This window comes from Taudactylus pleione, unplaced genomic scaffold (assembly GCF_031769625.1).
Source record: "Taudactylus pleione unplaced genomic scaffold, aTauple2 ptg001032l, whole genome shotgun sequence".
Lineage (NCBI taxonomy): Eukaryota > Metazoa > Chordata > Amphibia > Anura > Myobatrachidae > Taudactylus > Taudactylus pleione.
The window spans coordinates 2501859-2564471 of record NW_028285433.1 but is presented as its reverse complement, the minus strand read 5'-3'; the positions used below and the strand labels follow the sequence as shown (position 1 = coordinate 2564471).

General features: G+C 41.8%; 1 protein-coding gene across 1 annotated transcript; it reads left to right on the top strand.

The window, feature by feature from the left end:
- Window positions 1–5416: 5416 nt before the first annotated feature.
- On the top strand, window positions 5417–61429 carry IGFBPL1 (insulin like growth factor binding protein like 1). The gene is made up of 5 exons (XM_088461280.1): window positions 5417–5933; window positions 50371–50480; window positions 53890–54006; window positions 56779–56938; window positions 60567–61429. The coding sequence occupies exons 1-4, from the start codon at window positions 5486–5488 to the stop codon at window positions 56932–56934; spliced, it is 831 nt and encodes a 276-aa protein (XP_088317406.1). The 5' UTR covers window positions 5417–5485; the 3' UTR covers window positions 56935–56938; window positions 60567–61429.
- The last annotated feature ends 1184 nt before the right edge of the window (window positions 61430–62613 follow it).

The window sequence follows — 62613 nt, the reverse complement described above, 5'->3', positions numbered from 1 at the left end:
CTCCGGGTCTCGTACCAAAGGGGGCATGCTGTCGATGTTGAGTGACAGCACGCCCCCTTTGGTGGGCGGGCCGAGGAAGTGGCTGCCCAAACGGAGGCGTTCCCATGTGAACGCCACCGTTTGGGGCCGGCCCCACTGACATCACGAGTGATGTCAGTGGGAGAGATTTCTGCTCTGTTAGAGCCGAAATCTCTCTGGGGCTTGCGGCAACGAGACCCTACCACAAGGGTCTCATCGCAAGCCCGATGGTTGCGATGGTCTTGACCATCGTGACCATCTTCCTGGCCGCTCGCTATAGCTGTGGGTGGTCACCCACAGCTATGCGAGCGGCCAGGAGGCCGTTCTAAAAAAGAACGGCCCTGATTCAGAGCGAGCGCTCTGTCAGAGCATCCGGCTCTGAATCAGGGCCACAGTTTCCTAACAACCCGCTACATATGTAATTTTGCTACCTTCTGTATCTTAGATATAAGATCATTTGTGTAGGACAGTCTTTATCTTCTTTTTTATGTCATTGTTAGATGCGCCGAGAGGGGTTTGAGCATATACAGAATACTTGGGCCATTGTTAGTGCCTGTAAATGCAGGAGATGCGTAACCATGACCCCCCCCCACCCACAGCCTTGCTGCATAATATGCTGTTACTTTGTAAATAAAATAATAATACACATTGTATACTGCAGACCAGGTTTCCTCTGTAGATACTTGCCCAACTTCCTGATGTATGGTGGTTAAATTTATGAATTACACTATATTACCAAGTACAGATTATTTTCAAAAGTGGAAAACCAATTTCCAAAAGTGCAAAACCAAGCTCATCTCAGACGTTTTGCACCTACATTTGTGTAAATAAATCTAGTTTTACAGGTAAGTACTTGGATCTGGGTGCTAAGATGGTAGAAGGGCACAGACGTTTGTAGTGACAAATCAAAGCTGTTAGACGGACTGAAGGAAATCTATACTAAGTGGAAATTTTTGCACTGGCAATTTCAACTTTATGGACCGGACAAAATAAATCAAATTAGAGGTACAGATGCTGTTTTGAAAGGGATGTTCTTTACTTATCACACCATTGTTTCCCACACAAAATACCATGAATTTTTGGGCAGCTCTGAGGTTTCTCATCCCTAAAGGAACTTTCCACTCCATTCATATTCCATTTGTACTCCTGCAACAATGCTCATTTCTGGCTTCATGTTCATCCATGTTAAAAAATGATTCAAACACACAAGAAAGGTGCATTCTCCCTAATTATTATCATTAATTTATAAATGTAGCTAAATCAAGTAGTTTTTTAGTTAAAAGGTTGATATGAATAAAAGGAGTAATTACAAAGTGGTAGTAGTTGGATCTCTGTGACTTTTTTACTGTTCCCACCCTGTGCCTATCCTGCAAAGCTAGGGGCACAATGCTTTTACTGGGGTGTTTCCAAAAACCACAAAGTAGGCTTACACTTTAAAGCGTTCTTGGTGGACAAGTAGCCACACTTTGTTCATAAAGATGCATTGCAGTTTTGTAGATTTTGTGTTCTGTAAATGACCCTTAGGGGTATATTTACTAAACATTGGCTTTTCAAAGTGGCCAATTGTCATCATTCTTGACTGCATAATGTAAAAAAGCAAGATGAAAAGCTTTATGTACTGCATCCCTGCATTATTCTATGTTCATAAATTACCTCCAGTGAAGTAGAATAAGATCTTATGATCATTGCCATGGAGAGCCGGCCTGGGCCCCATTAATAACAGTCCCCATAGAAAAAATATATTTGCAGCGCCGCAAATCTGGGGAGGGGATGGCTGTGAGCCCCTCAACCTGACGCATATACAGGGGGGAGGTGCGATCAGTGTGATCGCCCCCCAAATGCAAAGGAAAGATGACTGCTGCTGCTCAGCAGCCGTAAGCAGTCTCCCTGGTTTCCCACTGCAGCCCAGTGAACAGCAGCATGTGCTGGGCTGCTGACAGGTAAGAGGGGGGGGACGGCGTTGGACCCAAGCCCCCGCGGGCTCTTCCAACAAGCCCAGGCTCAGGTAATTAGTACCCGCTTCCCCCCTCTTGGCGCCCCTGCTTATGATCAGACGATTTGACCAATAAACATACATTTTACCCACATTTGTAGTATCCTATTTTCATAACAGGCAAAGCGTGTTATGAAAAGTGTGCCTACCTTCTATTATTCTGTTTATAATTTAGTATCTGCGTTCTGCATAATAAATTATTTTTCTACTATGAAATACAAAGAAATTGTAGATTGTACTGTAGTACAGTGTGTGTTATAAGGAATAATGTACGTATAACAGCCATAGGGAAGTTAGCAAAATATAAATGTATATTTTATGGCTGTGTGAAAGAGAATATAACGAACATGTCCATTCATTATTAATGTAGCATTGGTCATCTGGAATAGGCCCCATCTGTTTTTATTTGATTTGATACATTCCCTGGCTTATTCTGCATACCTTATGTGAATCTCATACAAGTCACCCTCAGGCACATATGTTCTGAGACACTTAAGGCTGTGCGCATGATTAGAAAAGTCTATTGTTCAATATTATTCTTTGTTGCCTCCTTCACCATTTTCATGAACCTTTTGTAAAAAAAAATGATATTTTTCAGCTGAATACAGAAAAATCAGAAGCATATAACAAAGGGTATAATTATCTGATATAACTGAGGGCACAGCTGCTCTGAAGATCTATGTAGTGAGAGAAGTGTGGATTTGCCACAAGGTTTTCTAGTCACATGTGGCAATTCACTCACATCAAAAGGCACAGAGTTTCCAAAGGACCCCTCCACTATACATTGTACACTTTTGCAAAAAAAAAGATATATAGTGTTTTTTCCTATGAAATAAGGTATCTATACTTGGTAAAAAGGTACCAGTTACAATAATTAAAAATGTTACGAAATAAAGGAAGGTGCCTGTGTTGATGCCATAAGGAGAAAAGCACTTGGTCAATTGTTATTGCTTTGATTGATTGTCTTTCTAATCAATCTACATTCTGGACCTGATTCAGATTTGTACCCAAACCCGATTTTTTACGTACAGTACAATTCCGATGTTTGGGGAGCTGCTCATAAACAGGACGCTGGTCTGTGCATGTGCAAAACGGGTCCTGTGTGATCGCTTGCAGACATGCTGCAGCATTTGGGAGACGGAGACCGGGAAAGTTCTACAAAATGTAGTTGTGTCATCCCTGTTTTGTAGGTTTGTCGAGCCTAGAGTCTGCATCGTTGGACTTCCTGGATTCAGCTGACCAGTTCCGACAGCCAGTCTGAGTAAGTTGCGGCTTACGCAGACTGGTCAAGGGCGTCGACCAACGCGGTGGATGGTCGAGATGATGATTCGATGCTGAGGAGGCGCCTCCTGCTGCATTTGCATTTTAGGAATCAGCTCCTCTCTAGTTTTTTTAATAGTGTATATATATGAGCGGGAATATCACGCTGAAAAGGGAGCTCTTCACAGTGGAGGAGTGGTGGCCTTGAGTCATATTCCTGAAGACGTAATTGGGAAGGTGGCACCATGGAGGAGTATGGACCTATACACAAGGTAAGTATAGCTATGGGTGCTGCCTGCACCCATAGTATACTTAGAAGGTGTGCCGTGTGGGCCCCTCTGGATCCAGGGGCCCGTGATATTCGCGAAGATGGTGCATGCGCACTAAAGCAAAGGCTGAGCACAGTATAGTCTTTGCTTTCAAGGTCAACGCCATCTTCACAAAGATGTCACTAGGAAGATGGTTCCATGGAGGAGGAGGGATCTGCTTCCCGGCACAAGGTAAGTATACTATTGGTGCGCACGCACTGCACCCATTAAAAATACACCTTTGGCCACACCCTCTGTTCTGACCATACATTATCATTACTGGTCATGCACCTGAAGGATCGAATATGGTAAATATGTACACATTATATACAGGTTACAGACAAAAATAAAAAGGTGAGTGTATTATGGGGTGCCTAAAACACTCATCTTTTTGTTGTTGATATCATTTCATGAGTGTCACCCTGAGTCTAGGTGGTCTGTTACAATACAATCGTATCAAAGGACATAATAGAGTGGAGAAATTATACAATCCTATATCAAGAAGCTACATCTCTAAATACACCATTATTCCAGGTCCATTGGAGGAAGACCTATGGTGATTTGTGAAATTATATACAATTACAAAAAATTAACTGAATGTTTCACATTCCATGATAGAATTAATTTATTTTTATCTATTTCACATTAAATAAAACATATGATCAGGAGCTCTCATACACAAAGAAAACTATATTTAGCATGTTTGCATTGTTTTAAAATTAAAGGAAGCTGACATATTTTAGTGCTATACAGTATTAGATACAATTAACAATTGCTACAAACTAACTATTGTTATTCATTGCTTTCCTTTACCATTGAATACAGTTTCTACTCTGAAAACAATTGCAAACCTATTTGCATTTACCTAGATCAATAATTCTGTCTATTACTTTGTCCAAACATAAATAATGATATATGTTCTGCAATATGAAATAAACATTTCAGCACTTAAGCAAGTATCGAAACAAATTTGCATTTGGAATATATTTTTAATATTGTTGGCTGACCTAGTAACCATATGCTGTGTTCCTTAACACCAGTCATCTATTACTGAATACATAGCAACCAGCTAATTGTTTATATAAAAGTTATTTTAGAAAAATAATAAATGCTTCAAGGCACTCCCCAATTGCTGGGAGCTGTGAAATAGAACTGTACATATCAGCTGGTGGCATGTGCAATGAGGGTGGTAAGATATGTGTCACATAAAAAGAACTGTGTTGAAAGCAACACACAACATGATTCTGATATAATGTAAATATTTTATTTCATTGGAAACAAAATGAGAACAAAAACATCCATTGTATCTTGTGTGGAAACACAGACACACACACATATCTATCTATCTATCTATCTATCTATCTATCTATCTATCTATCTATCTATTTTAGAAGATATATTTATTTTATATTTAAACATGTTGAAATGCTGGAAAACTGCTTCCAAAGCAGGACTGGTTTGTGTGTCTACATCCTTTGTGTTCCCCATTGTCTTCTCTCTGGTGCTATTCACTGAAACCAGTCAGCTTAGAAAGATTTTGTTCTCACGATAGGAGCTTGTAGGGAAAGTGGTATTATAGTCACTTAGATACAGGGCAAGAAAAATAGTACAACTCACTGGGAGCTCTTCCATGCACATCAATGTATCTAATTTTATAGGTATTTTCTGTTCTTGTATTTAATACCATTTTAGATGGAAACATCAGCTGATTGAATGATGCAAAGAGCTGTCCTTTTTCCAAACTTCTTTGGCACATTAGTATGGGGGGAGTGTCCTCTGAGCTGCAGCTGTCCATGGCTTTACTGTCAGAGACCATTAGCACTCACAGTTTGTTTGGGATAAGAGGCACAGTCAGTCACTGGTGAATAGTAACTGAGCACAAAGTCAGAAGTAAGGTGCCGTAGACATGCAGTTCTTGCTCCTGTTACCTTTGCTTCTGTGCTCACACCTGATACCTGGTGTAGGTGCAGCTGTCAGCACTTCAGCATGTGGCCCTTGTAACATGGATGAGTGTAGTTTTGTCACCTGTGCAGCACCTGAACTGCTCACCAAAGATGAGTGTGACTGTTGTGAGCGCTGCCTCAGCATTGAAGGAGAGGAGTGTGGTGGACAAGATGAGAGCAGAGCTCGCTGTGCTCCTGGTATGGTCTGTGTAAGCCAGTCCAGTTTTGGAAGAACATCTTCCTCTTTTTCTGACGGTACAGGATTCTGCTTGTGTGAAGAGGACGGTGCTGTATGTGGCTCAGATGGAAAGACCCATTCCAGTGTGTGTGCTCTCCGTCTGCATAGCTGGAAGACACAAAACCAAGGCAAGGGTTCCATCCACAAGGTTCATGATGGAGAGTGTAAATTTGGTAAGTGTTTTAGAACCCATCTGATACATTCTTACTGCTGCTATTGCATAATTTAGTTGTCTTTCACATTCATTGAAACTTAATATTTTATGTAGAGTAACTGCTAAAAGGACAATTCAGCTAGTTGATTTTCTTAAGTTACAATGTGCATTCAGTCTTGAGAAAAGACTAAGTTTGGTTGCTGTTACTGTCTATGAGCTGAACACATGCAAGCTATATATTCCATGCTTCAGTAGTGCAGTTAAAGTTTTAACAAATTAAGTTATCAGTAGTTAATGAACGTATCATATTTTATAGCCATTTAAAAAAGACAAAGACAAATGGAGATTCTTCTGTTGTAAATTACTACTGATGAACATATCGCTGATATTGGGCAGCGTACGCAATTGCAACTACGTACGCAGATCGGCCGATAGTTCAGTACTGCGCATGCGCTGCAATCGCACTGCGATTACACATAGAGATCCATCGCAGAGTCAGTGACCGGCCGTGAGCGTTTGGAGGTGGTGACGGGGGAGTGATCTGTCTGTTTGAACGCCGTTGCTTTAGTGTAAATTAGCCACTGCAATTGCATACACAGCTTGAGAGCTCACTGCGTGCGACGAGACTTGCAGTTTCTGCGACAAGTCAGACCTGCTGTAATTGTGCATGACGGGCCGATATGCTTTGATGGTACGGATGTATACATAGAACTGAGAGGTATTACGGATGTAAGAAAGCAGCAGTGGGTGTCTCTATGCTGGCTGGGCTATGGCAGGCATTCGCATATTTTCGCAGCTTCATTGCATGCGATTACGATCCATACTGAATCAGGCCCATTGTCCACTGTTTCTCTGTATCAGAGAATTCTGGTGAGCAGCTACTAATGATCAGAACACCATTAGGTTCACAGTACAAATTACAATATGTGCGACATGATATAGCAGAAGTCACCAGCACATTGTTAGCAGTGATCTCTTAGCTTTAAAAAAAAAATATCATGATGAAAACAAAAAAACATTATTATGACAACTTAGTAAAACTACAGTCTTCCGTTGAGACATGTTATGGAATTGCAGCAACAAGCAAACATTCCACCCTTTTTCATGGCCATGTTTGGAGTAGTGACACTTGTCTTTTGCTTTCTTTGTTTGGTGCTTAGTTTTATCTCGTACTCAAAAATAATTTTGTATCTTCCACACCCCACATACTATTTTATGGAACTCTCTACAGCAGTGATTCTCAACCTCGGTCCTCAAGGCACACTAACAGTCCTGGTTTTAGTGATATCCATGTTTCAGCACAGGTGGTTAAATTAAAATAACTGAGGTACTAATTAAGTCACCTGTGCTCAAGTGGGCTATCCTTAAAACATGGACTGTTAGTGTGCCTTGAGGACTGTGGTTGGGAACCCCTGCTCTACAGAATTAAGGACCCCAAGCAGAATAGACTGTCCTAATATGTTTACTGATTACATAATGACCATTCACACCTGTGTATGTTAATACTGAACCCTGTATACCTTTAGCATGAGTTTCCTGTACAGTGAATGCATCGCTATTAAATGTAAGTTTATTCATTCCTATCATATAAGGATGAAATATGGAATACCCACTCATACAGATATGTGCATAATGCAAAACAAGGCATGTAAACAAAAACAAATTCAAGCTGAACTACACAGACCAAATTTGGCAAAATAACAGAGAAAAACAGGAATATGTGAAATCACACACGAGATCCAGCTGTTTAGCCTGATCACTGGAGCACTGGATCTTTTTGGTACGGCCACCCAAGTTTGTGGCCAAATTAGACATCGAATCGATATGCCCGGCGGATGAAATACCGACGCCGGAAGGCCGGCACATGAAGATCCCCACTGAGGTGAGTAAGACCCCTAACCCTCCCCCCCCCATCCCCAACCCTCCCTTAAGGGTGCCTACCCTAACCTCCCCCTAGTGGCTAACCCTAACCTCCCCCCAGGGGTGACTAAACCAAACCCCTTCCCTGCACCCTAAACCTAACCCTCCCGGGGGGGTGCCTAAACCTAACCTTCCCTCCGGTGGTACCTGATGCTATCCCCCTCCTTCCCCTAGCCTAACCCTCCTGGAGGGGTGCCTAACACTAAGTCCCCCTGGGAGTCCCTAAACCTAACCCGCGGCTATCACCTCTCAATGCCCGGCTTACCTACGTTCAGTATTGCGGGCGTCGGGATTTTGGCGTGGTGCTTATGATAGGTGTTGGTATTTAGATGCCAATTATTAGTCCCATGCTGGGATTTCATTGTTGGGAAGCCGGCGGTCGGCATTTCGACCGCAGGCTTCCTGACTTCATCCCCTTAAGGTATGTGGCCTGCTTCAAGCTACCAATGAAGTGTAAAAGAATTGCTTGGTGAAGTTGGTTAATTTAGTGAAATTGACCAATAATTGTAAAATATTGTTGGAAAGAATCATATTTAATTAGATTTGATCCAGCAGGGTGGAAAATCATTTAATCTAAATATTTGTGAGGTTATCGGCTATCCCTTTTAAATATTGCGATTACAGGTGCACAGAGGAATCCATCGCAAAGTGAGTGACAGATTGTCAGAGTTTGGGGGAGGTAATGGCGGGTGGTTAATAAAACGCAGGTATGTCTGACCATTTAAACGCTGTTACAAGGGCATGCAAAAATTAGCCCTTGCAATCTCCTACGCAGCATGAGAGCCCTCTGTGTGTCAGGAGAGCTGCCGAATCTGCAGCTGGTCAGAACTTCCGTAAGGGCAAGAAGGCCGCTCGATGTGCGTCAATGTTACCGATATTTATGCAGGCATGTGACGTCGTACGAATATGAGAAGGCAGCGGTGGGCATCTTTATGCTCGGGTAAGCTTTGTAACTATTAGTATATTTTCACAGCTGCGATGTATACGAAATCACAGCTGCGATCCCATTAGCGGCCATCTCTGAATCAGGCCCTTAGTCCTCACCTGAGTGAACACAGACCTGATCTCTTTGCAGTTGATCACTGTGACTGGTTTGTAGCAATAGGTAGTCTGCAGATGGTAAGATATATTTCGGTCAGTTTGCACAAAAACATTTTGCACAGTGGACCTGATTCAGAGGTAGATGCAGTGGAGACGTCACATGTAGTTGACTGATGGAAGTCTGTGCATGCATCTGAGTCTCAGCGCATGTGTCCTGATTGTTATTGCTCAAAGACGCAGACAGAAATGGACGCAGAGTGAGTGGATTTTAGTCGGTGTTCCAGGGGGGTAACAGGGAGATGGCAAGGCAGATGTACTCACATAGGATGCCATGTTCAGATGGATATAGTGCATCTACTAGACCCGTAACTAGACTTTTGGTCCTGGCACAGGCCGCACCACCCTAGTTACGGCCCTGGCATCTGCCATAGGGCAGGTGGAAGTTTCGATGCTACATCCGATGGTGCACTAAACAAAATCGGCCGTGGCATTAGTATAAGACGTGGACAAGGCTGCATCTACCTCTGAATCAGGCCCAGTGTGTGATACCACGCCAAATAATCAAAATCATTTTGATCTTTCAGAATGAAGAATTGTAATGTGTCCTGTAATGTTTGGTTATACTCTATAATTACATCTGTACAATTTATTCCTGCACATGTGAGGCCAAGTTGCCTACAGATCCCATCAAATTGTGGCCAATAATTGTTCCCACAACTGTCACTTTTAAGATTATCATGTTAAGCTTTCTATGTAAAAGACAGATTCATCACAATTATGTCAGACATTCTATCATCTCTTTTGTGTCATATCTAGGAGATTTGTCCACATATTAACCATAGTGTCACTCAACATTGCAATAGGCATCAGTTCTCTCAACTCTGTGAAGAACAAAATAATACATTGAAGATGAAAGACATAAAAAACACCTGGTGGCACTTGCATGAAGAAGCTGTCTGTAGCAACAGTGACAATATAATAAACCTTCAACACAACTCCAAGAGTGCCTTTTCAAATAGATCCTTTATCATTCACTGAAGTGTGAATGTGTATTAGAGGTGTGGTGTAATAAATACCAATTTTTAATACGCCGAGGTATGTTTTAATAATTATGTAAAAGCCCAAATCTCATAGGATGCCCGGTATGTTTTTGGCTTATAAGTATATTATGCTCTGTGAAGATCATACTTTATTAGTAATTCTTGAAATTGAGAAATATGTTTGTTTTTCTCATTTTTATATTTAGTCAATAACCATGCAAAAAAAGACCACAATACTCTATTTAATGTGATGGGGCATAGCGTCTGCAATAGGAGACAAAGAAGTGCTTATGTATGCTAATTTAATGAGTGCACTAATTTTGTAAGCATCCTTTGGGAGATGTGGTCAAAACACAGTGAACATGAGGTTATGTAACATGCCATCTGTTATCTTATTAGTGCCTGTAGAACCAATGACCTTCTCACCTGGTACTCTCATCTAATTTATGTTTGTATACACAACATGTCAAAAGAGAATAGATTTATACTGTTTTTGTTGCATATTTTTTTCTTTGAACATGGACCTGAGTATTTCATTTGTAGAGTGCTTTATGAGGTTGTGTTTATGTGGGTCTAATTTATTCATACCAATTAATGACAGATTTTCTTCTGCTATGCTTTTTCATGTAGCTCTGAAATGTTTTTAGACTAAAAGGTCAGTTTATATTGTTATGGATTTTTATGTCTACATATGTGCAATACATGTATATTAGTGAAGTATTAAAAAGAACTCCATTCATATAATTGAAAATCCACTGTAATTGTAATAAAGGAACCATCAGTACAGCTTTTTAATGGTTTTCCAGGTCGTACAAATTTTTAGACTTCTGATATTTGGTCTGCATATTAGCATGAGATCGTGTGTCACCAATCTGGTCTTAAACATGATGATTGTAGTTTGCAGTGTATATTGGCTGAAATTAATTGGTGCTGCCAAGGGCTTGGGGTTAGATTTACATAATGGGAATGCCACAAGGGCATCACTCATGGGTGATATCACATTGCATGCTGTAATAGCTTCACTTACTAACTGTCTAAGGTCCATTCTGCTTATTGCTGGTGATGTGCAGCATTTCAATAAGTTAACAAAGAAAACACAGTAGTGAATTATGTGTGGCCTGACCTGTGAATACTTGTATACAGTATCTGACTTCCTGTGTGTTGGTGCGAGTTCTGGGAGGGTTGCTATAATGAGTGCTATCGAGAAGAGCATGAGAAAAATGCACACATGTAAGAGACACTGGGAGTTTTATGGCAATGAAAAAGCAAGCCAAACTTGGAGGGTGCTATGGGCACAGTCATTTATAGTTATGCCCCTGATTCAGTAAAAAAAAATAAGACCAGATTATTTACACATACTCTCTTCCCCCTCCTTTGCTTTCTATTTGTCATCCCCCCACCCCCCACCCCCCTTTCGCTCTTACTGTCTTATCTTGTCCGTCTATTTCTCCCTACCATGCCTGCTGGGTGTGGTAGAATTGGTCAACAGTCAAAAGGTCTACATGTTCATTAGGTCGACCACTAATATGTAGACTTGTAGTATTTAGGTCGACATAGTTAAATGGTCACCATATTCAAAAGGTCAACATTTAACTTGTCAACACAAAAATGTTGACTTGGGTTTTTTGTATTTTAGCCTAAACCTAACCCCTACCCTACATCTAACCCTAAACATCATCAAAAAACATGTTAACATTTTAGTGTCAACACTTTAAATGTCAACCTTTTGAATGTGTCCACCATTTAACCATGTCGACCTAAATACATGTCTATACAGACGTGTCCTGCTACATCTTTGCTGTGTACACAGCAAATCACGCCACCCATGTGCTCGCGAGTGGATACGTGCACTGCATTTGCACCCGTGCCACCATAGAAATGCATGGTGCGATCGCAGAGGTTCTCTCTACCACCCATTCTATATGTGTTTGTTTATCCCCCCCCTTCCCCATAAGAAACACACACATCTCATTACCCCAGCAGTGCACATTGCCATATTTTGAGAAGAACATGCAGGCAGAGGAAGAGGGGGCAGAGAACTGTGTCAAACAATAGGAGATAGTGCAGCCCCTATGTGCAGGGTAGAAAATTATGCCTAAACACAATAGTAGACGCAATTGGGGAGGATACAAGGCTGCACACTCTTACCCCTGCAGCTAGAGCCTGTGGCGATATCTCAGGCACAGCAGGAAAGTAAAATCTGTAAGCACAGAGACTCGTGCATGCTGTAGAGCTGAGAGGAATGACTGCAGAACCTCCAGAAGGAAGCCACCTAACTGCACACATGCAGTCAGAATAAGCCAACAGCCATGAGGGGCTTGAAGGTTAGTTGGCACAAAACAGGTTGTGTCTGTTAAGGGTTAATGCACTGGAGAGCAAGAGGAATCCAGCCCCCGTCCCACCCATCATCCATGTTCCATATGCAGCATATTCTTCCTGTTTGCCAATAGCGGGAGCATGTGCCACCTGGCTCCGTCGTGCTTCTGGTAGACAGACATTTAGTATGATTATATAATAGACTAGGGCCCCGCATCGGCTTCGTACAGAAGTAATTTAGAATTTTTACGGCAATAGTCTTTATTAACCGAGGTCCTATAAGATTGCCTTGTAGACGACATGAGTCGTTTTTCCTCCTGAAGTCAACACGAAAAGATTTTGTTTTGACGTGACACAGTCTCCACTTGGGTAACTCCAACCACGTTAAGTGCTGTCCCTGTGCTTTATTTATTGTAATGCCAAAGCAGACTCTTGCTGGGAACTAGACTTTTAAATTAAAGAATAATTTTTCATGGTAGGTTTGGACGCTTTGCTTTGGTGATTAACAAATCGTCTTGTAAATCTCTTAAAAATAAAAGTAGCAAATTATACCACTTTTTCTGTAAATCGACCAAGATGCCCCTAAACTATTCAAGAACATAACATTATATCACCTCAAATTTGACCTGGAGGCCTACCAGCGTGGTCCGTCCTGCTCTGTTTCATCTCCACAGTCTACCCCTTTGAACGAGTGATAATTCCTCTGCTGGCCATGTTCCTATATTTTCTGTTGAGGAAGGATGTGCTGTGACTTTTGCTTTTGTGTGGTCTCTGTGATGACACAATACAAACAAGTAAATGTTAATTTAAACATGTTTGACACACACTTGTAGTCAGTTGTGTACATCCGTCTTTGAAGGATGTAGTGACAGCTTCTACCCATTCAGACATTACACTGCATATGTATGTACTAATGGATATAAACATAGAAACATATGGATGCTCTCTAAAAAAATATATTATTATTTTATGGGTACTGAAGTAAGGGAGAGCAAACAATGCTAAAATAATTTATTTTACACATAGCTTTAGTGTTCACTCTAGGTCCGGTTCAGGCCGGGTGCCGGACCTAGAGAAAGGGCAGTCTGCGCGCTCTAAAAGGGGTGTAACCACGTGAGCAGGGGCATGTCATTAACACATGCCCCCTTTTCATCACTCGGAGGGGTGCCCGGCATTTACAGACATGCCAGGTTGCCCCAAGCACTCATCACTGTGAATAGATGCCAGGTGCAAGCGCCTGGCATCCATTCACAGGTGGTAATCGCTATACCACTATTTTCCCCACCCACGGGACACTGCAGTCCGTGGGTGGGGACGGCACCTGCAGGCTGTTTTAGCGGGGTGCCACCAAGGGGGGCAGGGCGCATTCTGCTATTTTGAAATCAGGTAGGGCGCGGCACCCCGCTAAAACAACCTAGCTGGAACGCTATAGCTTGATAGCTAGGCTACTCTGTGTCTACTTTGGTGTCTTTTTATTTTTTTGGGGGGGTGGGTTAAACCTAAAGAGGACAAGTGGGGGTGTTTATGATGGCAACCAGTCAGATCCTACTTGACATTTACCTTGTGCATTCTGTAGAATGATAGCTAAAATCTGATTGGCTGCAACTTTCCGCCTTGGTGATGAATGTCTTATGTGTGTGACTATGTAACAATAATAAACCAAATTGATTGCACACTCAGAATGAGTGGAACTGAAACATTCTGTACTTATTTTTGGTTCATGGTGCCTTATCCCAAATTTTTGTGATTGACCGATTCATATGAATAATAATCAGTACGGGATATTGTATGTGTTATTTCATAGTATTTTATTAACGGTATGCTTTTGCAGTTTTGGCTATGCTGACATTTGTATTTATACAAGTACCAGCACATGTTTTGGTTTTGGTTCTTAATTATCATTGTGTTTTAGGTATGGTAAAACACCCTCAAGTGCTTTAGTTTTGGATCTGGATCCCTTTAAGAAATTATAAAAAACGCTAAAATAATATAATTTTACCCTATTTTGTTCCTACAGTATTATTAATATCAAAAACATTAATTTCCAGTAATTTCCAATTAATTCTGACCACCTCACAGCTCACAATATTGTTTTCACCAATATTGGCTAAAGGCTACAGCGAGCTGAGTGGCTAAACTTAGAACAAACTCATGGCAGTTTAAAATAATATAGCACATATATCAAGCATTGTGGCAGACAGAATGGCAGTTTAATAAATTATGAACCATACAGAATGTTTTCTTTAGTCAAGGACTAATAGTCTAAAAGTAAAAGCCTAGTATAAAAAAAATATCATCTATTACCAACACACTTTTCCAAACAGCAAATCACAGGCCTCAGGCCAATAGAAATTGATAATTTTAGAAATAAAAATTGATAATAAATTAATAAAATTCTCCAACCAGGAAATCACAGGCCTGAGGCCAGTACAGGTGATTCAAACCAGAGTAACAGCCTATGTAAAAATAATAAAACCATGCTTGGGTATAAGCAGCTTATTGATACAGTTTTGGTTAAAAGAAGATAAGATAAGCGCCACATGTGTGTGTGTGGTTGGATTGTAAGAAACTGTATGTCAGTATGTGTATAAAAGCAACAGATTAAAATAGGGATAAAATAATCATAAAATTGAAAGGTTAATGTTTATAATTTGCCAATGTCAAAATAATAATAAAAAATTTTTTTAAAGTGTCAGGGTGGTTAAGAGAGAATGAATCATGAAATAAATTAAAATTTAAAATCTAGCTCGTATTTTGATGAGACCTGAAAAGAAAAAGTTCATTTTTTAATGTTTATAGCTCTTTGAGTAAAGTTAGAGTCCCTATGGCGGCAGTCGTGATGGTGACAGGGCCACAACACCCAGTAAGTACAGGAATTGACATTGCTTCTCAAAAACACACAGGCTTCCCTTGAAATATCCAAGTCAAAATAAAACACTTGATAATTTTTTTTTTAAACCACAAAAACATTTCTTTTTTCAACATTTTTCGTGTTGTGAAGTTGACAGGGCAGCAACACCCAGTAAGTACAGTAATATACGCTGCCTCTCAAAAACACACACACTTCCCTTTAAATATCTAAATTTAATTAAAAGACTTGAGATGTATTTTACATCAAAAAAAAATATTTTTTGGGGTGCAGCTCACTCAGACACAGCATACTATTGTTTGGACAGCTAAGCTTGCAATCACTACACTGTCTCTGAGCCAAATGCACAATATATACTGCAGTGTAGATGATAAAGATACCCTTGTGAAAATTAATTGTAAGTGCAGCTCACTTCAACAAACATGAGCAACTTGTATTGCTGGTTGCTTGCTAGTGTCTGACCCTCACAGACACACAGATTAAAGATGCCTTCTCTTATATATACTGCAGTGTAGATTATAAAGATACACTTGTGAACAATTGTAAGTGCAGCTTTACTTTTTCCAGCAACTCCATCCCCCTACAACTCTCTGTAATAGCGACTGTTAAGGCACAACTACAGCCCCATAACCTTTTTCCATGCGCTCTCCTGTGTATAATGCTGTCTGACGGAGACTTATTTGCAATCCAAAACACGAGCTGTCATTTCCTGGAAAATTAAGTTTTAGCTTGTTTTGAGACCCGAACTTGGAGGGAGAACCCGAGCCAAGACTCAGGTCCACTTGAAAACCTAAAATTTGGTTCTGCTGGATTCCCCTGAATCTGAACCGCTCACCTCTAATACGCAGTATTTCTCTCTCAGGTGGCTAATCAAGACTTTGTTCAGCATTGTTTGTATCGCTCAGCTGCCCCGGTGATATTTTAATGGTAAATTTGGTGGGAAAATATTTTCTATAGCTGTGATAAACCTTGGTAAATAGGCCCTTACATGCCTTGCAAAAGCTTACTTAAGAAATATATGGGGCCAAATGTAATAGGGTGAGAGTTTAGAAAATAAGAGTTTTCTCTCACTTTTTAAACTCGGCCAATGTAATAGAGTTCGAGAGCAAAGCAACAGGGCAAACTCGCATTTTTTTCTGACTCAAAAAACTCTTACGATTTCAAATCTCATCCTTTCCTATTTTAAAGATAAAACTAGACCAATGTGAGAGTTTACTGTTAAATGCTCACATTTTCTAGACTCACACCTAATCACATTTGGCCCATGGAATTTAAGGAATATATTTATTTTGAGTTGCTGATACTGATATGCCCAAATTTTAGTAACATAATACTAATAAATAGTCGTGCAGGCAATAGATTAAAAGACCAGTAAGGTTAATGGGCAATATACATTCTAAAAAGATTATTACAGATATAAATATTTTAGTTGTAAAAAAGCAAAGCTAATTGTATATGTTGAAATAATGAATTGTATATACTTAGCATTTTATTTTAGCAGCTTAGTTTACTACTGTCTGTCTGACAGAATATGTGATGTGATTACCCTCTGCACACGGGGAATGGGGCCTCTTGTAAAATACTCCTCTGGGCGATGCAATACTAGTGATCCTGTCCTTTAATAGACAAAGCCTGGGCCTTCATAATGCATTACTTCTCCTGAATATTTATTTACTTCTCGCCACGCCAAGGGTTTTCATACCCACTTTATTCCTAAAGCTGACTCAGATCAGGAGGGATTAAGAAAAGCTTTGGTCTGGTCTGTGGTCTGTGCTGCATTGAGTCCTATTATTCAGAGGCTGATCCACTTTTGAATAACAATTGTCTGTGTCTTTGATGTGCAATTGAACCTGACAGTGCTGAGATCTGCAGTTTGCCAATATACTAGTTACACTTTGCACCTGGGTCGTCTTTATCATTTTATCACCCTGTTTTTCTTTAACTATTGCTCACTAATCAAATGGTGTCAACAATAGAAATGGAGGCTTGGACAAATACACAAAATCTTCCAATCAAACCGTGATGTTATGATTGTATTTATTTAGTTTGTAATGTTCAATTTTAGGGACTTGGGACCTTGAAATGAAAAATATGCTAAAGCTATTAAAATGTATGAAAATGATAATCCAATATACGTAATACAGATGCATTTCAATAGTAGCATTCCCTCGAGTGGTGTGACCATGCCCACTGTGAAACAGCTATGATGCAGCCATTCCTCCAATATGTTACATACATGCCCTCATATCCCGATTCTGGGATTCCTACTGTTAGGCTACCAGTAGTCACTACAGAGCATACTTGCCTACTTTTGAAAGAGCATTTCAGGGAGATTGTGAAAGCAGCACCTATGAGCATGGTGGTAAAATGGGCGTGTACTGCTACATCTGAGAGGCGTGTCATAAACCTGACTTACATCCACATGTAAATGAGCCCCAAAGCAGTTAGTAAGATCTACTTGCTGATGAAAACACACTGATACTTCTCAGAAAATACATGTAACCACAGGGATCATTGTGCCTTATAACCAATGCAGGGAAATTATACTAATGATCCCATTTGAATGTATATATCTCTGTTTTTCCTTTTATTTAATACCCCTTTTACACCAGAGCAAAAACCTGGGTTTTTGCTGGGTCTACCCGGGTCGCAGCTCAGTGTAAAAGGGTCCCTGAAAAATAACCTGGGTCAAGTAACCCTGCAATCCAACCCAGGTAGCTACCAGGGTTGGACCCAGGATGGACCCAGGTAATGGTGCAGTGTAAACGGTGCAACCCAGGTTATCTGACCTGGATCATGCCTAAAATGAACGGATTGGTGGTTGTCGAGCATTCACCTTCCACTTTTTATGACCTCACAGGTTTAGCAGGGCAGACCTGAGTTCAGTGTGAACAGGTCTGACCTGGGAGTAACCCAGATCAAAGGTGCAGTGTAAATGGGTCTGACCAGAATTGGAACCATGTCCAAAAACCCAGGTCGGACCTGGGTTTTTGGTGGAAAAGAGGTATAACAGTGTCATAATAGGGGTAAGGTGAAATCAGGGAAATTGGTAGACTCTTCAGGGAGACAGGGAGATTGCTGCTATTTCAGGGAGTCTCCCTGATAATGAGGGACAGTTGGCAAGTATGCTACAGAGCAGAATGTAGAAACCAACAGTGGTGAATTTCCCATTAGGCACATGAGTCTCCACTTGCTGGTGGACAGCACTTGGATGTTTCGTTTATTACTGTCAGTCTAAAAATTTCCAGTAACAACAATATAATTTTACTGTTCTATACCGTAAGCCATCTTGATTGGTGTGTGGACGTGTAGGATATCCGCAAACTGCCACTGTAAGCTGGCCTACTTAGTAGATATACTGTATGTACATAATTAAAAATAAAATCTAATTTAATAGCTCATGGCCTCTTTTTATTTTATTATATTAAACTGCTAATTGCCAAATAAGGGCTTATAACAAACAATGAAAATAATTGGGCAGTGAGTGTGTTTTGTGTTGTAGGATGGGGTGCCTTACTGTATTGCCTAGGGGCAGCCTGACCCTTAGTTAGAGCACTATTTGACTAATCTCTCCATGTGCAGAGATCAGCTGCAGCAGGGGTGACTGATCATTTTTTTAATAAAATATTAAAAGCGTTTTGTGGGGAAAAAAATAGTTAAGTTGTTAATTATACCACTGGTGACCAATATACAATATAGAAAATGTTTGCAAAACTTCTATACTAGATCATTCTGGTGACCTCTATACAATACAGTTCCCATCTTGGTGACCACTATATATATACATATATATATATATATATATATATATATATATATAAACTAATTACATTTAGTGACTGCTGCACAAAGCAAACTCTGATCAAATGACCATATGAATTGCCTAGTAAATCAAATAAAATAGAGGTATTTATATAACAAAGATGTCCACTGATTGGAATTAGGTTATCACATTGTGCGTTCCGGCGTGGCTTTGCTGCCATGTTACTGCCTCCTGGCCAACCTCACTTATTGCTGTTAATGTCACACTGCTGCTCTGTCAGTTACATGCGTCATCACCAGATGTCACAAATGTCATCACAACGGGACAACAGCTGAAGCACTGGAGGCAGAACCTTCTTACACAAATATCGGAGCACAGTGTCTGCTGTCCTGGGACCCTCAGGGGGTGGACTCGCCATCTTTGATAGTATACATGGCCTCCATTACCATGGTGATAGGACATGCCTCTGAAATATGATGGACAGTCTTTACTGTCACGACCCCATGTGATAGCCTGTGATTGTGCCCCACAGTCGCAGAGGACAGTGCAGGGTGGAGCGGTGATGGCTTACTTGACCTGCAGATGCCTTTATTTATCTACCTACCTGTCTTGGAGCCTTAATTGCTGTCTTGTCACAGGAAAATAATGAATCTCCTGTGGCTCCTAACCTAATATCCTTCACACTTGGGAGAAGACTGACCAACCTTGAATCAAGCGGAAATCCTCCTAGAAGGCACGTCTATTAGGCACCACTTTCTGCTAAAGATGATATGACTGTCATTACTAAGAAAATCCAGGCTGAGATGATGTCCATTAAGATGAAATTCAAGTCAGATTTAGCAGAGCTAGGGTCTTGCATGGACTTTACTGGAACAAAAACTGGATGAAGTGTGCCAATAACAAGTTACCATGGAACAGGAATCCACCAATCTTCAATCCAAATTAGAGTCCTATTAAGAATATATTGAAGACATGGAGAATCATAAACATCACGATCAAGTCTGCATCATAAATATACTAGAAATGGTTATCTCCAACTCTCTATCTACTGGAAGGCCTCTTTATACAACTAGTGCCAGATCTCTCTAAAGTCTTGCTTAATTTAGACCAAGGTCCTGATTCAATTGTGATTGCAGCTGTGATTTCGCACAGAACACAGCTCCGAAAATATGCTACTAGTTCCAAAGCTTACCCTAGCATACAGACGACCACCGCTGACTTCTCATATGCGTACAACATCACTTAACTGTGGAAATATCCGTAACATCGAGCAGCCATCTTGCCCTTGTGGAAGGTCTGACCACCCACAAACACTGCAGCTCTAGAGGGCTCTCATGCTGCATATGTAATTGCAATGGCTAATTTATGAACGCCCATGTTACCGCATTTAAACGGTAAGACATACCTGCGTTTTTCTGGCCAACACTCCATTACCACCCCAAATGTTGACTACCTGTCACTTTGCAAATGGGCTCTCAGTACTTGCAGAATTGCAAGACAATTGCAGCACATGCACAGTGCGATTTATACGCATGCGCAATGGCAATCACTCAATCTGCATAAAAATCACCATTGTGTCCGTCTCAGAAGCAAGCCCCAAATCCATAGGGCCCTCCGCTTTAAGCCACCTCCCAAACAACCTCTACATGATGTGATTGTTATATTCTATTTATTTAAGGCTAAAGACAGAATCACGTAATCGGTTAGAGGATTCCCTTGTATCTCTTATCTGGATCACAGCTCCAGCTCTTTTAAGATCTTTTAGCGACCATGCTCAAAAAAAAAAAAAAAAAAGGCAAGATCTTATCAACATTACCAAAGGCCTTCGCAACTGTTCTCTGAAATATAAATAGGAATTCCCTTTTCTGTTTCTCGTCATCAAGGATTCATGTTATTAAAACCCCACTGCTGTGACATTCAACCCCACTAGAAAGAGACCGGTGCTGGTTGTGTAAAATATGGGGAACCCCTATGTCATTTCCCCCCCATTTTTTACAACCAGGTCCAGCTGAGGAGCCCAGTACTGGTTGTGTAAAATACCCCTGCGTTTTATTTTCTCCCGATTTTCACAACCAGGATTGGTTCAAAAAAGCCAGATGCTGGTTGTTCTTTGGGGAAGGTTATGCCATCCTCTGAGTAGACTGACATCCATCACACATTTCATTAATACTTTCCAATGGGAGTGCCTATTGCCATCGCGCAAGTCTGCACACACGGATATGTGTGTGGTCTATTTTCTGGCATGCACAGAACATTTTGTGTATTTTACACCACTCAGACTGGCATAAATCTAACTATACATAACGCAAAACTTTTAATAATTTAATTTTGATTTTATGTATATTTAGTATTTCAAGAGCAATATTTTTTAAATTCAAAACATAACTGGTTAAATTCACCCGTCCAAGTAATGTTATGTCATGTTGTCTTCACCTGGGTCAAATATTTTAAATGCTTATGTACCATGATTGTTAAATATATAAATAAGAGTCAGCAAAAACAACAGATGTGGCTGTTGCTGAGATGTTTAATCCTGGAACGTCTGCAGTTTATAATTTTGTCATCCAGGAAATTCCTTTTCACTTGTGTGGATGATTAATTTGTTAAAAAAAACATAGTGATAACAGATAAACTGTACTTTACATTTGTCCATTTAGAGTAGTAATCCACTGAAGCTCCAGGCATGAATAACATTAGGATAGACATTTTCTGCATTCCAGATAAATGCAAAAGTAAATAGGAGATAATCCTCAAAAATTAAACTTCATCAAAGCGAGTCGATAACATGTTAAAATAATTTTGTATGTTCAATGATCCCTGGGAAATTTTTATGCAGAAATTTACTTGGCACAATTATTTAATTTGTGGGGTAGAATGGTCTGTGGCACAACTATGTTTATTTTATTATTTATTACTGCTGATTTGGCCACTCCTAAGGTTCCCGCTATCTCTCAACTCCAGATATTTGCGTACTTAATTGATAAAGAAAAATTAAGGAATAGCCCACACCAGTCTATGAGCAGCTTTTGAGTCAATTGTCCAATTATTTTTGGTCCCTTGGAAAAGTTGGGCCTACATATTGAACAGTTGTAACTTAAACCCTTCGTCCAACGTGGATGTGAATAACCTCAAATGAATAACCTCAAATTAAAGCTGAAAGTCTGCACTTTAAAACTACTGTATATACTTTATATAACTGTAACTTGTATATGATTTGGTAATCAGCTAAAATAGCAAAATTTGTTCAAATATATATGGACCTGTTTTTAAAGGGATACTTTCAAAATGTTGACATGGTCTGAATATCGACATTGACAGAATGTTGAAATTCAAAATGTTGACAATGATAGAATGTCAGCATGAGATAATGTCGACATTGTGAATGTTCACTATAGAATATAGACAGATGAGTGGGCGTGGCTTCACAAGGCCATGCCTCTTCCGCGCGATCCCGGACTGATCACCGCACTGTGACGGCACTGATTCGGCTCCCAATGTGAAATAAGGTATTGTCTGGTAAGCCAACCAATTTAGTAGACGGTAAGGTTGGTTGTATTTGTAACTTTTTTTTTTTCCTAGACACAAAGATAGCTCAAACAATCTGCATTTTGACCTATTTATTTATCAGTTACTTATATAGCACCAGCATATTCCTTTGCACAATTGGGAACAAACAGTAATGTAACAAGACAGTTTGCTCACTATAAGAACTTACACTTTACTAGCTCTTTGGGCGCCGCCATCTTGCATTGGGCCATGTGACCTAGGGAACCAATCCCCTAAAGGTCAGCTGTTCTGTCTGGCCAATCACGCTCTTCTGTTGGGGATTTAAGGGAGTTCACAGCTTCCTTACTTTGCCAGTGTAACGTGTATCAGCCGAGTCTGGTCACATTTAACTGAGCTCCTCTATGCAGCTGACTTCAGTCCTGCCTAGCTCCCTGCCGGTTTCAGGTAGCCACATGATTCCAAGCACCTACCATTAACTCCTCCTCCCGCTACTGTTGTAAACCCACTCACCAGCCAGACTACCTTCTTACCACATTGACCCCTGTCTACAGTTTGTTTCCCTCTGGACATACTTAAACATTATCGCTCCACTCCTGTTACCTTCATTCTGGATTTTATTATTTGCTGCTGGACTTATTATTTGTCTCTGACCCATCTCCACTTTTGCCCTGGACTTTACTTCTTTCATGTCTACCATTCCATTCATTAAACAACCCAAATTTTTCTACAGTTCTAATTCTGTGTCCCCTCTTGTATCCACCCCGGGTCCACAAAAAAAACGACCCCTGACAGTCTGCCTTCCTTTCCTCTCCCATTACTCCACTTTCATTCTCTTCTATCCCTCCTATGTCCTACTACCCCACTGGTAATCCCTCCTCCAAACCTCTCCATGTCACCCCACCCCCATCATATTAAACTCCCTCCCTGCCAACCATTTACAGGTTCCCTTCCCAGTACTGGTCCCCGCACAATCTCTCCACTACATTCATCTCGGTCACCCAAATTAATCTCACCTCATTACAGCAACCCTGATAATCTAATTCACATCTCTCCCACAAACACTGTCCCTCTATCCTGTGCCCCCTGGAATGCCAGATCAGTATGAAATAAACTCGTTCCCATCCATGACCTTTTCATCACAAAAAACTTGTATCTCCTAGCCATTACTGAAACCTGTATTTCACCCTCTGACACCACTTCCCCTGCTGCTCTGTACTCTGGGGGCCTCATCCACTCTCACATCCCTCGGCCTGGGGGTCACCATGGTGGTGGTGTAGGGGGTCTTTCTATCTCCCGATTACTCCTACCAACTCCTACCATTCCTTACTTTCTCTACATTTGAGGTTCATACCATCCGCCTCTTCCAACCAGTACACCTTAGAGTAGCTGTCATTTACCATCTCCCTGACCCTCCTTCCAAATTCATTGACAACTTTGCTTCCTAGCTCCCTTTCTCTCCTCTGACCTTCCCTCTATTATCCTAGGTGACTTCAATATTCCTATTGATATCCCCACAGAAGCCTCTGCCGCCAAACTCCTTACTCTCACGTCTTTGTTTGGTCTCTCCCAATGGACCTCCTCACCCTCCCACGTGAATGGGAATTCGCTTGATCTGGTCTTCACTCACCGTTGTGATATTTCTGATTACTCCAATTCCCCATTCCCCCTCTCTGACCATCACCTTCTCTCTTTTAACATAACCATTTCTCCTTCCCTTCCTCAACCTCCTAAGGCCACCATCACTAAGTGTAACATTGAGGCTATTGACACTGTTTCTTTTTCTTCCCAGCTTGACTCACTTCTCTCCCCTATCCTGTCTCTCTCCTGCCTGAACAAGACACTTACCTATACAATACCTCCCTTACTTCTGCTCTGGACTCTGTTGCTCTGGCGATCACTATTCACCCTCGCAAATTCACACCTCAACCCTGGCATTCCAAATGCACCACATACCTGCAAAAGTGTTCAGGAACTGCCGAACGACAGTGGAGAAGATCACGCTCTAAGACAGATTTTCTCCATTACAAATTTATACTCTCATCCTACATTGATGCCCTTTCCCTCTCTAATCAGTCATATTTCAAGAACCTAATCTCTCAGTCCTCAAATCCCCAGCATCTCTTCACCACCTTCAACTCCCTCCTCTGCTCACCCCCTCCTCGCTCTCTGCCCTTGACTTTGCTACCTACTTTACATCTAAAATTGACTCCATGGGCCAAATGTAATAGGGTGAGAGTTTAGAAAATGTGAAAGTTTAGCAGTAAACTCTCACATTGGTTGAGTTTTATCTTCAAAATGGGAAAACATCTGAATGAGATTTTAAATTGTGAGTGTTTTTTAAATCTAAGAAAACATGCACGTTCGCTCTGTTACTTTGTTTTTGGACTCTATTACATTAGCAAAGTTTAAAAAGTTTCAGAAACTCTCACTTTTCTAAACTCTCACCCTATTACATTTGGCCCCATATGTCAGGACATCATATCCCACCAGTCCCCCTGCTATCCACCTCCTCCTTTCCCGGATCACCCCATCCCATCCATTTTACCGACTCTAACATTCTTCTCCCCTGTATCTGGAGAGGAAGTCATCTGGTCCTCCCCCCCTTCCACCTCCCCCCTTGACCCTATCCCTTTACGTCTCCTCTGCTACCTCTCTCCTGTCTGCTCCCATCTTGCCCATCTCTTTAATCTCTCCCTATCATCAGGCACTGTCCCATCTGCATTAAAACATGCCCTTGTCTCCCCCATTCTTAAAAAACCTACCCTTGGTCCTAACACTCTCTCCAACTACCGTCCCATCTCTCTTCTACCTTTTGCCTCCAAGCTCCTGGAGCATGTTGTTGCAACCACCTTACCACCTTTCTTTCCTCCCAGTCCCTCCTTGACCCTTTTCAGTCTTGCTTCTGTTCACTCCACTCCACTGAAACTGCTCTCACAAAAGTCAGCAGTGACCTCCTTGCTGCTAAATCCAAGTGCCACTACTCTCTACTCATTCTCCTTGACCTATCTGCTGCTTTCAACACTGTGGACCACCCTCTCCTTCTACAAATCCTTCACTCCCATGGTCTACATGACACTGCCCTCTCCTGGCTATCCTCATGCCTCTCTGACTGATCCTTCTCTGTCTCCTCTCAGGACTCCTCTTCTCAGTAGGTGTTCCCCAAGGTTCTGTTCTTGGACCTCTTCTTTTCTCACTCTATACGTCCTCACTAGGTGAACTCATCTGCTATTTTGACGTCAAATATCATCTCTATACTGATGATACTCAGATCTACCTTTCCTCCCCTTACCTTTCCCCCTCTCTACTCACTCGTATCTCCAACTGTCTCTCTGCCAACTCTTCCTGGATATCCCAGTGATTTCTTAAACTTAATATATCTAAGACTGAGCTGATCATTTTCCCACCCCCCAACATATCCACACTTCCCACAATTTCTCTATCAATTGATGGCACAACTATCTTCTCTAGCCCCAAAGTGCGCTTGTCTTGGAGTTATCCTGGACTCCTCCCTCTGCTTCAAACCACATATCCAGAATCTCTCGCAGTCCTGTCATTTTCATCTTAAAAATATTTCCAAGATTAGACCCTTTCTCACCCAGGATGCCACTAAAACCCTTATACACTCATTGGTCATCTCCAGATTGGACTACTGTAACCTCCTCCTATCTGGCCTCCCCAACTCCCTTCTCTCCCCTCTCCAGTCTGTCCTCAATGCTGCTACTTGGCTCATTTTCCTCTCAAAATGCTCTGCATCTGCCTCCCCTCTCCTACAAGCTCTCCACTGCCTTCCCTTTCAGAACCCAATTTAAGGTTCTCACACTCACTTACAAAGTCCTCTCCCTTTTACATCTCGGATCTCATCTCCCTTCACTCTCCTGTCTGCCCTCTTCATTCAACAAATGCACGCTGCCTCTCATGCCAATTGATTACGTCCTCCCACTCCCGCCTCCAAGATTTTGCCTGCGCTGCTCCCCGCCTTTGGAACTCTCTCCCTCTTCCCATCATAATCTCCACCTCTCTATAATCCTTCAAACGGGCTCTCAGGACCCATTATTTAATCAAAGCCTTCCATCTCTCATCCTAACTTGCTGCTACATACTCCTTCCTCCCTGCCTACCCCATCTGTTTGTCTGTCCCTCCCCTTTAGAATGTAAGCTCTTATGAGCAGGGCCCTCTACCCTTGTGCTTCTCCTTACTCTACTTTCATCTACTTCTTACTCCCCACTAGGGCACCTAACACTTGGTTACTTTGCTCTGTTGCTTATCTGGGTGCTATGGTCACGAATGTAGCAATGTATATTATCCATGTCCTGTATTGTATTGTACTGTAAGTCAACCTATTTGTTTATGTACTTTGTAAGGCACTGCGGTACACTTCTGGTGCCATAAATTATAATAATAACAGCAAGGGCGCCGAGAGGGGGTGGAGCGGGTACTATTTACTCAGGCCCTTACTTGAAGGTGACCGGTGGGGGCCCGGGTTCTGCAATCTGCCCCCCGACACAGCTGCTGCCATTGTTATTGAAGTTCGGGCAGCAGGGCGAGAGAGGACTGACTGCTGCTGCAGCAGCCTTTCTTTCTAGCACAGCACAGATGCTGCTGTCATGCTGTGTGCTGGGCTAGAAAGAGAGTCTTTGCAGCAGCAGTGATTTCTTTCTCTCCCTGCATTATAAGAGGGAGAGGGAAGTGATTGCGCCCCCACCCCCCGGACACCTGCGTCCCTATGAGGCACGCGTGGCACTTCACGGCTGTGAACATATAATTTTTTTTTGGTGATGAGGGGGTCTGGCCACACCTCCCCATTTGACCACACCCCATCCCTGTACCTGGGCCCGGCAGAGCTGTCGGCAGCCCTGAATAACAGACAGACATAGAGCCAAGAGGGCCCTGCTCCCAAGCTTACAATCTATAGGGATACGGCCATTGATACACAAGGATAGGTGCTATCTATTGCACATTGGTTGTCCAACCAGATTTCAAAGGTTCTTGGTGGGCTGTATTATCCAGTCACACAGGAATGATGGCCAAGAGTCAGCAGAATGTGAAGGTGAAAAAAGAGAAAAATTTTTGTGGACCGTATAATGGGACTGTAATTGTGTGGGATACAGTAGCTAATGGAGGTTATATTGGTGGCTCTGAAACTTTATAAGCTTGCCATGAGTTTTCAGGGACCGCTTGGAGGTTTGGAAACTAGAGGAAAGTTTTAACATGTACGAGAGGGCATTCCACAGAGTTGGGTGCAGCCTAGGGAGCAAGTAATGCATGTGGATGAGAGTTGCAGATATTGTGCAGTGCGAAGAGGTCGGATTGGGAGATATTTTGAGATAAGTGAAGAGATATATGTTGGTGTAGTTTGATTAATAGCCTTATAAGTAAAATTATGTTATATTGAATTCAGTGGAATGCAGGTAACCAGTGGAGGTACTGACAGACTGGAGGAGCAGACAATGAAAGTTTAGCAAGGAAGATCAGCCTCGCAGCTCACCTTTTCACAAGCACCTCTTTTTTCCGGCAGGATTTCTAGCAGGTGTCTGTAATTTGCACCCGCCGCTTGATAAATTTGATAGTATAAAAAGTCGTAGCAACAATATTGCGATTTGCGAAATTGCAGTTTTCCAGTGGTTTTCTTGCAAGTAGGCCTTTGATAAATTGTGCAGTTTGAAACCACCAAAGAAAACATGATAAAAATTCTTTTTATCAAAATTACCCTTTAGTAAATATAGCCCAAACACTATTAATATAGGCTTTGTTTCTTATAAGTAAAAGAGAAAATACTTTAAGTATTTTGCAGTTTATTTTTTATGAGATTATATTTTCTTGTGATTTGATGACACTAAAAAAATGTTTTTGCTGCCTTTTCATTCTCAGACAATAAATTAATGTTAATAAGAGCACTTAGTTTCACTAGGCTAATGACAGAACAGCGAGATAGGGTTTCCTGCCAAGAAAATGAGTGACCCCTGACTGTTTACATGTAATTAAGGCACAACACTTCTGAGGGATTAGATGAACAAGAAATTAGCTTTAGAAAAATGCAAGTTGAATTCCAATTATCTAAGTTTGAAGAAAAGCCACAAGTAATTGGAGATCATTAAAATGTGGCAGAGAATTTAAACATCCTTTAAATTTTCGATCACACAAAGTTGTAAAGGAGGAAAGGCATAGCACCAACACAAAAGGACCCTCTGTTTTATATGTGGAAATCTGACATATGCAAATGAATCTCCATGTTGTCTGCATTTCCTGCAAGTATCAGAAATGTCTCCAAAGCTCCCAGAATAGATAGGAAAAACAAACTCATTTACTCCTACTGATATTAAGTTAGAGATGGAGAACGGATGCAAATTTTTTTTTTAAATATCAAATTTTGTAAAATCTAAACGTGCTTTTATTTTCATTTTCAATGCGTGCTATTGTACTTTACCAGCAATTAGTTCACAGCACTGTGCCAGAGTGGAAAGCACTGTTGTTTCACATTGCTGCAGAGAAAAATTGACTTTTCTGCCAAAGTGCAACATGAATGTAAATAATAAGTAGAACAAGCTCAGCAGACTGTCATATCTGAGCAAGTGCACAATCCAAGTGTTGCAGACTAAGTGACTGATTTAGAGCTGCGCGTAATGTACGTTCACATAGCCAATCGATTTGTTTTGCAAGTGCGCTAAATACTCGTACAGCACATGCATTACACAGAGTGGGTATAGGTGCAGGATGGGCACGACTGCACTTCCGCATTTAGCACATATGTAAGGTGCACACTGCCATGAGTCCTGTGCACCAGGGGCATGGTCACCTCACCACGTGGGAGGGTTTGTGGTTATGTAATAAGTACCCTCTTCCCCACCCTCCACGCACCTGAGCAGACATATGCATGTAGGGGGCAATTTTCCATTTACACTGAGGTCACTATACCTCACTTATTATTACTAGTATAATCCTTCAATATAGGCAGGACAGTTTGTCAGCAACAGAAATGTAGGAGATAAAGGGTAAACAAAATGTTTGAAAGGCAACTAAAATAATATGTATTCTGTTTTTCATTGAATATAAAAATGTTGGAAAGGATCCCTATTTAAATTACTTTTCTTAATTCATATATCCCCAATTCAAATTCAGATTATTTTCTAATAATTATGTTTATTATTTTTTTTATTAATATTGTCTACAGTATATACTTTGTCCAGGTGGTATCCATTTTAGTTGTTGCTAATGATATCTATACTCTTTGTGAGGTAATACCTCAATTCTGCCACTGAAAACATAATTGACCCGGAATGTGTGAGCACATCACATAACCCCAGAGCTGGCATTCTTTAATGGCTATGGTATATGAGCAGAGCCATCAAAAGTAATCTCTGGCACCAGTTTGTCTGATTCATTGGGGCCAGCCGCGGGTGCACACACAGCTTTGGCATAAGCCAAGTCTACAAGTACAACTTAGTGGGGTGTTACCTTGCTGACTCCCACAGGCTGCGTGTGTAGAATTGGTGCTGCACAAACAGCTTAGTATTGGTGGGACTGCTCATACCAATAGGAAGCTATTGATATGGGCAGTCCTTTTCCCCCGCCCACAATCTCACTCAAACCTGACACTGATAAGGGTGCCTCGACTATATTGCACCCCCTTCCTTGCCTAAGTATGCAATATGCTCACATGATATCAGGGCAAGTGAGGCACTCACAAACAATCAAAGCATCAAGCAGTAGTTACATGAGCGGTGGCAAGCAATGAGGTTTAAATGAAAAAATGTTGATGATTTTATCGGTACGTCATTAAAAAAAGCTATTGCTGTGGGATTGAGGGACCAACCAGTAGTGGATCATTGTACTCTGGGCCTGATTCAGAGCCGGACGCTATTTGCGCTCGCTCGTTCAGAAAAAGGGGCCGGCTATTTAAATTGAGCGCTCGCTCTTTGCGGTCTGTTGACGCCTCTATGTCTGAGCGAGCGAACGAAACATGCGCTCGCTATTTTGTAAAGACGCCCCCTGGCCGCTCGCATCCTATGTCATCTCCGCTATTTATTTGATTAATCGAGTACATCGAAAGGCGTCTGAACTGCTCGCAGTGCTTGTGGTTGGATTTTCCTACCGCAATCATGTGAACAGTTCAGGTTAAGAAACAACCAAGTGACGTGGTTGATGACGCTGCTTTGTTAATTATGCACACCCTTAAAACGCCCGTTTTGACCGTTAGGCACGCCTGCGTTCGGATCTCCACTCCCCATTTTCAAGCACCTTCCCCTGTTACCACCCACAAACGCCTCATCCTGTCACTCAAATTAGCAGGCACTCGCTATTTTGCGAGCGCTTGATTTCCGACCGCAATGACTGGTTGGCGCATGCGCATTACGACCCATGCGCAGATGTGCGAACATCGCTCAGAGCGAACGAGCGGCTCTGAATCAGGCCCTCTGTTCATAAACAGCATTAATTCGATTAAACACGTTGACCATTTTCCGATTCCAAGAAGAGGAAGGGACAGATGTAATATGCTTATACATTTAGAAGCACAATGGTTTAGCAGACTCGAGACTATTAGCCCAATTGGTCTTAATGATCAACAGATCTTAAACTATTTTTTCTGATAGAGCCAAAATCACTCCGGAGCTTGCGGTTGAAAACCTCAACCGCAGGCTCCGGCTCGCAAATTCGATGGTCGCGATGGTCTCGACCATCGCGACCATCACAATGCACGCTCGTATAGCCTGTGGGTGGTGACCCACAGCTATACGAGCGTCCAGGAGGACGCTCCATGAAAATGGAGCCCGGCCCTCATTCAGAGCGTGCGCTCTGCTCAGAGCGTACGGCTCTGAATGAGGGCCATACTTCTTACTTGATTATTATTTATTGTGGTTTTTTTTTTGTTTATTTAGTCTTGTAAGCTACCCTTTTATTTTCTTACATGTCAGTTTATGCTTGATAAGTCTTGTTTATATTTATCATTGGTATTCTTACTATCATTGTAATGTCTTTTTTTATTTCCGATCACATTGTGTACTGTGATATTGGTTATGCTTCAGAATAAATAAAAATTATTAAAAAAAATAGTAGAATAGTAGGCCTTTGTTGGGCTGCAATAATATACTTACACATGGTGAATGTTTAAATCAGGATGGTGAAAATTTGTACAGTGCTATTATTTACAGTAATACCAAAACAAGAATCACAAAGTATTTATTTGTAGTGTTTATGAAGAAAAATAAAATCATATTTGCTTTTTGTTGACTTTCTTGAAATTTTAAAAAAACTAACTTATTTGGCCATTTTAGATACATTTTATTTGACATGTTATATTGAGCAAGTAGACTAATGGTATTTTTGGAAAATACAAAGGACCTCATTCAGAGTCGGTCACTGCGTCCGCACGGTCGTACGCCACCGATGTTCGCTAAACTGCGCATGCGTAAAGTTCGCAATGCGCGTGCGCAAACTAGCTTCTACGATCAGAAATTTCTCTCTCCTTGAACACAGCCAGGTCGGTAGTTTGAGTGACAGAATGAGGCGTTTGTGGGTGGTAACAGGGGAAGGTGCTTGAAAACGGGGGAGTGGAGATCCGAACGTAGGCGTGCCTAATTATGCCAACAGCGTTTTATGGGAGTGCATAATTAACAGAGTAGTGTCCATGGCACACGTGACATGGGTGGTTTGTACACTGACCTGATCATAGTGCTTAAGAGAGGGCATGGTCAACCTTAAGCTCTACGACCAGTTCCGATGGTTACCGATGGTCTCAATTAATCCTTATATGGCCGGAGATGACGTGTAATGCGTACGAGAAGGGGGCGTATTTTTTATCTTACGGCCGCGTCCTCCCTTGGTCGGCCAGCTAACGATCCGATCTTAAGGACGCAGCTTGCGAGTGCATCATTTGCATATCCGGACCCTTTTCCCTTACGACCGTGCGGCCGCTACGACCGACTCCGAATGAGGTCCTAAGTCTTTTGCAAAAAACAAGTTAGAATTTGTGTAGGTACTGTATACAAAAACAAGTGATATTAATGCTGGGATGTGAGGAGTGCTAATGTCAGCACACGGGTGAGAAAACTGTCAGCATTGAAGGGGGTTAATAGTTGCACAGTCATTTTAAACAAAGACCACAATTGTTAGTTTTGTTCTTTTTTGTAAATAAATAATTTTCACTCTGCATCAACAAAATAACTTATTTTATCCCAACACCAATTAAGCCTAAAGTGAAAAATAGTCATAGAGACAGTTAATTTAGCTGTTTCTTTTTATTATTAATATTAATAATAGCATCTGGTTTAAATAAAATTGCCATACTGACTAGAATTTGTTTATACAGTATATGTAATTTGATTTAATTTATTTTTCAGGATTACCTTTTTTTTGCAAGTGAATATATCTATCTAACTATCTTTATCTAATATTATCTTTACAGCTACCATTATTCTTGCAGCATTATCTAGGAAGCATCTCAGATGTGTTTAGATTTTATAATAGTTTCCTATCATGCAGACATCAATGGAGAACAGGAGGCACTTGGCAGGTATTAATACTAAGACTCAAGGGAAATAATTTGGGGATTTGTGTGAGCTGCATTATCTTCCAACAGTCAATTAGGCATTTACAGATGCAAATATACATGTTTCAATGGTAAATTTGCAGAAGGCATGTCTTGTAACAGATGGTCCTTCTTGCCTTCACATCTATTTTGGAGAGATGATGTGACCTCTACCAGCTGCCAAAGTGTCTGTGGGAGCCCTGGCTCCTTTGTGAACTGTTCATTACTCTATATGCATACAGTACACCAAGAGAACATGCCATACTGTGCCATTGCCATTCACTGGTATAATGGATTAACACTAGGAAGTTAACAGTAATTTCTTTAGCTGCTATGTTTATGTGCCACATTTGTTTTAATACTGTAAATATTTATTTAGATTGTTATTTTTTGTTTTACCACATTTTTTTTAATTAATGCTGTATTCTTATTTCTTTTAATTAAAATGCCTTTATCTGCTTACTAGAAATAATATGTGAGTAAAAAGTAAAGACTTGATTATTTGATTTATGATATATGAATGTTTTATACATTTTATAATGTATTATTACATTAAGATCACATATAAATATTCTTTATAGCATTTAGTCATGGCAGTAGTTGCTTGTTTTTTTTTTTTTTTTTATTACCATTAGTCACTGTATGCCAGGGCTGTAACTAGGGTGGTGCGACGTGCCGTGGCACAGGGCACCATAGGGCATGTCAATTTTTTTAAAAATAATCATTCTCACTTGTAGCTTCCTCTTCTTTTATCCCTGGCATTAATTCACCAGTATCTCCTCCTCTTGCTGACTCCCCCTCCATTTGGACACTTCCCCTAACACCTTCAGTCACATCCTTTTTTATTTAACACACACATTTCAAAATACTGTCATACATGGGACTCGAACCTATCACCTCTCACAAGGCAGTCAGACACCTTACACGTGGAGCTATCTTCCACACAATTTTGGATGGCAGCCCTGAACACAGGCACCAATTCCTGACCCAGGTGTTACCAGCACACCTCGAGTACCCTTGCTGGTGAGTTCATCTGCAGGTGCAGGGTACATACACAGATCTCCCTGATGCTGATATTTGCTGCATATGCAATATTTGCTGCATATACACTACAAGTAGCATTCTTTCCATACCTTCAGCCGGTGATCTACACTGGTATGTGCTGCTTCACCAATGTTCTCCTACATCTAGAGCTGATGAGTTATACTGCATAATTATTGTCAATGCAGCCATTGGATTCACACTGTATTTGGCAGTGACACCTGAATAACAGGGGGTACAACAGTATCGGTACCCCTTCATCATCGTTCAGGACAAATCAGATTTGTCATGGCCCTTCCTTATGAGGCCATGCCACTCTTTCAGGTGCATGTCTTATGTCTCTATTTGAAAAATGGTGGTGGGGGGGCACCAATACTCTTTCTGGCACAGGGCACCAAAAAGTCTGTATAATATTTTACATATTATTCATTAACTTTTCCATAATAAGCCCAGCACCACAATCAATGTTGGTTTCTAGCTGGTTCCCGATCCAGGAGCCATGTAAGCTGCCATTCTCTTCCTTTACATTTCAGAATAGAAAATAATTGTTCATATTTTATTTTCTCTAATGAACACCGAAAATATGTGCATGTTTGCTTGAGCCTTGCAAAGCAACATTCAAATACAATAGTACATGTTTAATGCAGGAGAGCAAGTAATATGGCCAAAAAATATATATTTTTAATAACAATAATTAATCATTCAAGCCTGACTAAGAGATTTCAGGCTCACAACATTATATATTTATATATGTATTATCTGCAACTGCATACATTCGCAAGTGCTTTTTATAACCATCATTCTGCATGTATCCTGTTTGCCCACTGGGTGCATCTCTGTGTTGGTCCACCAGAAAGACCTAGCACCATGAGTGAAAATAAAGATGGGGAAAGACCTGTGAGATAAACGATAGCATTTTGTCCATTCAGGCAACAGGCTAAAACCAAAAAATACAACACTTTAGCTCACATTCAGATGTTTTAATTATTTATTGATAGCTTACATAACTGCAAATGGCTGTTTTGATGGATAAGTCAAAAGGCAAAAAGCAGTAAAAGGTGAAAAGCAATGCATATGAACAGGACCGCCATCAAGGGGGGACTGCCGGGACTGTAGTACCAGGCCCGGACACTGGCAGAACAGAGGGGGCCTACCCGCTATTACTGCCAATGCACAGCCCGCAGCTCCTTGAGTGAAAAAGGTGGGCCCACCTGCTGCTAACACCCGCCACTGACCCGGACCGCACTACTCGGTCCCCATAAAGTAAAGGGGGGCCCTCTCTGGCCACTCTAAACTACATGGCATGCAGCGCTGAGGTCTGTCAGCCCTTATAATCAATAAAGTTTATCCTGGAGTCAGCGCCGGTGATGTCATGACATCACACTGCGCCTCTGTCTGGATGGGAGATGTCGGAGGAGCCGCGGAGCAGCGCCAGTGTCTGCCGGAAGAGAAGAAGCCAGAAGAAAGGACTCGGAGTAAGGTAAGTAAATCATAAGATTTAATAAGCCAGGAAAAAGGAAAGTTGTAAAAAGAGCTGGGCAGAGGACCACTGGCACAGATTTAATAAACCATGGAAAAGGGAAAAAGGTAGCAGAGGAAGGGGCTGGTGGGCCCCGCAGGTGAGGGGATGTTACGATCCTCTAGCATTTGCTAGGACCGAGATGGAAATATTGGAGATACGAGGCACATCGAAGAACAGTCGCAAGCAGAATATTAAAATCATGGCAGTTTACTTAATAAGTGATATGGTCAACCTGGAGGGCCAGTAAAAACACAACATGTCAATGGTGCAGTAAGGAGCTGTTCCAATAGGACAGTCAATAGAATATAGATTTACAGCCCAAACTAAAGTTGCTGAATGGCCAGGAGGGACTAGTTGACAGTGATGCTTGAAACATGGTATAGAAGCAGGATTGCTGGAGGGCCTAGTAGACAGTGATGCTTGAAATGTGGTGTAGAAGCAGGATTGCTGGATGGCCTAGTAGACAGCGATGCTTGAAACGTGGTATAGAAGCAGGATTGCTGGAGGGCCTAGTAGACAGTGATGCTTGAAATGTGGTGTAGAAGCAGGATTGCTGGATGGCCTAGTAGACAGCGATGCTTGAAACATTGTATTGAAACAGGATTGCTGGATGGCCTTGAGGCCTGGTAGACAGCGATGATTGAAATGTGGTGTTGTAGCAGGATTGCTGTATGGCCTGGAGGGCCTAGTAGACAGCGATGCAGCTGACGCCGAGGTACTGGGGGTCACTTAGAAGCCGGTGAGCACACACAGCATGTACCGATATAACTGGAAGTCTGGATGCACAGAAAGCAAGTTGCATAACCAAAAGTTCCACAAGAAAACTTTATAGCCGACAGGGTGGCGACAGTCCAGGTAGTCCAATTAGGATCAGCTGTCAATCAGGCAACACTAGGAGGAAACGTGAAATCCTCTGACATCTGGGTCTCCTGGCAACCTAGAAACATGGTCAGGAGCAGGAGGAATACAGGCAGGAGACCAGACCTGGACTGGACTTGTAACAGTACCCCCCCTTGACACAGGGTTGAAGAACCCTCAGATTCAGGTTTATCGGGAAACATCTGAAAGAAAATTCTCTTCAGTCTGGGAGCATGGAGTGCATCTTCCGAAACCCAGGAACGTTCCTCTGGGCCGTAACCCCTCCAATGAACCAAAAACTGTAATTTACCTCTGGAGAACTAGTCCAGAATTATTTCAACAACAAATTCCTTTTCACCATGGACAATGAATGGACCAGGTTTGGAACTAGGCTTACTTCCAAATCTCGTGGAAGAAAAAAACGGTTTGAGGAGAGAGCAATGAAAAGTGTTGTTAATATGTAAAGAATCGGGTAGTTGCAACTTGAAAGCGACGGGATTCACTTGAGCAATAATGCGAAAAGGCCCAATGAATCTAGGTCCCAATTTATGAGTAGGTTGGCGCAGCTTGATATTCTTAGTAGAAAGCCAGACCAAATCTCCCTTTTTCAATAAACATGGTCTTCGATGCCTGTCAGCAATACTCTTGGAATGAAGAGAAACTTTGCAAGACTTTGATGAAATTTGCTCCAAATATGGCGAAGCCTAGACACAGATGGTGGAGTAGACACAGTGGAAACATTAGGTTCAAAGGAGTTAGCTCTGGGATGCTGACTGGTCATTTAGAAAAATGGAGACACAGATGAAGCTGAATGACAAGCATTGTTGAACGCAAATTCTGCCAGAGGCAAATGCAGGAACCAATCTGAATGACATTTGGAAATGAAAATGTAAATATTGCTTCAGAGACTGGTTGGCACGTTCCGACTGACCATTGGACTGTGGATGATATCCTGAAGAGTGACTGATAGAAATACCCATCGAGGAACAAAATGCTCTCCAAAATTGTGGAATGAATTGAGTGCCCCGATCAGACACAATATATCTAAGGCAATCCATGAAGTCTAAAGATGTGTTGTATAAATAGTGAAGAAAGTTCTCTGGCCGACGGCAGCTTGGACAAAGGAACAAATTGTGCCATTTTACTAAATCGGTCCACAACCGTTCAGACAATCGAACATCCAGAGGAAACTGGAAGATACACAGTGAAGTCCATGGCAATGTGCGTCCAAGGTCTCTTAGGTGTAGACAACGGAAGAAGAAGACCAGGAGGAGCTGTCCAAGGAGTCTAATTATGGGCACAGACTTCACATGCTAATACAAACTCACGGACATCTTTGGCTAAGGATGGCCACCAGACAGAACGAGAGAATGTCCACAGTCTTAGTAATGCCTGGATGACCAAAGGCTTTTTTAGAATGAAAATCCAAAAGGACAGTTTTCCTAAGTCTCTCAGGAACAAATTGAAGATGAGCAGGAACATTTGATGGAGCTTCAGATTGGCATCTCTGGAGTGTCTCAGCTAGAGTCCGGGTTAAGGCAAAATGAATTAAATCTTTAGGAATGATGGGTTCATCAGAAACGGAGACTTGTTGATCAGACAAACTTCTGGAGAGAGCGTCAGCTTTAACATTTTTAGAACCAGGACGGAAGGAAATAAAATTAAAACAAGTAAAAAATAAAGCCCAATGTGCTTGTCTGGAATTGAGACGCTTAGTTGTTTCAATATAGGCCAGATTTTTTATAATAAGTGGAAACCGTGACTTGATGTTTGGCCTCCTCAAGCCAGTGCCTCCAATCTTCAAAAGCCCATTTAATGGCAAGCAATTCTCTGTTCCCCCACATCGTAATTACATTCAGCAGTGGCAAACTTGCATGAAAAAAATGCACATGGATGCAATTTATTATCCAGAGGATGACGTAGAACAGGAGCCTGGATAGCCTTCAAAGGCCAATTAGCTGTATCCGCTCCTTTCTTGATAAGATCCACAATAGGAGCCACAATGGTAGAGAAAGAATTGATATATCTCCGGTAATAATTAGCAAATCCAAGGAAACGCTGGATGCCCTTCAAAGTATTGGGCTGAACCCATTCAAGAACTGCTTTGACTTTACAGGGATCCATCGAAAATTCCTCAGTAGAGATGACATAACCCAAAAAGGATACTTGAGCGACGTGGAATTCACATTTCTCCAATTTAGCAAAAAGATAATGCTCACGAAGCTGTTGCAAAACCAAACTAACATGTTGAACATGGAGCTCTTCTGACTTGGAGTAAATAAGGATATCATCCAAATAGACAACTTCAAAAACACCCAGGAACTCTCGAAGAGCGTCATTAATTAAATCCTGAAAAACAGCAGGAGCGTTAACGAGTCCAAACGGCATGACAAGGTATTCATAGTGACCTGAATGTGTGTTGAAAGCGGTCTTCCACTCATCACCTTCCTTAATGCAAATAAGGTTATAAGCTCCACTGAGATCAATTTTTTTTTCAGAAAATGGTCACTTCTCGGAGTTGATCAAAAAGCACAGAAATAAGAGGTAGCGGGTATGAGTTCTTGATGGTTACACTGTTAAGTCCTCTAAAGTCAATACATGGACGTGGAGACCCATCCTTCTTTTGGACAAAAAAGAAGCCTGCACCAACCAGGGACTTGGATGGACGAATAAATCCTCTGGCTAAATCATCTTTAATATAATCCTCCATAGCTTTACTCTCAGGAATGGACAGAGGATACAAACGACCTTTAGGCAACTTGGCTCCAGAAACAAGATTGATGGCGCAATCATATGATCGATGTGGAGGCAATGCATTAGCTTTTTGTTTAGAAAACATCAGCAAAATCCAAATATTGAGGAGGAATGCTACAAGCAAACGAAACTTCAGGACATTAAAGCATCCGCACAGGGAGTGAGGCATGAAAACTGACATTCAGGACTCCACTTAATAATCTCCCCAGAGGACCAGTCAATGGAAGGATTGTGTAATTTAAGCCACGGAAGGGCCAATACAATAGAAACCAAAGGACAATGCAGAAGAAAAAATGAAATTAGTTCAATATGTAGACCACCAATGGTAAGCTGAATAAGAGGCGTCTTAACCTTAAGAGTTCCTTTAGAGATTAAGCCGCCATCCAGGCCACAAATGGAAACTTCTTGCGTTAATGGAACTGTAGGAACCTTTAACTTATGAAAGAACGAATAGTCCATAAAATTAGCTGCTGCTCCACTATCCAAAAAAACCTGTCTTGAACTCTTTATCAGATGAATGAATGGATACAGGAACAAGTACTGAATTCTTGGAGGAAATAGAGGCTAAACCTAAGTGTAATTCCTCCTGTACACTTAGACCCTGCCTTTTTACGGATATCAAAGGAGAGTCTTTTATGGAATGAGCCTTGTCTCCACAGTACATACAGAGACCTCGTGAACGTCTTCTACACCTTTCTCCCAGAGACAGACGAGAAGCTCCAATTTGCATAGGCTTCTCACGATCCAGTGAAGGAAGCCATGAAGATCGGGAAAACCTAGTAGGCAACTATTGCTCTCTCCGTCTTTAACGTAAACAACGGTCAATACGGATAACTCTGCATGAGGTCAAACAGAGTATTTGCCGGGGAATGTTGTACAAGAATGTCCTTTATTACCTCAGAAAGTCCAATCCGAAACTGACTACGCAAAGCCGAATCATTCCAGCCTGATTCCGTTGCCCATCTACGAAATTCAGAACAATAATCCTCTGCAGCTTTTTGTCCTTGTTTAAGAGAGCGAAGCTTGGTTTCTGCAAGTGATACCTTGTCTGGGTCATCATACAACAGGCCCAGCTGGAGGAAAAAGGCATCCACAGTCTGAAGGGCAACATGCGAGGAAGGCAGTCCAAATGCCCATGTTTGCGGATCACCCTGAGTCAGGGAAATAATAAGTCCAACTCTTTGTGTCTCAGAACCTGAAGAGACTGGACGCATACGGAAATAAAGTTTACAACTCTCACAGAAATTTACAAAGAAGTTTCTGGACCTCATTCAGAGTCGGACGTTGCGGCCGCACGGTCGTACGCCACCGATGTTCGCTATACTGCGCATGCGTAAAGTTCGCAATGCACGTGCGCAAACTAGCCGCTACGATCAGAAATTTCTCTCTCCTTGAACACAGCCAGGTCGGTAGTTTGAGTGACAGATGGAGGCGTTTGTGGGTGGTAACAGGGGAAGGTGCTTGAAAACGAGGGAGTGGAGATCCGAACGCAGGCGTGCCTCATTATGCGAACGGCGTTTTATGGGAGTGCATGCGGATTATGGGAGTGCATAATTAACAAAGTGGCGTCATGGCACATGTGACATGGGAGGTTTTTACACTGACATGATCGTAGAGCTTAAGTGAGGGTATGGTCAACCTTAAGCTCTATGACCAGTTCCCGATGGTCTCCATTAATCCTTATATGCCCGGAGATGACGTGCAATGCGTACGAGAAGGGGGCGTATTTTTTTGTCTTGCGACCGCTTCCTCCCCTTGGTCGGCCAACTACCGATCCGAACTTAGGGACGCAACTTGCGAGGGAATCATTTGAATATCCGGCCCCTTTTCCTGTACGACTGTGCGGCCGCTTCGACCAACTCTGAATGAGGTCCTCTGTCACCAGAGAAACGATAAGGCAAGTAAATTTTGGGCTCCTTAAGAGCAGCTTGTAACGAGGAGGTACGGACATCTTAAACTTGAAGTGAGAGTTCATGAACTTTTTGAGTAAGAGTCTGAATTTGAGCTGCCAGAATTTGTGCAGGATTCTGCGTATGCTCCATTGTAGTCCAAAGATTTGGTCGGCTATAATGTTACGATCCTCTAGCAATTGTAAGGACCGAGATGGAGATATTGGAGATACAAGGCACATCGAAGAACAGTCACAAGCAGAATATTAAAATCATGGTAGTTTACTTAACAAGTGATATGGTGGACCTGGAGGGCCAGTTCAAACACAACATGTCAATGGTGCAGTAAGGAGCTGTTCTAATAGGACAGTCAATAGAATATAGATTTACAGCCCAAACTAAAGTTGCTGAATGGCCAGGAGGGCCTAGTGACAGTGATGCTTGAAACATGGTATAGAAGCAAGATTGCTGGATGGCCTAGTAGACAGCGATGCTTGAAACGTGGTATTGAAGCAGGATTGCTGGAGGGCCTAGTAGACAGCTATGCTTGAAACATGGTATAGAAGCAAGATTGCTGGATGGCCTAGTAGACAGCGATGCTTGAAACGTGGTATTGAAGCAGGATTGCTGGAGGGCCTAGTAGACAGCTATGCTTGATACATGGTATTGAAACAGGATTGCTGGATGGCCTTGAGGCCTAATAGACAGCTATGCTTGAAACGTGGTATTGAAGGAGGATTGCTGTATGGCCTGGAGGGCCTAGTAGACAGCGATGCGGCTGATGCCGGGGTACTTGGGTCACTTAGAAGCTGGTGAGCAAGTACACGCAGCATGTACTGATATAACAGAAAGCAAGTTGCATAACCAAAAGTTCAACGACAGGGCGGCGACAGTCCAGGAAGTAGAAATAGGATCAGCTGCCAATCAGGCAACACTAGGAGGAAACATGTGAAATCCTCTGACATCTGGGTCTCCTAGCAACTGGCAACCTAGGAGCAGGAGGAATACAGGCAGGAGACAAGTTATGAACTTGACTTGTAACAGGGGGCAAGGGTGGGGGGGTGTTGGGAGGCAGGGGGCCCTGCCTATTTTGACAGTCCTGGGCCCCATAATTTCTGATGGCAGCCCTGCAAATGAAAATATTACTGCATATCCAAAAAGAACAATTTCATTCGGATTCTTATACAGCTGCAAATGTCTAATGAATAAAATGATTTGTTATTTTATAGTTAAGATAATTTGCAGTTATGTAAATATTTGGTCACAATCATTTCACTCCCTGCTTAAAGACTTTCTTATCATTGATATATTTTGTAATTAAAACATTCAACAGTATTGTCTCATACAGTACTTATATCAGGAGATGGGGGAACTTTTAAGTAATTTTTGTTTTGTTTGTTGAACATCATCAGCAACTGTATCAGAGGGGTCTTGTTTAGTTTTTATATTGTTGCTAAGAGATGATTGCTAAAACCTATGTTCCACAGCCGGCCCTAACCAATTTGATGCCTTAGGCAAGAATTTGCTGGCGCCCCCTAGCACCAACACATCTGAGTCAGCACCCTCTCCCAGCACAGCATCCATCACCTAGCAGCATAGATTACAGCAGCAGCCAGCAACACCCATCACACCTCACCCATAGCAATCTTCATCCACATACCTGTAATTAGATATTTTGGTGGCCTGTGCCAGCAAGAGCATTGGTACCCCTACACCCCATATTGTAAAACAGGGACATGGACACAATAGTACCCCCAATTCAAATTATACCACAGAGTAGTGCAACCGTATTCACATTACGTCACACGTTAGTGTCCCTTATTCACATTACACAACACATAGTGTCCCTTATTCACAGTATGCCACACAGTAGTACCCCTTTACCATGCGCATCAGTCATCCTCCAGCGACTTTTGTTACTGCCTGCTGCCTCCACTGTCCCTGCTCCCGCTGCTGCCCTATCGCAGCTGAGCCAAGAGCTCCGATCCCGGTAGGGCAGCCAAAGCAGAGCCGGCACCGTCTGCCTGTCCCGTGCTGCCCACTATCAAGCTGAGCTGGCCCTAGGCTTGGAATGCATGCCCCTAGGCATTCCAAATGCCTTAGGCAATTTCCTAGTTTGTCTATGCCTACGGCCGGCTCTGCAATGCTCTCCATCCAGTTTTTAGCAGTGGATTTACTATTGAAGGCACAGTGGAATTACAATTTTGCTTCTGCCCAATTATCATTGGGTATATTTACATATTACTATATTTTATTTATATAGAACCACCAATTATACAACACTGTACATAAAATATTTGTCACTCAAATAAGTCCACTAGAACTTAAAGTTAAAGGACTACATTTTGCAAACTGAAAGGATCCACCTTGTATTGACCTTTTGTTCTTAGGTGAAAATACAACATTTACTAAAGATAGTGTTGACCTTCTAAACATATTCCCCATCGGTTTATAAACCCCTATCTTGCCGAGATCCGTCTGCGAATCCACCACATATCCCAAGGATCTCTGCAGGCTTCTTTTGAACATAGCAAAAATGCACAATATTTAAATAACAGTAAAATATGGGGTGTGTTCCACCTCAAAATATTTACCAGCCCTAGGACTTTAATCCTAGGCTGGTAGTTGAAAAAATCAGAGGGATATAGAGCGTGAGGTAAAGTTTCCAGAATATCCCTTTAAAAGAGGACAAAGGAATTACAGTACACACATTCTGTGTTTGATTGACTTTAGGTGTGCATTACACCTGTTGTTATCAGCCACAGAACAAATGTAATTCATTTTGTCATCTTATAAAGGGATTTTCTGGTAACTCTAGTGCGGGAGTCACACCAAAATGTCCACTACCAGCACTAGACTTTAACTGCCAGTACTGGTGGCACAATATCAGGGATCCCCCTGCCATAGTGACTACCAGCCCTAGGTTGGTCAGCACAGGGGTGGTATCCCAAGGGAAATTGGGTCTGCAAAAAGTGCAGATGGAGCTCTGTCTCTTCGGGACAGCGCTTTTGGGGGTAGCAACTTATGCATCCTTTAGTTCTATGCTTTTTTACATATGTACTAAATTTAAGACATGACATAGAAGTTGTGCTGCTACATCAGTTTCTCCACCTATGAAATATGCAAGACATGCATAATGTTTTTGAATTTTGAACAGAGGGATCTAGAGTAATGGTGTCATCCCCCCACTCCACCCACACACTGGCCAATATTATTATTTTCATTGTTTGTTTATAAGCCCTTATTTGGCAATTGTCAATTTAATATAATCAAATAAAAAACAAACCATGAGCATTGATATTGTCACGGCTCTGAGTCTACCTGCCCGACACTTATCTCCGATGTTTCTCATGCCTCCTGCGGGGGTTCTTTGGGATCCGCTGTCTGTTGGCTACTGCCTGTCCTTTCAGCGCTGCTCACCATCAGCACCTGCATTGTGATGTTGTAGGCTGATCCGGCATCTGCCCCTGTGCAGTTCCCACTGTCTCCGTCTCCTTGGCACTACTACTTTCTTTGGAACCTTGACCACTGCACCAATGGTGTGTTTGCCCAGGAACAGCTGAGTCACCCTCCCAATCAGCCCCTTATTAAAGAGCTGGTTGCCAGTACGAAGTCCGCACGTACTCCATCCCAGCATTTCATGACTCAGCAGCATATGTTCCAGTGTACTAACTCTTCTGTTTTGCCACTCCCTTGCTCAACCGGTTCCAGCCCAGTCACAAGAACCAACTTCAGTGACACTGTTTTCTTTGATGGGCAGAGGCCCAACATCTCCCTTAGAATAAATACTGGCCAACCTAGTTTTTTTTGGGATAGACAGCAAAATATTGTTTAATTTTTTATAATGCATTAATTCTATTTTTGAGTGGTGGTTCTGCAACTGCTATCAGTCAGGCATATTCTGCCTCACATGACGATGCAAGACCATCTCAGACTGAGTATAGATAAGGTGTAAAAAAAATGAAAACCAGAATATCAATGCTGAAAAAAACTGTTAAGGCAGTAGAACAAGATGTGTGTTAAAAAACACCACAAATCCCTGAGGATAGTCTTAGGGTTATATTTACTAAAGTGTGGGTTTTTAGAAGTGGCGATGTTGCTGATAACAGCCAATCAGATTCTAGCTATTATATTCTAGAAGGTTTTAGATAAATGTTTAGTAGAATTTGATTGATCTACACTTCTAAAAACCTGCATTTTAGTAAATATACTCCTAATTGTGACCCCGAGTGCTATGTGTGAGATTGACCCTTCTGATACTGTACTCGTAGAGAAGCTTCCACCATTTCTGCACCCTCTGCCAATGTGGGGATGGGTAGCACAAGTATATAAGATTCTGACCTAGAAATTGAGGATGCTACTGCGGAAGTGCAAAAGGATGAGGGTGGTATTTGTGTAGCTGATGATGACACTAATGAGGATGTTGATGGTGAGGATGCTGTTTGTGTAAGTGAGGCACCAGTGGAAGCAGTTCTTGCCCGTGTTAAGGCCATTGTCATGCTTGGTAATAAAATGAAAAAGTCCACCTCTTATGTGTGGAATTATTTTTACCCAAATCCTGAGAATTGTATTCCCATCTGTAGAGTTTGTAAAGCCACAGTAAGTAAAGGTAGTGACCTTAACCATCTAGGAATCTCCTACCTGTTACATAATTGCACCGTGTTCATGAAAATTTTTTGTCAAAATCAGAAATTTATGCTAAAAAAGTAACAACAAGCAGTCCAGCATCATCTAGCTCCCTTCTCTTAACTATATCCCTGCACCTGCAATCACCACCATCTTCATCATCAATATCCTCAATAATAATTGGAGCTAGTCCTGCATCCAATTTGCTAAAGCTAACTGAGTCCTTCACTATCCAGGATTCCTCAATAATGCCACCCACTGTCCACTTAACCACAGATATGTGTACAAGTGGAACTGGTCAAATGAAAGATTACATGACTGTGACAGCCTACTGGGTGGGTATATCACCTTCAGCAGCAGTAGGTAACAGAATTCCAGCTCATTCCCAGACAGGCTACCCTCTATATCACTGGCTTCACTAAGAGGCATACCGGTGTCAATCTCTTAGAAAAACTCAGGGATGTCATTGCAAAATTGCTTACCCTGCTTGGACTCTCCTTAGGATTTTTTAATTTCTTACAATGTCACAAATATTGTGAGAGCATTACAGCTGAGTGAATTTGAACACATCCCATGTTTTGCTCACACAATCAATTTGGTGGTGTAGATTTTTTTTAAATGACGGGGGTGCAGGAGATGCTGTCTGTGGCCCAAAATAATTTTGGGACATTTTCGTCATTCAGCAACTACATGTAGAAGATTGCAGCAGCTGCAAAAAAAGTTTAATTTGCCATGCCACTAACTGAAGCAAGAGATAGTAACAAGGTGGAATACCACCCTTTTATATGCTTCAGCGAATGGAGGAACAGTAACAAGCCATCCAAACCTACCCAACAAGCCATGCCATAGGGAGAAGAGGGGGAATGTACTTTAGTCCAGTGCAGTAGAAAATACTTCTGTGTTGTGCAAGGTGCTGAAACAATTCAAAGTAGTCACCTGTAAAGGTAGTTCAGATTTTGCCAGCTTGAGTCAGGTGATTCTCCTAATTAGACTTTTGAAAAAGCAGCTTGAGAAACTGAAGGAGGGGATAAAACAATGTGATTCAGCTAAGTATGTAGGAGTTGTAGATCAAGTCCTTTATTTGTTTCACCAGGAACCAAAGATTGTGAACATCTTGAAATTAGATCACTAGTTTGGTTACCGTGCTTGATCCTAGGTTTAAGTCGTTTTTCTTTCCAACTGACACTGATTTTAAGAGATGCAAATAGCTCCTGGTGAGTAATTTGTCAGCTCATGACACAACAATGTCTCCTCCTTCAGTTTCTCCAGCAACTGCTGCTGCCAGAAAAAATATGAGCTTTCCCAAGACCCACTAGTTATGCTGATGAGTCAACAAAACATTTTGACATCTGGTCGGGTCTATAAGAGTTGCCAAAAATGAGTGACACCTCAACCCTAATGCAATCTGAAATGATCACCATCCTTAGAATGGTGAAGGATAATTTTAATGACAGTGTGCAAATAGACATGTCAGGCAGTCCCTTTGACTAATAAAAGGCAATTTGGAGGCCCTTGTACACACTAGCTCTTCATTTACTTTAGCTGCCCACCCTCCAGTGTGTACTCTGAAAGAGTTTTCAGCACAGATGATGATTGGCATAGAAGAATAGCTCCTCAAAATGTGGAAAAGATTATGTTCAACAAAATGAACTAAATTCTACAAGGAAGACCTTTACCAGCAATTACATCAAACTACAGAGACTATGTAATGATAGATTCCAGTGGGAATTAATTAATATTGTGTGAAGATGATGTAAACACTGATGAGGATGAGAATGATAATGAAGACATTTTGCTACTGTAGACATCTTTGAAAGCATTGTCAGTTTAGCTGCCTTAAACCCATCATTAACAACAACACTTAGCTGCCTTAATCTCATCATTTATTAACAAGTTTAACAACACTGTTAGCTGGCCATTGGCAGCTTGTTTTGTGAGGGCCCAAACAAACCAATCACTTCAGCCACAAAAGTGGCAGTCCCTGTCGCTGAAGTGATTGGTTTGTTAACCTGTGCATGTCCTTTTTCATATACAACATAAGGGTGGGATGACCTTGCACCACTTTTCTTTGTGAGCTTTGCCAAGATTGTGTGTTAAACAGGCAGTGTACTGTCTATTACTGTACTTTACTGGGGTGTTCATGTTCTTTTGTATCTTGCAATGCCATCCATTACCACCTTCTAGTACAGGCATATAGGCTCCATTTCCTGTAGCTTCTCAACAGATGTAGACTAGTATCACATTATATAATTAATTATTCCATTTGACTAGGTCTTAATTCCTGAGGAATCAATTTAATTGGGATTTTGGATACTTGTTATTTAGCAATGCTTTCTACTTCTCTGATTTGCTTTTTTATGTTTAAATTATCACTTATCATGTGTGGAGTTTGTATATTCTCCCTGTGCTTGCATGGGTTTCATACTCCAAAAATATACTTGTACATTAATAATTGGCTCACAACAAAAATTAACCCTAGGTATATGTGCGTGTGCATGTGATAGGGAAAATAAATTGTTGTAAGCTCCACTGGGACAGGGACTGATGTGAATGTCCAAATTTTCACTGTAAAGCACTCCCCTCACCCTCATAAATTTACTTCAGAATCAAAAATGAAATTTATAAGCAAATCAATCCTCCCTTTTCCTGCCTTCAACTACATACATTCTCCATCTCCCTTGGGCCTCTGATCTAGTTTTTGCATTATAAAAACATTCTTTGTTTCTAATATTAGGTTGTATAGTTTATTAAACTGCCATCCTGTCTGTCAGTGCAGTGCCACTCTATAGCCTAGATGTTCCATGTTGGAAGGTGAACTGCCACGTGTTAGTGCCACCCACTGTGGTCACTTAGCTTAGTCAGCCAGCTAGCTTAGCCTAAACTGGATGAAAACAATATTGTAAGCTGTGAGGTGATCAAAATTGACTGAAAATTTATGTTATTGAGGTTAATAATACTGTAGGTAAAAAAAAACAGGGTCAAAGCATGTAATTTTAACAGTCTTTATATTTTTTTAGAAAAAAATACAGATCCAATACCAAAACACATGAGGACATGTAGTAGGGCACTCCAAGAATAATTATAGAACTGCAAGGGTGCCTTCCTAAAAATCAACATACACTTGTCCAGTTTCTCCCATAGGAAGCAGGCGGCACTCACTCGGTCTTTTATAAATTAAACATATATAATTTATTAGGCCCAATAAATGATATATGATTAATTTATAAAAGACCATAAGTACCAGCAAGCAGGGCCGTTAGGGCCCACTGGTACCTGTAGTACACGTGTAAAAGAAATATTAAAATAAACAGACTACATCGATTTTTTTTTTTTTTAAATAAATTATTTAGTCTGCACCTTCACCTGCGGGCTGGCGGTCTTTGAGCTCTTTCTCATGGCCGCCACCACCCCAGAACTTCGGTGTCTTCGCCTGGCGAGCACCAACCCACCAGGGCTGCAGCAACTTCACCTGCGGGGCGGCAGCCTTTAAGCTCTTTTTTAAGCGGCCACCCCAGGACTTCCTCATCTTTGCCTGGTGGGAACCAACCCACCAGGGCTTTGGCGTGTTTGCCTGCCGAGCGCCAACCCACCAGGGCTTCACCTAGTGGGTGGCATCCAATTAATTATTTTGCGCAGCTGCCACCTCCCTAGGGCTTCTGGTGTCCTCTTCACCTAGTGGGTGGCAGAATGGCTGGAATGGACTGGATCCTCTCAGATCCAGACCCGCCGCCAACACCCGCATAGATGCCGGGTTCCACCGCCACTGGGTCCCGCAGCCCGCACCACCTCCGCAGCCCGCACAGATGCCAACGCCCACAAAAGGCAGTCATTTTGATGCACCCAGGTGAAGCCACCACTGTACACCCACCTGCTGGAAGGCTCCTATTGAGGCTGCGCAACAAGTTGAACTCCCTATCTCTATAATAGGGCATTTGTGAGGTAATAGTTTAAAAACTGTAACTTTCTCAATTACCTGAACACAGAAAGGCCCTACCCTGGAACAATAGCTACCTAATAAAATGAACCCCAAGTCTAAATTCGTCCCCTACCCTGACTTATACCATCCCAAAAATCCCCCATAGACTACAGCAGAAAAGTGGTCATAACTGAGAGTGTCAGAAAAAAATGACAGTTGGAACTTTAGATTACTCCCAAATCCTCCTTTTTAATTTTTTTGCCCTGAAATTTGGCATGCAGCACCGAGCAACAGTTCTACCTGTCCATGCCAAATTTCAGCTTGGTACTTCCTATAGCTATTGAGGTTTAGCCCCTTAAACACCATGCCTCCACTCCTCTCTATGGAGAATTCCATTTTTTTCGATTCAGCCTTAATATAAGGGCACAACCATGCCCTTATAATATAGATATAGCAACCCCTCAATGCGCTATTAATAATACAAATAATTATACACAATTAATAACAACTAAAATTGTATAAAGCTGCTCCTCTTGTGCGATCCTTGCCAGCAAACGGATCTAGAATACAAACAATAAGACAAGTAGGCGCTAATAGTGTAGTATGTTAAAAAATTTTTGGTTTCAAGGTAAGTAATGTGTGTACATTTAATACAAATAATCACGCTTATGTCAATTTCACTTCAACCGTTGGTATGATGAATCAGAACCCAACCTTCATCAGATCTCCGATTTTTGAATGTTGCCCAGCACCAAAATATATATATATATATATATATATATATATATATATATATATATATAATTTCAAAACAGAATTGTAGATTTGGATATTTATTCTTTTATAATAGTTTCCATTTTCTTTTTTAACAGCACCTGTGATTACCATTGCCCCGGGAAAGATTCATAATGTTACTGGAGCCCAAGTTTATTTATCATGTGAAGTAAAGGCTATTCCAACTCCCAGCATCTACTGGAGAAAGGTACGTAAGGAAGAAAGTGGAGATGTTGCCCATAGCAACCAATCAGATTGTACTTAACATTTATCTAACACATTATAGAAGATAAAACCTATAATCTCATTGGTTGCTAGGGCAAAATCTCCGCTTCTAAAAACCTGCACTTTGGTAAATATTCCCCTTGGACTGCAATGGGATTTTTTTAAACTGTTCACCACTGAACATGTGTGCCCAAACACCTATACCACAGTACAACAGACAGTGGTAATCCATCAGAGGTGTGGTAGAAAGATACAGACTTGCTGAGAGCCATGCCGAGCCCGGGTTTAAGGGGGCATGGCCTAATTGCAGGAGGCGTGGTCATGCCCCCTTAGTATAATAAATATAAATTTTTGCGGCACTGCGTGCTCGGATGGGGGCGCTGTGAGCCCCCCAAACCGGCACAAAGCCATGGGGGGGCGTGGTCAGTGTCATCACTCCCCCCCCCCTCCCCCCGCAGGCAGCGGCGAGAAATTTCCCACTGTACTGTACACTAGGTTTTGTAGTTGCGGTAGAGGTCCCATCCACATCTCCTCCAGCAGGGTTATGCAGCACTTCTGCTGTTTGAACACTGTAAAGTAGGATATTTACTGACACTGTTCAAAATGCAAATCTGCAGTAAATCCATAACAACAAGTCAGGTACTTGTATTCAATGGAGGTAATTCTATAAACACAAATTAGATAACAAAAGGCATTTTTATAGAATTGATATTAAAAATATATTTTTGTACATACTTTCCATTTTAAAGTCAATTTTCTTACTATGAAAAATATATGTTTAAAACAACTGTGAAAGTATAATTTTAAAATTATATTTACAGTCTTTCAATGCTTTTAATAAAATCTACAACCTGTTCACACAACCTACATTATTTCATGAATTAACACATTAATGTTTTTTTTAACCATATAATTATTTTAACTTGATACAGTAAATAAATAATATTACCCTGGTAATATCATTCATCTTAAACAACCCTTTTTCTAACCAAATGTTGAATTACTTTTTCATTCTAAAAACAAATTTACATCTAATGCAAGATCTGTCATGTAAATTATATTAACATAATTTTTAAAGACATCTACAAAAGAACTCTAACATGAACAAGTAAAAGAAAAAAAAGTTTAAAAAACAAAAATCTTTTAAGCCTAAGCAGTCACTAGTTAACCAGAGAAACTGTGACTACAGTAACACCTCCCCCCCCCCCTCCATCCCAGATATCAGGTAAATATGAAAAGATTTCAGCATCTTGCTTCACTCATCCATGTGCCTCAAGTATAAATGGACAGAAACTTAAGCTACATACACACGTAAAGATTTTCTGTCCAACCATCCAACTAGTTGATTGGTTGGAATGAAAATCTGGTAAGGTATGAAAGCAAATGACAATCAGCAATTTGCTCCCAAATGCTGGGAAAATGGCCAAAAACTGTTGTTTGTTAAATGTTTGATCTAAACAATTTGTTCAAACTTGTCTGATGACCATTTTCATCTGTTTTCTGGCATTTAGGAGCAAATTGCTGATCATCAGTTACTCCCAAATGTTACCAGATTTTCATTGCAACCAATCAACTAGTTGGATGGTTGGACAGAAAATCTTTACGTGTGTATGCAGCTTTAGTCACAAAAGGTCACAGCATGGCCACATCTTATAAATTATTATTATTATTATTATCCTTTATTTATATGGCGCCACAAAGGTTCCGCAGCGCCTTACACAGTACATAAATGAGCACACAAGAAAAACAGTTAATAGTAATACAAAACAATGCAGGACAAGGACAAGGTTATAAACTCAGCTGCAAAACACAAGCAGCAGGACATGAGCAACCAGGTGTTAGGTGCCGTTGTGGGGAATTAGGAGTAAATTATACTATAAGTAGGGGAAGGAGAAGCACGTGAGGATGAGGGCCCTGCTCGTGAGAGCTTACATTCTAAAGGGGAAGGGCAGACAGACAGGGGCGACACAGAGGGGTAGATAGTGAGGAAGGAGCATGGAGCAGTGGGTTAGGATATGTGCTGCGGAATGTGTGTGTATAAGATGACCTGATGTTATGTAAAAATTAAGTCCTTCATACATCTATCTCTATGATAGAAAATAGATTGTTTGTGTTATTTACATGAGAGATGTACAAAGTAAAGTAGTAGCACTTTAATTTGTGTGTTACATTTTAGCATCTATATACAGCCTGACAAGAAATGCAGCTATTATGGGACCGTCCCGCCATCCTAATACAGTAGTGACTACTTTAGTTCCAGCTGCTGGGTGCTATGCCATGCTCCTGTGAGTGGGTGCATCTCACATGCTAGACCCACTCACAAATGGGTGCAGCCATACATGATGTGGTCCCACAGGATGTTGCAGTACCCGGGCCCAGAATTTCTCTTGGCAGCCCTGGAGGTGACAGACAGAACGAGGAGGGAATGGGCCTTAGTAGTGGGGTAACAAGACCATGGAGGGAGGTGGTTGAGAGTGGAGGTATAGGAGAGGTGGGGGAAAGAAGCAGAGGGTTGGAAGCAGACTGATGAGAGAAAAAAAGGAGGAACAGCAAGTGGAGGAGACAGGAGGGGGAAGAGAGGGATGGATAAAGTAGAGGATTATGTGTACATAGAATATGGGGGTTGTGTGAAGTAAGAGTGTTCATGCTGTGGACAAGGTAATAATTGAGATGTAAACTGGAGTGGAGGCTGTGAGATATAGAGACCGTGTGGATTAAAGTTGTTAAATGTTTAAAAATACATGTAAAGAACAGTGCTGCTAATGTATGAGCGCAGCTCCAAAAGTGATATATAAAGGAGAGGTGTGTGAGTCATTGAATAAATGGTTCTTAAGGGGCCTATCCATTAGCAGATGTTTTTATGAAAGATGAAAGACAAAAGATATCTATCGAAAATTCCGGTGGCTGTGCTGAATGATATCTGTCATGTAAATGACAGATTTTGGAAAAAGACAAATGATGAACGATATCGCATGACATCATTCAGGGAGTGGATTTTTTTCTCTGCAACACTCTGTAGCTGCTGCTAATATCTTTCATCGTTTACCGCATATAAACTGCCAGATATTTCTAGTATCTGGCAGCGATATGCGATAATTGACCAACATGTTGGAGAAATGAAAGATTCAATTAATCGGCCACGGGACTGCGCATCTGTCATCGTTCAGGGCCTATCCATAGCAGATAAATTGTACAATTGAACGATATATCGTTCTATTGTTCAATTTATCTGCTAATGGATAGGCCCCTTTACTGTGTTTATTTTTTGACAACACCCAAACCAAGTTACAGGGTAAAATATTGTAAAGATGTTAGTCTTAAGTAGCTATATTTCTATAACAATCTGCACTCCTACTAATATTATTTTTGACAAGTAATTGCTTTTTGTGAAGGTCACTGAGTCACCAAAAGGAGTAAGGTTATTTGAGGAGTTACCTGGAGACAGAGTAAATGTTGCTGTACAAGTTCGTGGCGGCCCTTCTCGTCATCAAAGCACGAGCTGGGTAATGGTAAGTACAGATTGTTAAAATGTATAGTGGTGCGTGCACACTAGACGATAGAGAAACCACTGTACGACTACGACATTGTAACTGTACAATTGTTCATCTTCCTGTGCAGTGAGATAATGTGCCTACACTGAACGATATGTCGTTCAGTGCAGGCACCCTCCCTCATCGAACATGCCCAACCTGTCATTATTGCATGTTCAGACGATGATTGTTGCTAAAAACGACCACCGGGAGCGTGCATCGCTGGTCGGTTTTGACTTATACTGCACGATTACTGATCAATTATTGAACGATTACGATGCCGTAATCGTTCAATCGCTCAGTTTAATCTTCTAGTGTGTACGCACCTTAAGTTGTATGTATAATCTTTATTTCCTATTGGAGTAAGTTTAACATGACAGTTTTTCTGCACCAATTTTCCAGAAGCTTAATATCACTACTCTGTTGCTTAGAAGCTCTGATCTGGCTTCATGGTAGCTCCCCGCACTTGAAAATTGTCTATTCACAGAAACATACAATTTGGACAAAATTAAATACTCTGTCCCTGGTGCTGAAGTGCCACATTCCTCATGGAAGAGGCCCCCCTCAGACACTGATCCTCCAACTCCACTGCTTCTTACCTTAGCAGGCAGGAGTTGGTGTGCAGCATCTCCTGTTCACCAGGTGGACTGTGACACACTGTCCAGAACCACACTCCCAGCACATCACTGGCATTGATGAGACCGCTTCACATGCTGGCAGCTGCTGGCCTCTTCTGCTCCACGTCAGTGGCTTTTGCTCAGTTTGGGGGCAACACAAGAGCATCGAAACACTTGAGGGGACTAAAACATCTCACAGTATGCCCCTCATAAATGATCATTAGCATCATAGACAACCCCCTAGGTCAGCCTTGTGATAGCGCCAGTCTGTGCTACAGTTTGAGATTGCCTTACTGCCTGCTCAGTGGCGAATCTGCATTTTTGGGGCCCTGAAGCTTGAACTGTTATGGGGTCCCCTTTGCAACCAGCAACAATAGGGCAACATCCAACAAGGCCCAAATGGCTGAGATGTAGAAACCTCCCAGAGAGTGAGAGACTGTAGATAGATGAAGAAACCCCCCAGAGAGTATGAGACTGTAGATAGATAGATAGATGTAGAAACCCCTCAGAGAGTGAGATACAATAGATAGATAGATGTAAATAAAACAAAAACAGAGAGAGAGACTGTAGATAGAGAAACCCACCATAGAGTGAGACATTGTAGATAGATACTGTAGATGTGGGAACCCCCCAGAGAGTGAGAGACTGTAAATAGATAGATGTAGAAACTCCACCGAGAGTAAGAGACTGTAGATAGATAGAGTGAGTGAAAGACTGATATATAGATGTAGAAACTCCCCAGAGAGTGAGAGACTGTAGATAGATGTTGAAACTCCCCAAAGTGAGAGGCTGTAGATAGATAGATAGATAGATAGATAGATAGATAGATAGATAGATGTAGAAACCCCCAGATAGATGTAAAAAACCCTAGAGAGATTATATGATAGATGATAGAAAAACATCTAAAAAACTAGATAGATGTAGAAACCCCACAAGAGAGAGAGACTGTAGATAGATAGATAGAGAAGCCCACCAGAGAGTGAGACATTGTAGATAGATAGATGTAGGAACCCCCTGAGAGTGAGAGACTGTAGATAGATGTAGAAACCCCCCGGAGTGTGAGAGACTGTAGATGGATGTAGGAAACCCCCAGAGAGTGAGAGACTGTATATAGATGTAGAAACCCCAAGATAGTGAGAGATTGTAGATAGATAGATGTATAACCCCCCCCCAGAGAGTGAGAAACTATAGATAGATGTAGAAACCCCCCCAGAGAGTGAGAGACTGTAGATAGATAAATAGATGCAGAAGCCCCTGAGAGAAAGAGACTGTAGATAGATCACATACAAAACCAAAACATACTCACTTCCTCTGTAGGATCCCAGCTATTGATCCTCCTGAGTGGGATTTCTCTACCCCATGCTGTGTGCTCCCGCCATCTCTCAGTCAGCTCAGCTTTCAGTTTGTGGTCAGCTCTGCAGGGCTGACTTCTGGTAGATGGAACAGCTCAAATGGAGACGGGTGCGTCTAGTAGCACCTGGCAGTACTGCACTCAGCAGTGACACTGACAGCAGCTCTCTATCTTGCGCCCGGCCAGCCGACTCTTAAGAGCCATTCTCTGATCGGAGCTGTAGATGGTGTCTCTGCCCGGCCAGTAATGATCAAGGGGGGGTTATGGATACTTAGAACCCCCCCCTACATGCACTACTGTAGAGCATATGTTAAGGTAAATATTAAGTACTGCAACCCTTTGGATTATGATTCTGTCACTAAAATAACCTTATTTTAATAACACACACTTAAAAAACTAAATTGATTTTGTTGAAAAATTCACTCATTAAAAAAAATTGCTTCAGGGCCCCTCCGGGGTTAGGGTCCCTGAAGCTTAAGCTTCATTAGTTTCACAGTAGATCCACCCTGTTTTAAAAATGAAAAACAATATATGCTCTAATGCAATAAGCGTCCCTCCAGCTGCTAATGAACTACATAACCCAGAATGCCCTGCAACAGTTTCAGCATGGCCATACAGTAAAACTGGAAGGGCATGCTGGCATATGTAGTTCTACAACAGCTGGGGGGCCGCTTAGTCTGATGCGCCTAATAACATATTCTGTTGCAAATGTTTTGCATGTATGGATTTTGTTTGTATATTATGTACCAGTTGCAAACTTTTAAAACTGGTGTTTTTCCTTAGATAAAGCCACTGATGAAGGAAGACGAAGGCACTTATCAATGTCATGCAACTAATATGGTTGGAGAAGTTTTTTCAGAAGGGTCAATCAAGGTCTCAGAACATGGCACACGTAGAATGAAGAAGAACAATCGTGCTGCTTCTGAGGTTATTGCTTAGTCAGGTAACATCACAATAACATTCGACATGTCTTATGGCATATAAGACCACATGTTAATAAGATGGTGTAATATCTAGAATTGAACCCACTATAAGAATATATGTATTTTTTAGTACCAGTTATTTATATAGCGCACACATATTCTGCAGCGCTTTACAGAGAATATTTGACCATTCACATCAGTCCCTCCCTGCCCCAGTGGAGTTTACAATCTATGTTCCCTATCACATGCTCACACACATACACACTAGGGTTCAATTTTGTTGAGGGCCAATTAACCTACCAGTATATTTTTGGAGTGTGGGATGAAACCAGAGTACACGGAGGCAACCCATGCAAGCACAGAATATACAAACTCCACACAGTTAGGGCTATAGTGGGAATTGAACCCACGAACTTAGTGATGTGAGGCAGTAATGCTAACCATTACACCATTAGTTTGCATGTGAGCCACAGAGAGTGTGCTTAAATCATTTATCTTCTATACTGGGTTTCTTTTGCAACAAAGTAAAACCAAGAGTGACATTTGTATGTGGGGGTAGTCTTTGTAAAATAATTGAAATATTAAAGTGTAACTTTTATCAAATAATGCGCAATGGGTAGATACAGTACTTGTAAGTCATAAAGAGAATGTGGAATATTTATTAAAGTGCGGGTTTTTAGAAGTGGAGTTGTTGCCATAGCAACCAGATTCTAACTATTCTCTTCTAGAAGGTGCTAGATAAATGAGAAGTAGAATCTGATTGGTTGCTATGGGCAACAACTCCACTTCTAAAAGCCCGCACTTTGGTAAATAAACCCCAATGACTTGACAGACATGACATCAAAAAACCATTAATAGAATCCGGTAGATTGCTCTCACATGTGAGTGGTGATAATTGAGAACAGAATATAATTTGCTCCACAGACACCATTATGTAGCCACAAATAAATTATTAACATTGATAACACCTGGAGCTGTCAATAGCTGCCAACAAATATTTAGCAAAAAAGAATGTTACAACAGAGCTGCAAAAATTAATTTTTATGAGCATTAGTACATTATTTGGAATATCAAGGCCAACTGGCAGTAAATTATTCTTTCATGTTAAATAAAGCCGACCGCTGGCTTCCAGACATTCTAATCCCGGCGTGGTACTAATGACTGGTGTTGAAAACTCGACGCCTGCCAATAACCATACGCGACGCATGGCATACCGAATGAAGGTAAGCCGGGCCCGGAATTCCGCGCCGGGGGGGGTTAGGTTTAGGGCTCCCGGGGGGACTTAGGGTTAGGCAACCCCCTGGGTGGGTTAGGTTTAGGCTAAGGGAAGGAGGGGTTAGGGTTAGGCACCCCCGGGGGGAGGTCAGGGTTAGGCACCCCCCCCCCCGGGGGACTTGGGTTTAGGCTGCGGGGAAGGGGGCATTAGGCTTAGGCAGTTGGGGGGGAGGTTAGGGTTAGGCACCCCTAAGGGAGAGTTAGGGTTGGGGGGGGGGGGATTAGGTTAGCGATACTATCCTTAGGGACGATCGGGATCTTCACCCTTCTCGGGCTGCCGCTGTCGGGATTTGAACCGCCGGCCATGCGGCGGTTCAAATACCTACTACATCATAGACATCAATAACATTAATAATATCCAGGAGATTCCACTCTGTGACATCTAGCCACATGCGAGTGGTAATAATTGAAAATATCAGGTCACTCCATAGTTACCACTATGCAGTCACATACAGTATAGATAATTAATACTAATAACACCTGGAGCTGTCGCAGATTGGGTGACTGACATTTGCATATATAACCATGTATATGACAAATGTAAATATAGGTCTTTAATATGTCTCAAATATAAAATTGCAACGCAGATCCAATCCAAACACAATGTAACACCATAGAAGTATTTATAAGACATAGTCTGTCTAATAAGCATATTGATATTTCTATGGCACATTATAAGTTGTGAATATCATATGTAATAAATATAGGTAGAGAGTCAGATGTCTCTGGTCTCTAACTAACATAGGGCCTGATTCAGACCCACTCGCGAGCGGCTGTACGCTCGCAAGTGGGTCGATGGTCTGCACTGAGCATGCGCACGACGGAGGGAGCTCCGTCGTGCGCATGCGCCAGACACGACGAGCGAAGGACTTTCCTTCGCTCGTTGTGTCCGATCAAAGGGGGCGTGCTGTCAATGTTGATTGACAGCACGCCCCCTTTGGTGGGCGTGCCGGGGGCGTGCCTCCCTGACGGGGGCGTTCCCACGGGAACGCCTCCCGTCAGAAGCCGGCCCACTGACATCACTAGTGATGTCAGTGGGAGTGATTTTGGCTCTGATAGGCCCTCATTCAGAGCCGTACGCTCTGAGCAGAGCGCACGCTCTGCATGAGGGCCGGGCTCCTTTTTCATGGAGCGTCCTCCTGGACGCTCGTATAGCTGTGGGTCACCACCCACAGGCTATACGAGCGTGCATTTTGATGGCCGCGATGGTCGTGACCATCGCGACCATCGAAATTGTGAGCCGGAGCCTGCGGTTGAGGTTTTCAACCGCAAGCTCCGGAGTGATTTTGGCTCTATCAGAGCCAAAATCACTCCCACTGACATCACTAGTGATGTCAGTGGGCCGGCTTCTGACGGGAGGCGTTCCCGTGGGAACGCCCCCGTCAGGGAGGCACGCCCCCGGCATGCCCACCAAAGGGGGCGTGCTGTCAGTCAACATTGACAGCACGCCCCCTTTGATCGGACACAACGAGCGAAGGAAAGTCCTTCGCTCGTCGTGTCTGGCGCATGCGCACGACGGAGCTCCCTCCGTCGTGCGCATGCTCAGTGCAGACCATCGACCCACTTGCGAGCGTACAGCCGCTCGCGAGTGGGTCTGAATCAGGCCCATAGTGTGTGTGCTAGTAGAGAAAAAAAAGAATGTAGTGCCTCAAAATGAACCTGCTCCCACAGTGACATGTGGGGGAGTCACATTGATGTTCTGCATTGAAGGAAGTGAGGGTGCCATTTCTGCCTACTGTGTCAGTAGCCAGAGTGGTCCCTGTTGCTATTGCATAGCATGGAGCCTCCTCTGGACCAGATGAGAGAGCAGAGAGGGAGCAAGGACATGTACCTGTGTAAGGAAAAGTCAGATCAGCATTGCCCAGAGCGGCAGAGTGCTTTCCCTCAGCACTGACAGAACCCTGTAATTAATGGTGCATGTCCTGCCACGTGAAGGGCTGGGTCACATATGTTGATTTTACTTCTTTGCAGAGAAAACCCAATATTGTCATGGGCTTATAAAGGGGAGCACCACCAACGTAACTATTTATTATATAAGCATTGTTGGTCTTAAGATCTCAGCTATTTTTCTTTAGTCTTGGGCACAATTGAAACCCCCTCCCCCCCCCCATCCAGTATCATTCACCGGAATGTAAACAGGGGTTTAGAACACAGAAAAATAAAACAGGGGCCTAGTAAAGGGACAAGTATTCCAGATGGTAGTTCCCATACTAGTATATTGTCATATTAACATTATGCACAGTATTGGCTGATATCATACATCATTTTACTTGTTTTTTAAATGTTGAAAAAGTAAATTTGATCAATGTAATAATGTACTGAAGATGGCATTTACCTAGATGTTCTCTCTTTTTCTTGATTCTTTTTTTACAGGATTGGAGAAAATTTGAGATTTACAGCATTTTGTGTTTTAATTGTGTATAAAACATGTAGGAAATAGTTTTATATTATAATAATGTTTTTGTATGATATTAAAGCATTAAAAGCAATTTGTAATAAAGTTTCTTAGGTACAAACAATGGTTGTTAATAAAACAAATTACCATTCAACAAACTTCCCCATATTTTCACTTTGGTTGTGCCTGTCACATGGGTGCCTATTTTACCCTAGAATTTATCACTTCCTCATTTCTGTAAGCAAAAATATTGCGTTCCTGTCACACAAGCATTTATATGCTCTATGAACAGAGGATGTGTTGTGTCTATAATGGGTGCAGGATGTACTTTGCACACAGGCCCATGGATCACCATGCCCCCCTATTACCTTCTGCTGGAGGAACCATCTTTCTGGTGATGAAGATAGCTTCTTGGGGCCTGCTGCATCGCCCTTCCTACTCTTAAAATATCTCTGAACGCATAGAAGAACTGAGTGTCTTAGGTTAAAATATATAGCCACATTGGCTATATAATGTATAAGGGTGCCGATGGAGATCTCATTTGCAAGATACATTGTAGGCTACATTGCAGGTGGGTCCTGTCTTTTCCTGATTTATACATATTTAGGGAAAGTAACAAGTTTTTTTTTGTGTAACGTAATCTATTAATAAAATGGAAAAGGTGGAGAAGAGTAAAACCAGTCCAATAGTCATTATCAATGGACAAAATGCTTAAGTCCAGCCAATCAGGATCTTTTAGTGTGACAATAGTGTTGGATCTCCTATATATTCAGTTCAGGGAAAACCTGTGAAGATATTCATATTGCATGATGCAGGAACAAGAAATTAAACTTGACTGCTCAGTAAATACAGTATAATAGACTTTCATCTGTAATCCAATAGTTCTAGATGTAAATAAAAAGTAGACTTTTGTGTGATGCTGGTTTGGTGGCTGTTATGTTTTATTGGGCAATGCAAATAACAATGTAACAGTATTTATAGTCTGGGAGATGTACTAAGCCTTGAAGAGTGATAAAGTGGAGAGTGATAAAGTTTCAGCCAATCGGCTCCTAACTGTCACTTTACAGGCTTTGTTTGATACTTTGGGGTCTATTTACTAAGCCTTGGATGGGGATAAAGTGGACAGAGATAAAGTTCCAGCCAACCAGCTCTTAACTGTAATTTTTTAAACACAGCCTGTGACATGGCAGTTAGGAGCTGATGGCTGGTACTTTATCTCCTTTCACTTTATCTCCATCCAGGGCTTAGTAAATAGACCCCTTTGTCACTCTCCACTTTATCACTTTTCAAGGCTTAGTACATCTCGTGATTAAAAATAATACATAACACAGAAAGCTTAAAAGTTGCTGACATTAATTGTCTATAATCTACATTGTGCTATTACACAAAATGCTAAACACTATGCTTGCTGTATGATATAGATAATTCATAATTATCGCGGCACTAGTAAAGATGAATGAAACTCTACAGCCTTCCCATATTGTTTTGGTACTTATCTCTCAATATTCACAAAAAGTAAAATAGATACATTAACAAACTATGGAGTCAATGTATATCACATATCCTCAATGGTTTACATCTGCAATTTTCAACTGCTGTGCCTCAAGTGTGCCACTGGGGAGGTGACACCGGAGATGCCCACCAGTACGCAGCCGCTGCCAGTTTAACTTTGAGCCCGAGTAGCGCTGGGCTCTTCTGGGTAGCTCAGACACTGCCTGGGCCGTGACCTATGAGAAGCAGCGGCGTGACCTCATAGGTCACACGTCACATCGCTCTCCACTGCTCTCTGCAGAGTTTGTGATTGAGTGTGACAGTGACTGAGGCTACACACCCCTGACTGCTGGGTACCCGAGAGATAGGGACGACTGGGAGCTCCTGGGGGTGCTGGGGCAGTAATTGAGTTTTATTTTTTGTTTTCTGTGGGGGACAATGTCTTTGATTTTTTTTCTGTGGTGGCGAATATTTTTGCTTTTTTTCTGTGGGAGCCAATGTCTTTAATTTCTTTTCTGTGGGAGCCAATGTGTT

Coding starts and splice junctions, on each gene's coding strand:
- IGFBPL1 (XM_088461280.1), top strand. CDS start 5,486: ATGCAGTTCTTGCTCCTGTTACCTTTGCTTCTGTGCTCACACCTGATA. Junction 5,934..50,370: donor TGATGGAGAGTGTAAATTTG/GTAAGTGTTTTA, acceptor CTTTTTTAACAG/CACCTGTGATTACCATTGCC. Junction 54,007..56,778: donor AAAGCACGAGCTGGGTAATG/GTAAGTACAGAT, acceptor GTTTTTCCTTAG/ATAAAGCCACTGATGAAGGA.